Genomic DNA, 72,089 nt, shown 5'->3' on the forward strand with positions numbered 1-72,089 from the left:
GCTCTTCATCTCCCTTGGTTAGCAGAAAAGCAATTAAACGGTCTGTGGGGAGTGTGAGCGCCTGTTGAGTAAGTGTGCCAATTCATTTGCACTACTTGGCCTTAGAAAAATCACTGTCTGATTGAGGATGCATAATTTACATAAAGTTATAGCCACACTTTTTAACGTATAGCTCTAACAGCTTGTGCAAATGAGCGTGGCCATACAGCCACCACCCCATCATGATACAGAAACAACTCACCTAATTTCCCGTGCTTCTTGATGCTTAACCCTCTTCTGCCTAGCAACCACGGACCTGTTTGCAGCCCTTACAGTTCTGACTTTGTAAGAATGTCATTAAAAAAGTGAATCAAACCATAGGCTGGCTTTTGAGGGTGGCTTCTTTCTCTTAGCGTAATGAACTTGCAATTTATGGATTTGTGTAGTTCTTCAGCAGTCGGTTCCTGTTTATTGCTGAGAGGCAATCTGTGTATTCAGCACAGAGTGTTTATCCATTCTACAGTTGAAAGAAAATTGGGTTGTTTCCAGTTTTTAGCTATTACAAATAAAGTGTCGATAAACATTCACATACAGCCTTTTATGTGAGCATATGCTTATATTTCACTTGGATAGATTCTTAGGAATGAGATTTCTGGGTTATATGATATAGTCAACCTGTCTTCCAAGATGGTATACTGTTCTGCTTTCCTGCCAACAATGTATGAGAGTTCTGATTGCTTCGTATCTTTGGCAGTATTTGATATTTACAAGGTTTTCAGTTACTCTAGTAGGTTTGTAGTGTATCTCTCTCTCTTTTTTAGTTTGCATTTCTCTGATGATTTATTATGTTGAACATCTTTTCATGTGCTTACTTGCCATCCCTATTATCATTTTTTGTGAAGTCTCTGTTAAAATCTTTTGCCCATTTAACTGTGTTTGTTTTATTATGATAGCAATGTGAGAATACTTTATGTATTCCAAAAGGCTAGTCCTTTACTGATAAGGACTCATATGTGATTTGTAAACACTTTCCCCTGGTTTGTAACATGCCTTTTAGAGTTTTTAACAAATATTCCAACTATATCAGTTGAAAATACATGCACTTTCTATTTAAAATTGTCTTGCAAAAATTGTCAAATGTCAACTATTAATATTGCTATATTTCTCAAATCTCTGTAGAGCTCCAGTAACGTTTAATCGAATGCAACTATCCTTTGTCCAATACTGCACTACTCAACTATTGTAGTTTAAGGGTGAATCTGGAAAGGAGGAATGTGAGTGCTTCAACTTTGCTGCTCTTTGAAATTATCTTGGTTATTCTAATCTATTTGGTTTTCCATATAAATATTCCAATGTGCTTCCCCAATTTTACAAAAATTCTTTCTTGGATTTGGGAACACAGATATCTTAAAATTATTTACTCTTCCAATCCATGAATGTACTGAATTTCTCCATTTATCATATCTGATTTATTTTTGTTGTTGTTGTTTAATCACTAAGTCATGTCTAACTCTTTTGCAACCCTAGGGACTGTGGCCCACTGCTCTCCTCTGTCCATGGAATTTTCCAGGAAAGAATACTGGAGTGGGTTGCCATTTTCTTTTCCAGGGGATCCTCTTGACCCAGGGATCGAACCTGTGTCTCCTGCATGGGCAGGCAGGTTCTTTACCATTGAGCCACCAGGGAAACCTCAAAATTTTATATTTTTCAGTACATCTTACACATATCTTGTAAGCTTTATACTTAAGTACTTTGTGTCATTGGTACTATTGCAAACGGCACTGCTTTAAAATCACAATCTGTGCATCATATGTGAAACAGATCGCCAGTCCAGGTTCGATGCACGAGACAGGGTGCTCAGGGCCGGTGCACTGGGATAACCCTGAAGGATGGGATGGGGAGGGGGGTGGCAGGGGGGTTCAGGAAGTGGAACACAGGTACACCCATGGCTGATTCATGCCAGTGTATGGCCAAAACCACTACAATATTGTAAAGTAATTAGCTTCCAATTAAAATAAGTAAATTAAAAATAAACTAAAATACAAGGAAAGAACAAACAAGCAATAAATAAAATTACAATTTCCAATCATTTATTGACATTATATAGAATTATGACGGAGTTTTGAATATTGATAACTTCTTGATAACTTTCTAAAATCATTAGTTCTATAGTTTTGTTATTTTCTTTGTGATTTTATAAGCAGAAAGTCATATATTCTCTGAATTGTGGGAATTTAATTTATTCCTTTCCAACTTTTTTTCTTGCTTTGCTGTATTAATGTCTTTCATGATGGATAGAAGTGGTAAGAGACAAGGGTTCCCTCTCTAACCACTTCAGTATAGTAACAGAAGTCCAGCCAGACTTTGTACGTGGCCCATGCAGTTGTGGATGCTCTGGACCTTAGCATTTCCATTTGATCATTTCTTATAAGTTTTCATTCCTTTATCAAAATCATCAGCCTGATTGTTATGTTTTTCCAACGTTTCCACCAGAATCTTTAACATATAAATCATATTTATTGGTTGGCCAACATATTTGTTAGGGTTTCTTTATGATGCTACAGAAAAACTCAAATGAACTTTTTGGCCAACCCAATATTTTGTATGGCCTCTGACAGTTTCAGGATCTCTGTCATATCAGCATTTGATTCAGTGATTGCTTTGTCACTCAGGAAGGTATTGCCTCTTTGTGTTTCTTGCAATTTTGTTTTGGAAGCCAAACATTGTGTACGAAGCAATAAAGCTTGTGGTAGATTTTATGCCTGAGGATAGGTCCACTTTTTGTTCTTGTTGTTGTTTGGCTAGAATATTAGTGTAGACAGCTGAGTCAATCTAGTTACAGACAGGTCAAACTGAATTTGGATCTTGTTTCTATAGTTACTGTCAGTGAATCACATATGAAGAGACTTCATATAGCCTGGCCATGTTTTAGAATGGAGGCTGGTTTACAAGATATTTCTCAATATCTGTTACCTTCTCAGTTTTAAACCTTTCCTTTGCACTTGAACCTTAGACAGGATCTCCATGATCTTGCCCTGCTCCTAGCAGTAACTGTATTTCCTTAGTGCCCAAAGTTGCTTAGCCCACTTGTCAAAAGCAGAGTCCTTTCACTGTTGTGATATGGCTTTCATCTTATGCAGAAATCTTCTCCTTGGTCTCATAGGTGGGGCCCTTCTCAGTGATCCTGAATTACGCTGGGTAGAGTAGACCTCTAGCAGTTTTATCCCAGGACATAAATAAATAAATCAAATAAATAAACCAAATATATAAAGTATAAAATTCACTAAAGTGTATGAATAGCAGATTTAAGCTGGCAGAAGAAAAAAAAAACAGTGAAACTTAAGATATGTCAGTTGAGAATATACAGTCCTAGGAACAGAGATAAAAAAGAATAAAAAATAAAGTCTCAGAGAACAGTGGGATACTCCAAAAGATCCAACATATTCATAATGTAATTCCCAAAAGGAGAGAGAGAAAGGGACAGGAAATCTTTGAAGAAATAATAGCAAAAGCATGCCAAATCTGAGAAAAAGAATGGACACATATATAAATCAAAATTGTTAATATTTTAAGACTCAAAATATTAATGCCTTTGGACAGTAACAATTCATAGCATTTATATGCAAAGAAGTTATTAATACTATTGTAATTCTTGGTGCTCAAAAATTTTAAATTAAATATTATACTTGTATTTAAGTAAATTAAACTTGTCTTTATGATCCTTTTCTTTCTCTTATATTTCTGTACATTTTCTCTATTTAAAATGTCATATAAACATTATTTTTAGGTATGACTCATATGAAAATTTATTTAGGAAAATAAATGCCAGTGTAAAGACATGCAGTTTTATTAAAAATAGGGATAAACAAAGACTCAATAATTTATGCTCAAAACGCTTTGGAAGCACTTTCATAAAGGTTTTTTTTTTTTTTAAATAGGAACCTATTGCTTTTTCAATGTAAAAAGATTCAACTGAAATACAATTTTTAAAAAGCCAAACATACATATCTTATTTACATTAAGTATTTATACTAAGAATGTGTTCCCAGACACCAAAATAATTGTTTTAAATTCTATTATAATAATAGAACCATCTCAGTTTAGTTCAGTTCAATCGCTCAGTCGTGTCCAACTCTTTGCGACCCCATGAATTGCAGCACGCCAGGCCTCCCTGTCCATCACCAACTCCCGGAGTTCACTCATGAGTTCAAACTCATGTCCATTGAGTCGGTGATGCCATCCAGCCATCTCATGCTCTGTCGTCCCCTTCTCCTCCTGCCCCCAATCCCTCCCAGCATCAGAGTCTTTTCCAATGAGTCAACTTTTCACACGAGGTGGCCAAAGTACTGGAGTTTCAGCTTTAGCATCATTCCTTCCAAAGAAATCCCAGGGCTGATCTCCTTCAGAATGGACTGGTTGGATCTCCTTGCAGCCCAAGGGACTCTCAGGAGTCTTCTTCAACACCACAGTTCAAAAGCATCAATTCTTTGGTGCTCAGCTTTCTTCACAGTTCAACTCTCACATCCATACATGACCACTGGAAAAACCATAGCCTTGACCAGATGTTGGCAAAGCAATGTCTGCTTTTGAATATACTATCTAGGTTGGTCATAAGTTTTCTTCCAAGGAGTAAGCATCTTTTAATTTCATGGCTGCAATCACCATCTGCAGTGATTTTGGAGCCCAAAAAAATAAAGTCTGACACTGTTTCCCCATCTATTTCCCATGAAATGATGGAACCAGATGCCATGATCTTCGTTTTCTGAATGTTGAGCTTTAGGCCAACTTTTTCACTCTCCTCCTTCACTTTCATCAAGAGGCTTTTTAGCTCCTCTTCACTTTCTGCCCTAATGGTGATGTCATCTGCATATTTGAGGTGATTGATATTTCTCCCGGCAATCTTGATTCCAGCCTGTGTTTCTTCCACTCCAGCGTTTCTCATGATGTACTCTGCATATAAGTTACATAAGCAGGGTGACAATATACAGCCTTGACGTACTCCTTTTCCTATTTGGAACCAGTCTGTTGTTCCATGTCCAGTTCTAACTGTTGCTTCCTGACCTGCATACAGATTTCTCAAGAGGCAGGTCAGGAGGTCTGGTATTCCCATCTCCTTCAGAATTTTCCAGTTTATTGTGATCCATGCAGTCAAAGGCTTTGGCATAGTCAATAAAGCAGAAATAGATGTTTTTCTGGAACTCTCTTGCTTTTTTGATGATCCAGTGGATGTTGGCAATTTGATCTCTGGTTTCTCTGCCTTTTCTAAAACCAGCTTGAACATCTGGAAGTTCACAGTTTATGTACTGCTGAAGCCTGGCTTGGAGAATTTTGAGCATTAATTCATGTCTTAACTAATTTCTCTTCTGTAGATGTGTGGGTTTCATGAGTTTCTCACGAATGATGTATAGGCATGTATATGCTAATACATACATGTAAATGTATATGTTCATGTGAGAGTGTGAGTGAGTAGACTTACTAGGAAGAATTTTTAAAATAAAAACCCCATGTTCCTGGTAACCTATTCTTCCTTGTTATCATATTTTTGGAGATTTTAATTTGCAGACTTAATCAACAGCTGGAGAAATTGCCATACAACTTTAGAAATGTGTGGGGTAGACAGGAAAATATTTTCCCCAGATAGTTGGAGGTGGATAAAGTTGAGTTATTGTAGGTGTAATGCAATTAAAATACAGATCCCATAGAAGACTTTGCCTTCCCCACAGCCGTCTTGAAGGCACTCTTGACCTTGATCCTCAGGCCGTAGACCAGTGGGTTCAGCACGGGGATGACCGTGGCGTGGAACACGGACGCCACTTGGTCTGAGCCCAGGGAGTGGCTGGAGCTGGGCTGTAAGCACACGAAGATGCCGGTCCCGCGGAAGGTGGCGACGGCGGTGAGGTGGGCCGCGCAGGCGGAGAGGCCTCCCGGCGCCCTTGAGAAGAGCGCATCCTCAGAATGGTGACAAATATAAACAGGCAGGAGACGAAGATGACCGGAACAGAAAAGAGGCCGCTGAAACCCACCGCAAAGAAAGGAACCATCTCACTGGCGTAGCTGTCTGAGCACGAGCGAGCCGGCAGGGGAGGAGCGTCTCAGAAGAAGCGCCTGGCCGCGCTGGCCTCGGGAAGGAGAGCCTGAGACGCCCCGGTGCGCACGGAGGCGGCCGGGGAGCCGCCGCGCAGGCAGCCGGCGAGCACGCGCGCACGCCCCGGTCGGTCGGCGCGGCGGGGGCGCAGGGCAGGGCTTTGCACGCGGCTGCGAGGCGGGCACGAGCCGTGGCGGCCGAGAGGAGACTTCCTGCGGTGATGAAGGCCACGAAGAAGAAGAACCGGGAGGCACACGCCTCGTAGGAACCGGTTTTGTCTCCTGTGAGGAGTCCAGCCGTCGCTTTGGGAGTGACCGCTGAGGAGGAACCAACGCCCACCAGCGAGAGCTGGCTGAGAGAGAAGTCCATGGGCGTGTGGAGACGAGAGGCCAGCAGGATCGGCTCGGCCACCCCCAGGTTCCCAACCAGGGTGAGGAGGTAGACGAGAGAGAAAGTGGTGAAGAGCAGGGTCTGCACTTCCGGGTCATCGGGTAACCCCGCCAGGACGAACTCAGTCACCTCCGTAGTGTTTTCCATGGAGATCAGCTGGGAACTGTGTGGCTGCGCTGTAGCAATGGGAAAATAGAATCAGGATGGTAAGTAGAGGAAAGACTACCGAAATCGGTCAACGTGTTTGCTCCGTGCCTTATTTCAGTATTTCAGTAACTTGTTCCCAGGAGTGGTTAGACTTAAAGCATGGCCATGACGACCAATTGCAATTTTGAATTATTAATAAGCCATAGAATAGTCCAGGTAAAAGGACTGGGAGAAAACACGTCCAGTCTCCTAAGTTCATAGAAAAGTGAATTCAGATAAAAATAAAAGAAAGGATTTAAGCAATATTATCAGATTAGTTGCTAACCAGAGCAGCTCAGACAGCCAAGTCAAAGGTTACAAAATAATCACCAATTATTTTTGTATTAAACTACAATAGTTTAATAAAACTAATGTGAAATTGAATTAACTTTACTTCAACTGACATCGTCTTTTTCGTTGCATCAGAGCATCTGAATATGGTCGTGAAAGACAGTGAATAAGACATGTCCTAAAACCACAATGAGTTATCACGTCACACCTGTCAAAACTGCTATCATCAAAAATTCTACAAAAAGCAAATATTGGCTAGGATTTGGGAAAAAGTGAATCTTCATACTCTATTGGTGGGAATATATGGTGGCAGCCATTATGGACAACAGTAGAGAGGTTCCTCAAAAAACTAAAAACGCAAATGCCATATGATCCAACAGTCCCACTTCTGAGAATATATCTGAAGAAACAAAATAATTAGAAAAGAAACATGCAGCCAATATTCAGAAGCACTGTTTACAATAGTCAAGACATGGAAGCAGTCCAAGTGCCAGTCAAGAGATGAATAGTTAAAAAGATAGGGTGCATAGACCTCAGTACCATGGAGTATTACTCAGCAGTAAAGAAGAGTGAAATTCTGCCATCCAGCAACACACATGGACCTGGATAATGTGCTTAGTGAAATAATACAGAGAAAGACGAATACTATGTGATATCGCTTATATGTGGACTCTAAAAAAATTACACAAATGAATGTATACAACTAAAAACAGCAACAACAGACTCATAGACTGAAAAACTAGTGCTTACCAAAGGGGAAGCAGAGGAGAGAGGAGTATGGGTTAAGAGATGTAAACTACAAGTATGGGATTAGTCGAAATGACTAATATTATTACATGACTTGAAAGACAGAACAGATTAAAAAAGCTTAATTTTTTCAAAGTTGAGCAAGTTTATACTTAACAGACACTCAAGATATTTTTGTGTTTTTCCTCTTACTCACACAATAAGCATCCATGTTCTAAAAGGATCTATATATTGTCTAGATGTACAATTCCCAATTACATGAAACAGAAGAAATCTTCAAAACATCAAGCCCATCAAACTGAATAAATGAGACCTGTTCCTTTCTCTAAAGAGATTTTTCTGATTACCTCTATCCATGCAAATTTATGCAGACACTAGATTTCATCTAGTAGATTTATAGGTTTATCTTATTCCTGGAACAATTCAACATGCAAGTCCAGCACCTTCATATGTGAGTGGATCTTAAATCAGAGATTCAATCAATGAAAAAAAAAGTAAACACCCTACTGTGATGTTGTTCTTCAGTGTTTGGCCAGAATGCATAAAATTCCCTAGAAATAGGAAGAAACTGAAGGGAAAAAATGCTATTGGAATCAGCTTACTGAAATTCTACTCTTTGATCTGCTGATCACTCTTCTTAGGTAAGAACTCTTTGAACTTTGATATCTTCATCTATAAGATGGAAATAATAGAAAGTTACACCCTCACTTAAGACTCTTGCTATGATAAGAAAATAAAGTCCAAAAGTACCTCATACTTGGTAAAGGGTGGCCATCACAATCACGGTCGTCATTACAGTTATTTCGGGCTGTTTTCCCCGGACATTGTTGAATGTTCTTAGCAATATCACACTTTGGGGGAAGGTCATTGTTGCTACTAGATGGTTAAGAGATGAAAAGAAAAATAAATGGTCAAAGTAACGCTGACTCTTCGACTGCACTCTCTGCTATGATAACAATTGAGGTCATGTGGAAACCAGAAGGGAGTTATGTAGTCACGGAACTCTCAGGGGGCAAACCCCCATGACGGCTACAAACCTTATTATCTCACCTAACCAGGGGACATGTGATTGAAGTGTCTGCGGGGATCCAGCTCTGCTTGCTGAGGGAGACCATGAATGTATTTATATGATTTGCAGGAAATCTTGATGATGCACAAAATCACCCACCGCATGATCTCTGGGGCTGCAATTTGACATAAATATTGAGGGATGGGGTAAGAACTCTGTAATTAAAAAAGCAAAGTGAAATTAGTTCTTCACTTTGTTGTTGTTCAGTTGCTCAGCCGTGTCCAACTCTTTGCGATCCCATGGACTGCAGCAGCCCAGGCTTCCCTGTCTCCCCGAGTTTACTCAAACTCATATCCACTGAGTCAGTGATGCCATCCAACCATCTCTTCCTCTGTTGCCCCCTTCTTCTCTTGCCCTCACTCTTTCCCAGCATCAGGGTCTTTTCCAATGTGTCAGTTCTTCACATCATGTGACCAGAGTATTAATTCAGATGACCATTATATCTGCTACTGTAGGTGAGAATGCCTTAAGAAATGGAGCAGCCCTCATAGTAACAAAACAAAACAAAACCAGTCTGAAATGCAGTACTTGGGGGAAACCTCAAAAATGACCGAATTATCGCACTTTGTTTCCAAGGCAAACCATTGACTATCACAACAATCCAAGTCTCTGCCCCAACCACTATGCTAAAAAGCTGAAGGTGAACAGTTCTATGAATACTTACAAGACCTTCTAGAACTATTAAAAACAGCTATATATGTGTTCTTTTCATCATGAGGGATTGAAAAGCAAAAGTAGGAAGTCAAGAGACACCTGAAGTAACAGGTAAGTTTGGTCTTGGAGTACAAAATGAAGCAGGGTAAAGGCTAATGAGTTTTGTCAAAAGAATGCATTGGTCATAGCAAACACCTCTTCCAACAACACAAGAGACTACTCTACACATGGACATAACCAGATGGTCAATACCAAACTCAGACTGATTATATCCTGTGCAGCAGAAGATGGAGAAACTCCACGCAGTCAGCAAAAGCAAGACCTGGCATCGACTGTGGCAGATCATGAGCTCCTCCAACATTCTGACTCAAACTGAAGAAAGTACTAAAAACCACAAGGCCATCCAGGTCAGATAGATCAGGTCCCTTATGATTATACAGTGGAGGTGACAAATGGATTCAAGTGTTTATATCTGGTAGATCAGTTCAGTTCAGTTCAGTTCAGTCACTCAGTTGTTTCCGACTCCTTGCGACCCCATGAATCGCAGCACGCCAAGCCTCCCTGTCCATCACCATCTCCCGGAGTTCACTCAGACCCACGTCCATTGAGTCTGTGATGCCATCCATACCATCCTCTGTCATCCCCTTCTCCTCCTGCCCCCAATCCCTCCCAGCATCAGAGTCTTTTCCAATGAGTCAGCTCTTTGCATGAGGTGGCCAAAGTACTGGAGTTTCAGTTTTAGCATCATTCCTTCCAAAGAAATCCCAGGGTTGATCTCCTTCAGAATGGACTGGTTGGATCTCCTTGCAGTCCAAGGGACTCTCAAGAGTCTTCTCCAACACCACAGTCCAAAAGCATCAATTCTTTGGCGCTCAGCCTTCTTCACAGTCCAACTCTCACATTCATACATGACCACAGAAAAAACCATAGCCTTGACTAGATGGACCTTAGTCAGCAAAGTAATGTCTCTGCTTTTGAATATACTATCTAGGTTGGTCATAACTTTTCTTCCAAGGAGTAAGTGTCTTTTAATTTCATGGCTGCAGTCACCATCTGCAGTGATTCTGGAGCCCAAAATAAAGTCTGACACTATTTCTGCTGTTTCCCCATCTATTTCCCATGAAATGATGGGACCGGATGCTATGATCTTCATTTTCTGAATGTTGAGTTTTAAGCCAGCTTTTTCACTCTCCTCTTTGACTTTCATCAAGAGGCTTTTGAGTTCCCCTTCACTTTCTGCCATAAGGGTAGTGTCATCTGCATATCTGAGGTTATTGATATTTCTCCTGGCAATCTTGATTCCACCTTGTGTTTCTTCCAGTCCAGTGTTTCTCACTATGTACTCTGCATATAAGTTAAATAAGCCAGGTGACAATATACAGCCTTGACGTACTCTTTTTCTTATTTGGAACCAGTCTGTTGTTCCATGTCCAGTTCTAACTGTTGCTTCCTGACCTGCATACAGATTTCTCAAGAGGCAGGTCAGGTGCTCTGGTATTCCCATCTCTTTCAGAATTTTCCACAGTTTATTGTGATCTACACAGTCAAAGCCTTTGGCATCGTCAATAAAGCAGAAATAGATGTTTTTCTGGAACTCTCTTGCTTTTTCCATGATCCAGCAGATGTTGGCAATTTGATCTCTGGTTCCTCTGCCTTTTCTAAAACCAGCTTGAACATCAGGGAGTTCACGGTTCACGTATTGCTGAAGCCTGGCTTGGAGAATTTTGAGCATTACATTACTAGCATGTGAGATGAGTGCAACTGTGCGGTAGTTTGAGCATTCTTTGGCATTGCCTTTCTTTGGAACTGGAATGAAAACTGACCTTTAGAAGGCCTGAAAAACTATGGACAGAGGTGATGATCAAAACCATCCCAAAGAAAAATGCAAGAAGGCAAAGTGGTTGTCTGAGAAGGCTTTACAAATAGCTGAGAAGAAAGTGAAAGGCAAGAGAGAAAGGGGAAGACATAGTCATCTGAATGCAGAGTTCCAGGGAACTGCAAGGAGAGATAGGAAAGTTTTCCTAAGTGAACAATGCAAAAAAATGGAGGAAAACAATAGAATAGGAAAGGCTAGAGATCTCTTCAAGAAAAATGGAGATATCAAGGGAATATTTCAGGCAAGGATGGGCAAGATAGAAGATAAAAACAGTAAGGACCTAACAGAAGCAGAAGAGATTAAGAAGTGGCAAGAATACACAGGTGAACTATTTTAAAAAAAGGTATTAAAGACCTGTGTAACCATAATGGTGTGATCTCTCACCTAGAGAAAGACATCCTAGAGTGGGAAGTCAAATGGGCCTTAGGAAGCATTACTATGAACAAAGTTAGTGGAGGTGATAGATTCTAGCTGAGCTATTTCAAGTCCTAAAAGATGATGCTGTGAAAGTGCTGCACTCAATATGCCAGCAAATTTGGGAAACTCAACAATGGCCACAGGACTGGAAAAGGTCAGTTTTCATGCTAATACAAAAGACGGGCCATGCCAAAAAATGTTCAGACTACCCTGCTATCGCACTCATTTCATATGCTAACAAGGTAATGCTCAAAATCGTTCAAGTTAAGCTTCAACAGTACATGAACCAAGAACTTCCAGATTTACAAACTAGATTTAGAAAAGGCAGAGGGACCAGAGATCAAGTTGCCAACATTTGCTGAGTTATAGAAAAAGCAAGAGAATTTCAGAAAAACATCTACTTCTTCCCATTGACTATGCTAAAGCCTTTCACTGTGTGAAAGTAATAATCACTCAGTCATGTCTGACTCGGTGTGACCCCATGGACTGTAGTCTGCCAAGCTCACTTTAACCTGCCAGGCTCCTCTGTCCATGGAATTCTCTAGGCAACAATACTGCAGTGGGTAGCCATTCCCTCCTCTAGGGAATCTTCCCCGCTCAGGGATCAAACCCAGTTCTCCTGAATTGCCAGGAGAATTCTTGACCATCTGAGCCACCAGGGAAGTGGATCACAACAAACTGGAAAATTTTTTAAAGAGATGAGAATACCAGACAGCCTTACTTGCCTCCTGAGAAACCTGTTATGCAGGTCAAGAAGCAAAAGTTAGAACCAGACATGGAACAATGGACTGGTTCAAAATTGGGAAAGGAGTACATCAAGTCTGAAGCTCCAATACTTTGGTCACCTGATGCAAAGAGCTGACTCACTGGAAAAGACGTTAATGCTGGGAAAGATTGATGGCAGGAGAAGAGGGTGACCGAGGATGTGAGGGTGTGATGCCATCATTGACTCAATGGAAATGAGTTTGAGCAAACTTTGGGAAATGGTGAAGGGCAGGGAAGCCTGGTGCATTGCAGTCCATGGGTCACAAAGTGTTGGACACGACTTAGTGACTGAAAAGAACAAGGCTGTATATTGCTTCCCTGTGTATTTAACTTATATTCAGAGGACATCATGCAAAATACTGGGCTGGATGAATCATAAACTACAGTCAGGAGAAATTTCAGCAACCTTGGGTATGCAGACGATATTCTAACGGCATAGAGTGAAGAGGACCTAAAGAGCCCCTTGAGGGTGAAAGAGGAGAGTGAAAATGCTGGCTTAAAGCTCAGTGCTCACCGTGCTGTGCTTAGTGGCTCAGTCATGTCTGACTCTTTGCAACCCCATGGACTGTAGCCCGCCAGGTTCCTCTGTCCTTGGGATTTTCCAGGCCAGAATACTAGAGTGGGTTGCCATGCCCTCCTCCAGGGGATCGTCCCGACCCAGGGATCAAACCCATGTCTCCTGCATTGCAGGTGGATTATTTACTGGGTGAGCCACCAGGGAAGCCCAGAGTGGAAGCTATTTATACAGTGATATTCTATGCAAAGTTGCTCAGTCATGTCAGAATCTTTGCGACCCCTTGGATTCACTAACATTTACTAACATATGTAAAACAGATAGCCAATGGAAACTTGCTGTATGACTCAGAGAACTCAAACCAGGGCTCTGTAATAACCTAGAGGGGTGGAAATGGTGGGAGGTGGGAGGGAGGTTTAACAGGGAAAGGCCATTATGTACACATATGGCTAATTCATGTTGATGGATGGCAGAAATCAAACCAATATTGTATAACAATCATTAATTAAAAATAAATATAATTTCAAAAATATGGACTAATGCTCACCAGCTAACAAAAAAATGCTGAGTAAGCCGCTTGCTAAACAAGAGTTCAGTTTTAGCTGTGTTGCTAAAGGGTATATGTATTTCTTTTAACAAATTACACACTATAATTTTATAAATTAGGAAGAAAAAAGTCTGAAAAATAAAAGTTTTATTTTTTAAATATAAATATTTATTGCTATTTAATATTAATATTAAAATGATATTAATATTAAATACTATTAATACTATTTTTTTAAAATGAAAAAACATTCAAAAAGCTCCCAGATGTACTTTGGCCACCTTATATGAAGAGCCGATTCATTGGCAAAGACTGAGATACTGGGAAAGATTGAGGGCAGGAGGAGAAGAGGGCAACAGAGATGAGATGGTTGGATGGCATTGCCGACTCAATGGACATGAGTCTGAGTGAACTCCAAGAGACAGTGATGGACAGGGAAGCCTGGCGCGCTGCAGTCCCTGGGGTCACAAAGAGTCAGACACGCCTGAATGAGCAACAGCAACGGTTAGCAATGCTGAGCGTCTCCCTACGCGCCTGCTAGCCATCTGTCTGTCTTTGGGAAAATGTCTGCTCAGGTCTTCTGCCCCTTTGATTCAGTTGTTTGCTGTTCTGATAGTAGGTAGTATGGGCTCCTGGCATATTTTGGATGTTAATTCCTTGTTGGCTGCCTCACTGGCTCGCATTTTCTCCAGCTCCATGCACTGTCTGCATTTTTTTGATGGTTTCCTTTGTTGTGGAAAATATTTTTTAACTTGAAAGCTATTTATTTTGAATTGCTAGACTCTCAATATTTTGAATAAATATTAATTAAAAACACCAATATACTCTTATTTAAACATAATAAAAGTGTGCTTTTTGATACAATCTGTTTTATATTTACAATTTTTAAGTGATATTTGGGAATCAAAGCAATGTTTTAACAAAAATTTTAATTTGTATGTACAAAGAAGTTGTGGCCTAGAGCTTTATTGATAAATTAAAAGATACACAATTTCTTTTTTATGGATCAAAAGAAAAATGTTCTTTTTAATTAGTTTGTTCGATTGACAAAATTGTGTTAGTTTCAGGTATATATAATCAAATGATTTGGTGGTTGTATATATACATATATATATGCATACACTTTATATTCTTTTTTTGCAGTTCTTTTACATTATAGTTTATTACAAGATACTGAATACTGTTGCCTACTCTATGCAATACATCCTTGTTATTTATCTGTTTTATAAGTGGTAGTGTGTATCTATCAGTCTCATACTCTCGTTTCTCCCTCCCCCTCTTCTTCGGTAATCGTAGTCTTGTCTCTATGTCTGTGAGTCTGTCTCTACTTTGTAAATAGGTTCACTTTTACTCTCCTTCAGATCCCACGAATAAGTGGTCTCCTACAGTACCTGTCTTTCTCTGACTTACTTCACTGAGTGTGATAATCTCTAGAGCCATCTTTGTCACTGCAGATAGGATTATTTCATTCTTTTGTTGCTGATTAATATTCCATGTAGATATATATCTTCTTTATCCATTCGTATGTCAATGAGCACTTAGATGGCTTCCAGGTCTTGGTTATTGTAAACAGTGCTACCAGGAACATTGGAGAGGATGTATCTTTCTGATCTAGAGCTTTTGTCTTTACTGGATAAGTGCCCAGGAATGCAATTGCTGAATCATATGCTAGATCTATTTTCAGTTCCCTAAGTCACTTCCATTCTGTTTTGCATAATCACTGCAACAATTCACATTTTTAGCAATGGTGTAGGAGGGTTCCCTTTTCTCCACATCCTCTACCTTTTTTATTTGTAGACTTTTTGATGATAGCCATTTGGGTGGGTGTGAGATGATATCTCATTGTAGCTTTGATTTGCATTTTTCTGTTAGTTAATGATGTTGACCATCTTTTCATGTGCCTGCTGACCACCTGTAAGTCTTCTTTGGAGAAATGTCTGTTTAGGTCTTCTGACCATTTTTCAAATTGGTTTGTTTATGAGTTTTTTGTTGTTGTTGTTGAGTTACATAAGCTTTTTCTATATTTTGAGAATTAATCCCTTGTTGGTCACACTGCTTGCAAAATTTTTCTCCCAGTCTGTGGGTGTTTTTTTAAAAAATTTATTTATTTGAATTGGAGGCTAGTTACTTTACAATATTGTATTGGTTTTGCCATACATCAACATAAATCCACCACGGGTATACACATGTTCCTCATCCTGAACTTCCCTCCCACCTCCAAAAGCTTGTAAGTTTAATTATACTTCATTTGTTTAGTTTTGCTTTTATTTATTTTCCCTTGGAAGACTGAACCTAGAAAATATTGCTACAACTTATATTAAAGACTTTTTCACTTATTTCTCTTCTAGAAATTTATAATTTCAGGTCTTATGTTTAACTTTCTTTGAGTTTATTTTTGTATGTGGTATGAGAGACTGTTTTAATCTTATTGTTTTATAAATGTCCAATTTTTCTACCACCACTTTCTGAAAAGATTGTCCTTTTTTCACTGTATATTCTTACTCTCTTTGTAACTGATTAATTGACCATAACTGTGTGGGTTTGTTTTGAGTTCTCTGTTCTAGGCCATTGATTTGTGTGTCCATTTTTGTGCCAATATCTGCTACTTTGATTACTGTACCCTTACAGTACAATCTGAAGTCTTGGAGCGTGATACCTCCAGCTTTGTTCTTTTTCTCAAAAATTGCTTTGCCAATTATGGGTCTTTTGTGGATCCATATAAACTTTAGGGTTATCTGTCCTAGTTCTGTAAAAATGTCATGGGCTCTTTGATAGAGATTGCATTAACTATGTATATTTCTTTGGATACCATGGCAATTTTAATAGCATTAATTCTTCCAACTCAAGAGCATGGGCTACACTCTTTCCATTTCTCTACATCATTTTCAGTTTCCTTCACTGGTGTTTAATAGTTTTCAGAGTACAAGTCTTTCACGTCCTTGATAGAATTTATTTCTAGATATTTTAGGTTTTTTGATGTGACTTTAAATTAGACTATTTATTTTCTCTTTCTGATATTTCATTACTAGTGTACATATATCTAGCAGATTTCTGTATATTAATCTTGTATCCACTTAATAGTTGTAATAGTTTTTTGGTTTTTTTTGGAAGAAGGACTTTTACACAATATAAAATATCATATATTATCTTCAAAAGTGACAGTTTTACTCTTCCCTCCAATTTGAATAACTTGTAATTTTGTTTCTTGTCTGATTTCTGTTGCTAGGACTCCCAAAACTATATTAAATGGAAGTGGTGAGGGGGCATTCTTGTCAAATCAAACTGGAAAGCTTTCAGATTTTCACCATTGTGTATTGTGTTGGCTGTGGTTTTGCTATCAAATGGCTTTATCATGTTGAGATTTGTTCCCTCTCTATCCACTTGGATGAGATTTTTTTTTTTAATCATGAATGGACAATAGATTTTGTCAAATTCTTGGCTTGCATCTACTGAGATTATCATGTGATGCAATTTAAAAATTTTTTTTCATTAAAAAAATTTTTATTGGAGTGTAGTTGATTTACAATGTTGTGTGAGTTTCAGGTATACAGCAAAGTGAATCAATTATACAAATACCCACTCTTTTTTTAGATTCTTTCCCCATATAGGCTACTATGTGATTTTTACACTTTTCTTTTATTAATGTGCTGTCCCACATGGATTTCTGTATGATGAGCCATCCATGTGACCATGGAATAAATTAAACTTGTCATGCATGATGTTAAGTCTTCAAATTGCCTTAAAAGCTATCTTTATAATTGTTATCATAACTCCGAATGATTCATAGCATCTTAATATGCCAAAATTTAAAAGCCAAGATAGGTTATTCTTGGAGATTGGCAAGGACCAACAAGGTCAACCTCTAATTTGAGCCCAAATGCCTGTCTATAATTTGGTGGCCTGGATGCCTACATGAAGGAGGGAGCATTAACGGAGTACAAGGTTGATCATCTGAAGATAGACTGAAGCCTTACTTTAAAATTAAGTGCTATTTTTTTCAGTGAATTAAAATATGCCATTATTCTCATTTCTCTTACTCTGGTCTGATATTTTAAAATTTTCATATGAAGATGCAACTTCTGCATAATGAGTTGATAAAGACAAAAATTGAGCTAATTAAAGATGACCATATAATGATGCTCATTATCACTGAAACAAGAACAGAAACAAACAAAAATTAAGCAAGAAACCTATACCCAGACTATTTGAAACCAAGTTTACATTTAAGAATGAATTATCAGATATCATAATCACTGCTTTGAATTATACTATGGAAATAAACTAATCCCATTCATCTTTGAACTCATTTTGCTGTCACTCAAGGATGTGTGAGTTACACTGGGTTGCACAAATGATGTTTCTTTGGGCATGTATTTAAATATGCATTGAATAAGGTGAGACTGGGGATGATCGTGAGAAATAACAAAATGCAGCTAAGAAGAAACCAGGCACTAAGACTTCTAGGTTCAAGGTTGATGTTCCTAAGCTATTATTCCTGAGATATCATATTTTTAAGCCATTTGTGTCATAGACTTAGTAAAAAACTCAAGAAAGTACATCAAAAATTTGCATAATATTGGCCTATACTTCCCATAACTTGATCTGACCTGTATGAAACCACCTTATTGTTGCATCTATATAATTAAGATATGAATGCTATAGAAGACGTTGCTTTCCCCGCAGCCTGTTTTAAGGCCCTCTTGACCTCTTTGTTCCTTAGACTCTCTGTTCTATTGTCTAAAGAGATTCAGCATGGGGATGACTATGGCGTAGAACACAGACACCATTTTCTCTGTGTTCATGGAGTGGCGGGAGCTGGGCTGTAGGTACGTGAAGGAACCTGTCCCATAAAAGATGGAGACAGCAGTGAGGTGGGAAGCACAGGTGGAAAAGGCCTTCTGATGTCCTTCAGATGAGCGCACCCTCAGAATGGTGACAAAGATAAACAGGTAAGAGATCAAGATGATTAGGACAGAAGTGATGATATTGAATCCTGCCAAGATGAAAAACACCATCTCACTTCTGCTGCTGTCTGAGCATGAGAGAGCCAGGACAGGAGTAGCATCACAGAAAAAGTGACCAATCACCCGGATCTGCAGAAAGGGAGACTGAATATGTTCCAAGTGTGCACAGAGGCCTCCAGAACACTAAGAACATAGGCGCCTACAACCATCCAGGAACACACTCTTGGTGTCATGATGTTGGTGTAATGGAGTGGCTTGCACACCGCTGCATGACGGTCATAGGCCATTGAGGCCAAGAGAAAACTTTCTGTAATGAGAAAGACTGCAAAGAAGAAAAACTGAGCAGCACAAGCTTTGTAGGAAATGGCCTCGTCTCCCGTGAGGAAGCCAGCCATCACTTTGGGAGTGACGGCCGTGGAGTAAGCAAAGTCCACCAGGGAGAGGTGGCTGAGGAAGACGTACATGGGAGTGTGGAGACGAGAGTCCAGCAGGATCAGCGTGATCACCCCCAGGTTCCCAACCAGAGTGAGGAGGTAGATGAGCGCGAACACCAGAAAGAGCGGGATCTGCAGCTGTGGGTCATCAGTTATCCCGGCAAGAATGAACTCAGTCACGACTGTGCTGTTCTCTGTGGGGGTTATTTGTACGTTATATGAGTGTCCTATAGCAATTTAAAAAAAAAGTGTTAAGTAACTGAGTTAGAACTATCAGTGTCCAGTGTATGGATATGGACTTGGACCATAAAGAAAGCCAAGTGCCAAAGAATTGATGCTTTTGAACTGTAGTGTTGGAGAGGACTCTTGAGAGTCCCTTGGTCTGTAAGGAGATCCAACCAGTCCATCCTACAGGAAATAAGTCCTGAATATTCATTGGAGGGACTGATGCTGAAACTGAAGGTCCAATACTTTGGCCACCTGATGTGAAGAACTGACTCACTAGAAAAGATCCTGATGCTGGGAAGGACTAAGGCAGGAGGAGAAGGGGACAACAGAAGATGAGATTGTTGGATGGCATCACTGACTCGATGGACATGAGGTTGAGCAAACTCTGGGAACTGATGATAGGGAAGCCTGGCATGCTGCAGTCCATGCAGTCGCAAAGAGTCAGACATGACTGAGGAACTGAACTGAACTGAGCTGAATATTTTACATCAGAAGTCTGTGACTCTCACTGGGCCTCATAACAAAACTGCATTTTTAAAGTGATAGGCTTCCCAAGTGGCTCAGTGGTAAAGAATCCACCTGCCACACAGGAGATGCGGGCTCAATCCCCAGGCTGAGAAGATTCCCTGAAGAAGGAAATTGCAACCCACTCCAGTATTCTTGCTGGGAAATCTCATGGACAGAGAAACCTGGAGGACTACAGTCCATGGAGTTGCCAAGAATCAGTTACGACTCAGAGACTAACGAGCAACAACAACAGGAAACTAGACTATTCTAGCTTAAAAGATTTTGTAGATAATGCAACCTGATCTTCTATCCTAGTAAATGATAAAATTTAAATTCAGAAATAGAGGTAACATGAAAAATTACAGGATCTTTACTAAATGAGATATGTTGGCATCACAAGTCAGACTTTACAAACTGATACAGAATGTTCATGTAATAAAATAGGTTACTGCAATTTACTTCATTTCACTACTGTTGTATCAAGGGGAATATAATTGATCTTCTGACAATAGAAGTTTTAATATATCATATTCTACGCTCCTTATTGCAAAATTCAGACTTATATTGAAGAAAGTATGAAAACCACTAGACCATTCAGGAGGCAGTGATCAAGATCAAATGCAAAAAGGCAAAATGGTTGTGGGCCTTAGGAAGCATCACTATGAACAAAGCTAGTGGAGGTGTAGAAATTCCTGCTGAGCTATTTGAAATCCTAAAAGATGGTACTGTGAGAGTGCTGCACTCAATATGCCAGCAAATTTGGAAAACTCGGCAGTGGCCATAGGACTGGAAAAAGTCAGTTTTCATTCCAATCTCAAAGAAAGGCAATGCCAAAGAATGATCAAACTACCACACAATTGCACTCATCTCACATGCTGGCAAAGTAATGCTCAAAATCCTCCAAGCCAGGCTTCAACAATATGTGAACCATGAATTTCCAAATGTTCAAGCTGTATTTTAAAAGGCAGAGAAATTGCCTTTTTTAAACCAGAGATCAAATTGCCAACATCCATTGGATCATCGAAAAAGCAAGAGAGTTCCAGAGAAACATCTGCCTCTGCCTTACTGACTATGCCAAAGCCTTTGACTGTGTGGATCACAGCAAACTGTGGAACATTCTTAAAGAGATGGGACCACCAGACCACCTTTCCTGCCTCCTGAGAAATCTGTATACAGGTCAAGAAGCAACAGTAAGAACCAAACAAGGAACAACAGACTGGTTCCAAATTGGGAAAGGAGTATATCAGGCTGTATATTGTCACCCTGTTTTCTTAAGTGCAGAGTACATCATGAGAAATGCTGGGCTGGATGAAGCATGAACTAGAATCAAGATTGCTGGGAGAAATTATTAATAACCTCAGATATGCAGATGACACCACCCTTATGGCACAAAGTGAAGAGGAACTAAAGAGCCTCCTGATGAAAGTGAAAGAGGAGAGTGAAAAAGCTGGCTTAAAATTCAACATTCAGAAAACTAAGATCATGACATCCAGTCCCATCACTTCATGGCAAATAGATGGGGAAATAGTGGAAACTGACAGATTTTATTTTGAGGGGCTCCAAAATCACTGCAGATGGTGACTGAAGTTATGAAATTAAAAGATGCTTGCTCCTTGGAAGAAAAGCTATGACCAACCTAGATAGCATATTGAAAAGTAGAGACATTACTTTGCCAACAAATTTCCATCTAGTCAAAGCTATGGTTTTTCCATTAGTCATGTATAGATGCGATATTTGGACTATAAAGAAAGGTGAGCACTGAAGAATTGATGCTTTTGAACTGTGGCATTGGAGATGACTCTTGAGCGTCCGTTGGACTGCAAGGAGATCAAACCAGTCAATCCAAAAGGAAATAAACCCTAAATACTGTTTGGAAGGACTGATGCTGAAGCTGAAACTCCAATACTTTGGCCACCTGATGTGCAGAACTGACTCATTGGAAAAGACCCTGATGCTGGGAAAGATTGAAGGTGGGAGGAGAAGGGGACAACAGAGGATAAGAGGTTGGATGGCATCACCAACTCGATGGACTTGAGTTTGAGAAAGTCCAGGAATTGGTGATGGACAGGGAGGCCTGGTGTGCTGTGGTCCATTGGGTCGCAAAGAGTCAGACATGACTGAGTGACTGAACTGAACTGAGTCTTCAATAGCCTCAGAGGGCAATAGGAAACATGCTCAGTTGCTCAGTCATTTCTGACTCTTTTGACCCCATGGCCTTAGCCTGCCTGGCTCCTCTGTCTGTGGTATCCCAGCCAAGAATACTGAAGTGGGTAGCCATTTCCTTCTCCAGGAGATCTTCCAAACCCAGGAATCAAACCTGGGTCTCCTGTGTTTTGGGCAAATTGTTTACCATCTGAGCCAGATCCCTGGGTCAGTAGGATACATAGAATGTATAATTGCGACGCAATGGGCTACTGCAGAAAATCCTGTAGAAAGAATAAAGACATGCAGAGAATAAACATTGAAAGTGGGATTCCAAGCTAGAGACGTCTGGATGCACAGTCCCGCCCCATCCTGTACTAGATGGCTGACCTTGGGTATTGCTCAATATCATTTGCCCATCAGTTTTTTCTTGAGCTCATCATCAGACTGGAGCGACAATGCAGACTGGCATGGCAGGCTGTTACACACTATGACCAGGACAGAGTTATTTGTTTCCGTATTGACTAGAGGAGTGGATGTTGTAATCGAGGAATTCCAGATGACTGTAAATCAAACACCCTGTATCCTCACTCACTCCATTTGCTTCTGCTCCAGTTGCTCCCCCTGTCATATTCCATTTATGCCTTCCTCTGATTCTCACACAATATTTCTCCTCTGCTCAGATAGTGGTCAGCACAGCTATACCCAGTATGAATTAATTTATTTCCTGAGTCATCCTGTGTATTAGCTAAGGTTTCTGAGCCTCAGTTTCTCCATATCTAAAGTGGATACAACAATATTTCATGGCACTTAGTAGGATTCAATCAATGCAGATAATCTTACAGTTAGAAGATAGTGATGGAAGCTATCAAGGGACTTAATATGTAAGGTCCTGAGGTTAAGGAAAGCTCCCATGTCAAGAGTGAAGTCTGGGATGCTATAATTTCACCCAGTTCATTTTCTCTGCGTTAATCTCATTAATCTATGCAACAGATAATGATGATGTGAAGCAGGGTGGTAGCGAGAAAGGCAAGGAGACATTACCAAACTCTAGATATATTTCTATAAAGTAGAGCTTGCTGGATTTCCTGATGTAGTAAACGTAAGATATTAGAGAAAGAGGGAAAAATGATGATTCCATTTGTTCGTATAAATCGTGAAGGGAATTGAATAGAAGAAGCAGATGTTTGAGGAAGAACAAGAATGACGATTTCAGATTAGTCATGGTGAGTTGGAAATTCTTCTTGGCCATCTAACTTAGAAGTGCTGCATAAACCATTGGACTGGTTGCATCAGGATTTATTAATTCTAATTATATTGGCAATTTGATACTGATTTAACCTTCATATATCATATTAAATCCACACAACTAACTCAGACCATTAAAGGAAAGAGTTTAGAGAAAAAAATCAGAGTATGATAATGTTACAACTTTAAGAACATGGGGCAATAAAGCATTAAGAGGAAAGCGGGAATGAAAATTGTCACCACGGAGATGGCTGCGAGGGAAGCCCTGTCCCAGGACAGATTTCAGGTGGACTAGTTGGTAAAGGGAGCATCCAGATATCCTGGTTATGCTGAGAAATGTAAATCCTCCTGTAAATTCCAGGAGGAACAGTAGAGTGATTCCAGGATTCGGGCAGGAGTGGCTGCTGGGTTTAGAAAGAGGGATATGAAGAGATGTGGACATTATCTAACAGGAGTTTAGGGCTGACTTGAATTCCTCAGCTTGGTGAATGACACACCAATAGAGAATCAGGAGATTAGCCCTCAGGTCTAATCTCTAGATTAGTCCTCAGGTCTAATCTCTAGATTAGATGGTCTAGACGGTGGCAACCAGGCTAGGAGGTTGCGGGGTGGAAGGGGAGGGGGCAGGTCTCGGCAGGAGCCTGTAGCTGTCCATTCCCTCTCTACTCCTGCCAGTGGTGGTAGGGGGGCCACTGGGAGGCATTATCATTCAGAGAAGACACCCTCTTGGTTCCTACTTACTTTGATCAATACTCATATTAGATGTCCCCCAAATGTGGGGTGGGGGTAGAATGCACTGAAAACGTTTCATTTTGTTTTTGTTTTTTTTTTTTTTTTACCATCTTTCTTCTCAACAAAATGAAGGAGTGAGTCTTAATCCTGCACTTTGCTGCAGGGGAGAAAAAATAGTTTCAAGCACATTCCTGTGTTAACATTAATCTAGTAAAAAGGTAGAATTATAAAATGTCTTTAAGTCATGTATTGACTTTTTAGCAATCTTTTTTACATTTTTTTTGTTTGGGCCACCACATATTGGATATTCAGAACATAATTTAAAAGGGTACAAGGTGTTCTTTGCCCTTAGTACAATTCAAATTTGTTCTTCAAAGAATAACATGAGTTTCAATATTTCCATGAAGTCTTCAAAAACTCCTCCTCTCTAACCACTGCCATTCTGTTATAACCTATGGAGCACCACTGGTCACTTTGTTACTTGTAATAATTTGTTTTGTCTTAATTTAAGCTGTATCTCCCATATAGGACTTCAATACTATATAAGCAGATGTACAAACTTAAATAATGAACTAATCTATGGTAGCTAGAAACTACTGAGCCCTTTCTATTTTCAGGGGACCTCATGCATGCTATACCTCCATTGATTTATCACCCAACCATGTGAGATATTATTCCCATTTAACATATGGGGAAACTGAAGCTTGCTGACAAGGAGTTACACAATGAAGTCCATTAAACTATCTAATAGCAGAGCTGTTATTTGAATTAATGTCATTTTGAATCAAAGCTTGAGATTTTGAACACTAAGAAATATTTTCCTCATATTTTATATGTAATCTCTTACCCCAGCCCTGGACACAGAAATGTTGTTTATTACATTGGCCCATTTGTGAATGAATAAAGAAAGCTGAGCTCCGAAGAACTGATGCTTTTGAACTGTGGTGCTGAAGAAGACTCTTGAGAGTCCCTTGGACTGCAAGGAGATCCAACCAGTCCATCCTAAAGGAAATCAGTCCTGGATGTACATTGGAAGGACTGATGCTAAAGCTGAAACTCCAATACTTTGGCAAACTGATAGGAAGAGCTGACATAGAAAAGACCCTCATGTTGGGAAAGATTGAGGGCAGGAGGAGAAGGGGATGACAAAGGATGAGATGGTTGGATGGCATCACCAACTCGATGGACATGAGTTTGTGTAGGCTCCAGGAGTTGATGATGGACAGGGAAGCCTGGTGTGCTGCAGTCCATGGGGTTGTAAAGAGTCAGACATGACTGAGCGACTGAACTGAACTGAGCTGATTCATGAATGACTAACTTATTGAGTGTGTTATTCACAAGTAATGTGGAGAAATGTGAGCATGGACTTTTGGAATCAAATATATAATTAGCTGTTGGGAATTTAGCTAATATACTATTTTTCTGAATCCCAGTTGAGTGACAAGGACTATATCCACATGTTTACAATCAAATTCCTTTTCCTTCTGTCAAGAAAGAAAAGGAAAGGAAAGAATACTTCTACACATATTTGAAAGTTACATAAGTTTTGAGTAATACTAATTAATAAGCCACATAAAATGCTAGAATTTGTTCAGTAATTCATCCAACATTCATTCTTTCTCCAGCTACCAAGTCCATGCAATCCATGAGGTCCAGCATTCAGAAAACGAAGATCGTGGCAGCTGGTCCCATCACTTCATGGGAAATAGATGGGGAAACAGTGGAAACAGTGTCAGACTTTATTTTGGGGGGCTCCAAAATCACTGCAGATGGTGACTGCAGCCATGAAATTAAAAGACACTTGCTCCTTGGAAGGAAGGTTATGACCAACCTAAATAGCATATTCAAAAGCAGAGACATTATTTTGCCAACAAAAGTCCATCTAGTCAAGGCTATGGTTTTTCCAGTGGTCATGTATGGATGTAAGAGTTGGACTGTGAAGAAAGCTGAGCACCAAAGAATTGATGCTTTTGAACTGTGGTGTTGGAGAAGACTCTTGAGAGTCCCTTGGACTGCAAGGACATCCAACCAGTTCATTCTGAAGGAGATTAGCCCTGGGTGTTATTTGGAAGGACTGATGCTGAAGCTGAAACTCCAGTACTTTGGCCACCTCATGCAAAGAGTTGACTCATTGGAAAAGACTCTGATGCGGGGAGGGATTGGGGGCAGGAGGAGAAGGGGATGACAGAGGATGAGATGGCTGGATGGCATCACCGACTCGATGGACGTAAGTTTGAGTGAGCTCCGGGAGTTGGTGATGGACAGGGAGGCCTGGCGTGCTGTGATTCATGGGGTCGCAAAGAGTCGGACATGACTGAGCGACTGAACTGAACTGAACTGAATTGAGAATGATATAAAAAACATATTCCCTGGTCAGAAAGTATAGAAGACCAAGAGAAACATAAAATGTTGATTATTTCAGATATTCCGATCCTTTATTCCCAAGCAGAGAGCATTGCTTTTGTCCTTCAAGCCAGTGGGATGGTACCATGGTCTCATTTATTTATGCTATAGTTCACTAGTCAATGGATCTAATAGTTCATCAATCTAGGTGCCTAATACCAGCAAATATTCAAAATAAAAACTGAAGTCACGGCTCCCTCATTCCCATAAATTCTCCATTCTGATGTGATTTTTACACCTCTCATTTCAGTGCATTGTTACAGTTGGTCACTTGGCCTGGGTACCCCTTATCTTATTCTCTCTATTCCTTCTCTTTTTCATTAATGTATTCTCCAAATTATAATAAAATTTCAAATTGAGATCCAATTTGATATTCTCAAAGAATTTGGGATTAGCCAGCATAGCTAACATTACCATATTCCAAAAGAAGAAGCTAAAATTGAGAAAGGGTTAACAACTTGCCCAAGGTCTACAAGCTCATGTATGGCAAAGCAGGGACTCAGGAACCTCTTGTTCCTTTTATTTATTTATTTTTTACAAGATAAATATATATCTTCCTTAAGAATTTCCATGGTATTTGTGACTCAGTCTGTCATTAAATATCACAAACATATAGTGACATTCAAAACATTCAGTATTCAGTTATGAATAAATCAAGAGGGAAATGGGTACCTTGATATATTTTCCTGGTTACCTCTGGCCCTGAGAATTTAAACAGATTGTAGATTTGATCAGAGGCTTACCTGGCTCCCTGAACAATGAATAAGCAAATTCATTGATTATATATATGAGACTCAAATCAGAAATTCAATTCATAAACGATGAGAAGCATTCAGTTGAGATGTTCTTCTTAGCCTTTGATCAAAGGGGAAAAGTTCTTCAGAGCCAAGAGAGAATGAGAAAAAAAAAGCAATGCCACAGAAGTAGGTAACATGACTGTACGGTAAGAGTTGCTGATCTGTCCCTTCAGATAAATCACTTAATTGCTTTAAGTCACCATATGTTCATCTATAAAAGGGAGATATTAGAAAGGCGGCCCCAAACAACACCCTCGCTGAAAGACTACTGCTGGCATGAGAACAGGAGAGGATCCGTGTGGTGTCCTGAGAACGGTGATCATCATGATCAGTCATGAGTACTTGCAGGTATTTGCTCTGGACATTACTGCAGGCCCCCAGTTTGGGGAGATCTCACTCCGGGGAGATACCGTAGAAGGTAATAGACACCACTGACAACGAGTTGAGTGAATGAATGGTCAAGGAACTCTGGCACTTGGTCTTTTGCACATACAGCCAAATGTGCTTGGGAACTGAAAGGGGGTCATACACCCATGGAACTCTCAGGGGACAAATCTCCCATGAGAGCAACATCGGTCCTTATCTCAGACTACTGGGCAAAATGTGACTAATGTGTGCATGGGAATCTAGTTCTGCTCGCCGAGGGAGACGGTGAGTGTATTAACATAGGTTTTATTAATTCTCTTTGGTGATGCTAAAATCAAGTCACACCATTACTTCTAGGGCCGAATATTGGCATAAACATGGAGTAAGAGGGACAGAAGTCTGTTATTAAGCCAAACGGATTTCAGACAGAATTGCATGCCTTAATTCTCAAACGTTTGCACCATTGACAAGAATTATTCATTCATCCATTCAATTGTGTATTGGTCCCAGATGAGTTTAGGCATAGTCCTGATCATGGATGTATATCCATGCAAAACAACCATGTTCACAGTCTCACATGCTCAGGTTAACAGGAGAAGACAAGCATTAAGCAAACTCACAAATCAGGATATACAACTATAATTAGAACAAGGTGCCCACATGAGAGTGAATAGTGAGAATCTGCTTTGAAAATCTTCATTTATTTGACTGTGTCAGATCTTAGTTGGCCGGTGGGATCTTCGTTGCATGAGGCAGGATCTTTCGTTGTGTCAAGACGGCTCAGTTGCTCCTCTGCATGTGGGATCTTACTTCCCTGACCAGGGATCGAATCTGTTGCTTAAATTGCAAGGCAATTGCAAGTTAGATTTTTAACCACTGACTACTATAGGGAAGCCCCATAAAAACACACTTTCAATGACAGGCAGAAAGTTTTCTCAGAGAATCAACACCTCAGCCAATACATGAAGGATGGATAGAGGTAACGTAATAAGCGTGAGTGATAGTTGCTCAGTCGTGTCTGACTCTTTGCAACCCCATGGACTGTAGCCCACCAGGCTCCTCTGTCCATGCAGTTCTCCAGGCAAGAATTCTGGAGCGGGTTGCCATTTCCTTCTCCACAGCATGGGAAGGATTGCCCAAACAAAGTGAAAAGCTACGGTGTCTTCAAGTTGTCAAAGAAGGTGGCAGAATCTAAAGAAGCCAGAGGGACTGCAGCACAGATAGCAAGACTTGCTCCTGGAAAGTTTGTTTTCAGTGTCCTTTCCAGAACACAATTCATAAACAAACACAAGCAAACAAAAATGCCCATCCCAAAGACGAAAATTATCAGGGGGAATGATTGGTGTGGACCACAGGACCAGCGTGGACAACTGGTTCAGTTCAGTTCAGTCGCTCAGTCATGTCTGACTCTTTGCAACCCCATGAATTGCAGCACGCCAGGCCTCCCTGTCCATCACCAACTCCCGGAGTTCACTCAGACTCACGTCCATTGAGTCAGTGATACCATCCAGCCATCTCATCCTCTGTTATCCCCTTCTCCTCCTGCCCCCAATCCCTCCCAGCATCAGAGTCTTTTCCAATGAGTCAACTCTTTGCATGAGGTGGCCAAAGTACTGGTTAGTATAACTCAAATCTTATCCTGCATAAAGCAAAAACCACTGGGACTGACGATTAGGTTCAGACTGATGTACATTTGATTCCCACTAATTTGGAAACATGCATCATTGTGCATAATCTATTTCTCAAGGAGAATCCATCATACCTAAAATCTATTTCTTACAGCCTATCAGCTTTAAAAGCCTCAGTGCAGTAATTCCTAGAATTTTCCTTGAGATATTGCATTGCATGGAAAAATCAGCTCTGATTCTGTTTCTTTGACTTGCTTTTAGTTGCTTTTGTCTTTAAAATCATATATAATGGCCCGCCTCAGAGAATCCTACCCCTCTGTTGATCTAAAGATCAACTGCCTAACTGTCGATCTAAAGAGCCTTTGTTCAGAACCTTGTCCATCTGGAGATGTCAGGAAGGAAAAAATGAACACATCCCCTGCCTGAGGCTTGCCACCCTTGGATATACTTGCAAGATGAATGGACTTTTTACTTTGTTTCCTGATCCACAAAAGAACCTGGCATCCAGACCCCATGAAATGGATATTTTGAGACATTAGTCTGTAACTTCTCAGTCACCCAACTGCCTCTGATTCATTGGCCTGTAATTCATTCTCTCCAATCCATGCATCTAGCAGAGCAAGCTTAGACTAGGTAACAATTTGAGTAATTCATGTCTACACTATGGAGGCATGACTAAATGGAATTCTCATACACCAGAGTATTGGGACCATCTTAGACTACTGCTGTTTATTGTTAGACTGTTAGACTGTCTGTTGTTTATTGTTCTCATCCTGGAAGAAACAGCTGCTACTCTTATTACTAGAAATGTATTAGAATCTTTCTTCTAAGTCCATGGTTGGGCAACATCTATATAGTGTGAGAGATGTGAGCATATGAAGTGCAGGCAGACATATCTAGATTTAAATAGCAGACTCCCCATTTTGTACTATGAAACCCTAAACATCTGTGTGACATGGGCATGGCACCACTGCAGGCATCACTGTATCGTGATATCCTTGGAAGGCAACTTTATATATAATCTTATTACAGTGCCTAAAGTGATAATCACTCAAAAATATTATTATTGCTTATTGTTATCCTTTTATTAACCTGCCCTTAAGAACACAGAGGAGGCAACGGCAACCCACTCCAGTACTCTTGCCTGGAAAATCCCATGGACGGAGGAGCCTGGTAAACTACAGCCCATGGGGTTGCAAAGAGTCGGATACTACTGAGCGACTTCACTTTCACTTTTCTCTTTCATACATTGGAGAAGGAAATGGCAACCCACTCCAGTGTTCTTGCCTGGAGAATCCCAGGGACGGGGGAACCTGGTGGGCTGCCATCTCTGGAGTCACACAGAGTCAGACACGACTGAAGCAAGTTAGCAGCAGCAGCAGCAGCAGCTTAAGAACACACAACATATTAAATCCCCTTTTCCCCAGAAAACCTAGGAGCTTATGCTTTAAATTGGAATATAAAACATGCATACAAATTATTATGCTACAAATAAAAAGTGATGATTATGGTCAGAAAATTACATGTCAGTTGTTATTAGCATTTAGAATGATTGCAGCGTTGTCCTCATTAATAGTATAACGTATATATGTTGAAGGAGGAAACAGAACAGGCTGCATCCTGAAAGCAGGACTCCATCTTGGGCTGGGCTATGGACTTAGAGTATATGCTCTATGGAAACAACAAACCAACTGGAAAACCAGGCTCCCAGAAGGAAGAGCCCCAGGGCTATCCATTGCCTAAAAGAATACACTCATTATCTGTGTAACCGAATAGAATCATACATTCTATTACGCTTATTTGGGTATGACCACAGGCCTACTGATAACTGTTTGGTGTTAACTATCTAGGCTTAAGACATATATATCACGGGTTAACGTTGATTGTATCTTTCTTTTTCCTTTGCTCAGACTAGTTTCGGGGAAGTTTATACACTTCGGGTATATAAGATTTTCACAAAAAGTGTTTGGGGTCCTTGGCTAAAAGGAGACTCTGCCTTGGGCCTGCTGGTGTAGTAAACTGCAGTCCACTATCTGCATTGTCCTCCTGAGTGAGTTTGTTACCCAGAACGTGTGGCTACAACAATATGTGTGTGCATATATATATTATGTGGGCTCCCTTGTGGCTCAGCTGGTAAAGAATCCGCCTGCAATGCAGGAGACCTGGATTCGATCCCTGGGTTGGGAAGATCCCCTGAAGACGGGAAAGGCTACCCACTCCAGTATTTTGGCCTGGAGAATTAATGGACTGTATAGTCCATGGGGTCACAGAGTCAGACACAACTGAGTGACTGCCACTTTAACTTTAACTTCCATGTATGTATATATATATATGTATGTGTGTGTATATATATATATGTGTGTGTGTGTATGTGTGTATATATATATATATGTGTGTGTGCATGTGTGTATATATATAAATATATACTGTAGATTATATGTTATTTGCCTGACATATATATAGCTGCTGAGCATATATTATATGTCAGGCTAAATCTAATACAGTACTCACAAAAATCCCCATATAGACATTATTACTATCATCTTTTAAAAATAAGAAAAAAAAAGACACATTTGAGAAGTTAAGTAACTTCCAAAGAACGCACAGCAGGTACATGTGAGAAAGCAGGCTATAGAAATCCTATGTATGACATTCAAACTTTCTGATCTTTTCCGAGGAAGGGTATTCATAGACACCACAGAACAACTGATATACGGTAGAAGGGGGTCACAATAAGACTGCTCGCCTCAAAAAGTGACCCATGGGAAATCTGTTTCTTCAATATGGCAATATTTTTTCAAATATTTGTAATATACTGTGTAACACTTTCATAGGAATTTACTTACAGATGATTTTGAAATTAAGTTTAGATTGAACAAATCCAATGTTTTCCCAACTTAATTTAATTCTGGACCTACTTGTAAAGGAACTCCTGTTTTAGCACAAGCTTGAGAATATATGTAGCAATGCCATTCAAACTTCTCCCGCGTTCCTCAGATTCATCATGATATTTCATCGAATGAAAGTCAAAAAGTAAATATGAAAAGCAGCCAGAGAAGAAAGCTAACCATTATTTTGGTAAGAGCTTCAGTGAGACTGAATGCAGATTTCTCAACATAAGCAACCAATTCAGGGTTGAGTGGAATGATCCAATTGCCTGTAGATCTATCCTGACAGAAAAACTAAAGGAGGTTCTTCTAGGAAAAAGTTACAAAATGAAAAATAAAGAAAATTAGAAATATTACTGGAAAAACTATGTCAATAACACAAATAAGTATATTGTGTTTTAAATATTGTTTAAAACTCTCCTAAAGTTTGAATTGTATGTAAAGTTAAAATATTTGACAATAAGAGCAAAAAGGGGTGGGAATCAATCAGAATTAAACTGCTATATAGTTCTTTCATAATGACAAAAAATAAATATTAAGGTTCAACTTAATAAGTGAAGGATGAAAGTTGCAATAATAGGTGACCAAAAAAGAAAAATTAAGTACTTAGTCTGAGATAAATCTAATCCAAAGGAAAGGAAAAAAATGAAATAAAAAACTGGTGTGTCGAATAGAAAACAAGAGGAAGGTTTCAACCCTCTTGTCAAAGTCCAACAATTTCCCTTTTAAACTGAAATATATTGAAATGAATATCTTATATTTAGGCATCAAACATGTGATAATATAAAACACTTGTTTTATAACTGTTAAAAAAACTACATGATGGCTTAAATATGGAAAACAACGGTCAATATTTTCTAGAGCTACTCCAAGATGCAATCCCAATTCCTTTTCTACTAATGTTTTTCTACTCACGTCACAGCAACATAACAACCAACAACCCTACAAGATGAGGTCGGATGAAAGCTTAATAGGAGAGGCAGGTTATGGCTTCCCCTCTGCATGGTCTTAAACTACCTCTTTTAAACAGAGGGAATAATCACATGCTATATCAGTTCAGATGTGTAGTGTAATGATTTGATATTTGTATGTATTGCAAAATGATCATCATAATAATAAGTCTAGGTAACATCCATTCTGATACATAGTTACAATCTTTTCCCCTTGTGATGAGGATTTTTAAGATCTGCTCACTTAAAAACTTTCAAATATGCAATAAAGGAATATGAACTATAGTCTGTATGCTGTACATTATATGACCCATGATTTGTTTACTTTATAATCATGTTTATACCTTCTGAATTATCTAATTAATTTGAATACACCACTTGGACATAAGTGGATTCCTTGGCCCTACACATTAAACCTCAAAAGTCCTCACTTTAAGATTTCTCACTTCAGAGGGGAACAAAAGTGAAATCCTTCACTACCCTTAGCCTCAACTTCTGTATCTTTTAATGAAATTAGTGATTCCCACTCCTGATGTATCATACAGTGCTTTGCAGATGAAATAGAATGGAGGGTATGAAACGCTTAGTAAATCACTCAGTCCACATAAAAAATTCCTCTTGTTATCAGAGAGTGCTATTCAAAGTCATTCTGACTAACGGATTGCAGCAATGTCGTGAAGGAAAAGGCCTCCTGCACTGAGACCCGCTTGTGATAAAATAAAATCAAGTGAACAAGGTCCCCGGAGCACCAGGTTAATCTCACTCTCAGTTCAGTTCAGTTCAGTCGCTCAGTCGTGTCAGACTCTTTGTGACCCCATGAATCGCAGCACGCCAGTCCTCCTTGTCCATCACCATCTCCCGGGGTTCACTCAGACTCACATCCATCGAGCCCGTGATGCCATCCAGCCATCTCATCCTTGGTCGTCCCCTTCTCCTCCTGCCCCCAATCCCTCCCAGCATCAGACTCTTTCCCAATGAATCAACTCTTCGCATGAGGTGGCCAAAGTACTGAAACTTCTGCTTTAGCCTCATTCCTTCCAAAGAAATCTCAGGGCTGATCTCCTTCAGAATGGACTGGTTGGATCTCCTTGCAGTCCAAGGGACTCTCAAGAGTCTTCTCCAGCACCACAGTTCAAAAGCATCAATTCTTCAGCACTCAGCCTTCTTCACAGTCCAACTCTCACATTCATACATGACCACAGGAAAAACCATAGCCTTGACTAGATGGACCTTAGTCGGCAAAGTAATATCTCTGCTTTTGAATATGCTGTCTAGACTGCTCATAACTTTTCTTCTAAGGAGTAAGCGTCTTTTAATTTCATGGCTGCAGTCACCATCTGCAGTGATTCTGGAGCCCCCAAAAATAAAGTCTGACACTGTTTCCACTGTTTCTCCATCTATTTCCCATGAAGTGATGGGACCAGATGCCATGATCTTCGTTTTCTGAATGTTGAGCTTTAAGCCAACTTTTTCACTCTCCTCTTTCACTTTCATCAAGAGGCTTTTTAGTTCCTCTTCACTTTCTGCCATAAGGGTGGTGTCATCTGCATATCTGAGGTTATTGACATTTCTCCCGGCAATCTTGATTCCAGCTTGTGTTTCTCTCAGTCCAGCATTTCTCATGATGTACTCTGCATAGAAGTTAAATAAGCAGGTTGACAATACACAGCCTTAACATACTCCTTTTCCTATTTGGAACCAGTCTGTTGTTCCATGTCCAGTTCTAACTGTTGCTTCCTGACCTACATATAGGTTTCTCAAGAGGCAGGTCAGGTGGTCTGGTATTCCCATGTCTTTCAGAATTTTCCACAGTTTATTGTGATCCACACAGTCAAAGGCTTTGGCATAGTCAATAAAGCAGAAATAGATGTTTTTCTGGAACTCTCTTGCTTTTTCCATGATCCAGCAGATGTTGGCAATTTGATCTCTGGTTCCTCTGCCTTTTCTAAAACCAGCTTGAACATCAGGGAGTTCATGGTTCATGTATTGCTGAAGCCTGGCTTGGAGAATTTTGAGCATTAGTTTACTAGCATGTGAGATGAGTGCAACTGTGCGGTAGTTTGAGTATTCTTTGGCATTGCCTTTCTTTGGGATTGGAATGAAAACTGACCTTTTCCAGTCCTGTGGCCACTGCTGAGTTTTCCACATTTGCTGGCATATTGAGTGCAGCACTTTCACAGCATTATCTTTCAGGATTTGAAACAGCTCAACTGGAATTCCATCACCTCCACTAGCTTTGTTCGTAGTGATGCTTTCTAAGGCCCACTTGACTTCACATTCCAGGATGTCTAGCTCTAGATGAGTGATCACATCATCATGATTATCTGGGTCATGAAGATCTTTTTTGTACAGTTCTTCTGTGTATTCTTGCCACCTCTTCTTAATATCTTCGGCTTCTGTTAGGTCATACCATTTCTGTCCTTTATTGAGCCCATCTTGTCATGAAATGTTCCCTTGGTATCTCTAATTTTCTTGAAGAGATCTCTAGTCTCTCCCATTCTGTTGTTTTCCTCTATTTCTTTGCACTGATCGCTGAAGAAGGCTTCCTTATCTCTTCTTGCTATTCAGATGCTTATATCTTTCCTTTTCTCCTTTGTTTTTCACCTCTCTTCTTTTCTCAGTTATTTGTAAGGCCTCCCCAGACAGCCATTTTGTTTTTTTGCATTTCTTTTCCATGGGGATGGTCTTTATCCCTGTCTCCTGTACAATGTCATAAACCTCATTCCATAGTTCATCAGGCACTCTATCTATCAGATCTAGGCCCTTAAATCTATTTCTCACTTCCACTGTATAATCATAAGGGATTTGATTTAGGTCATATCTGAATGGTCTAGCGGTTTTCCCTACTTTCTTCAATTTCAGTCTGAATTTGGTAATAAGGAGTTCATGATCTGAGCCACAGCCAGCTCCTGACCTTGTTTTTGTTGACTGTATAGAGCTTCTCCGTCTTTGGCTGCAAAGAATATAATCAATCTGATTTCGGTGTTGACCATCAGGTGATGTCCATGTGTAGAGTCTTCTCTTGTGTTGTTGGAAGAGGGTGTTGCTATGACCAGTGCATTTTCTTGGCAAAACTCTATTAGTCTTTGCCCTGCTTCATTCTGCATTCCAACGCCAAATTTGCCTGTTACTCCAGGTGTTTCTTGACTTCCTACTTTTGCATTCCAGTCCCCTATAATGAAAACGACATCTCTTTTGGGTGTTAGTTCTAAAAGGTCTTGTAAGTCTTCATAGAACCATTCAGCTTCAGCTTCTTCAGTGTTACTGGTTGGGGCATAGACTTGGATTACTGTGATATTGAATGGCTTGCCTTGGAAATGAACAAAGATCATTCTGTCATTTTTGAGATTGCATCCAAGTACTGCATTTCGGACTCTTTTGTTGACCATGATGGCTACTCCATTTCTTCTGAGGGATCCCTGCCTGCAGTAGTAGATATAATGGTCGTCTCAGTTAAATTCACCCATTCCAGTCCATTTTAGTTCGCTGATTCCTAGAATGTCGACATTCACTCTTGCCATCTCTTGTTTGACCACTTCCAATTTGCTTTGATTCGTGGACCTGACATTCCAGGTTCCTATGCAATATTGCTCTTTACAGCGTCAGACCTTGCTTCTATCACCAGTCACATCCACAGCTGGGTATTGTTTTTGCTTTGGCTCCATCCCTTCACTCTTTCTAGAGTTATTTCTCCAGTAGCGTGTTGGACACCTACTGACCTGGGGAGTTCCTCTTTCAGTATCCTATCATTTTGCTTTTTCATACTGTTCATGGGGTTCTTAAGGCAAGAATACAGAAGTGGTTTGCCATTCCCTTCTCCAATGGACCACATTCTGTCAGACCTCTCCACCATGACCCGCCCATCTTGCGTTGCCCCACGGGCGTGGCTTGGTTTCATTGAGTTAGACAAGGCTGTGGTCCTAGTGTGATTAGATTGACTAGTTTTCTGTGAGTGTGGTTTCAGTGTGTCTGCCCTCTGACGCCCTCTTGCATCACTACCATCTTACTTGGGTTTCTCTTAACTTGGGCGTGGGGTATCTCTTCACGGCTGCTTCAGCAAAGCGCCGCCGCTGCCCCTTACCTTGGATGAAGGGTAATCTCACTCTAGTGAGACTGAATAAATTCCAATTGGGACTGAAGGGGTTTCCATAGTAGCTCAGAAGGTAAAGCGTCCACCTGCAATGCAGGAGACCTGGGTTCGACCTCTGGGTCAGGAAGTTCCCCTGGAGAAGGAAATGGGAGTCCACTCCAATATTCTTGCCTGGAGAATTCCATGGACAGAGGATCTTGGCGGGCTATAGTCCCTGGGGTGCCCAAGAGTTGGATATGACTGAGCAACTTACACTCAGTCATAACACACACACACAGTGGGAACTTAAGGGTCTGACGACAATTATCTTGAAGGGGATTACTCTGACATGAAGCTCTCAGGAACAAGTTCCCCTGTGATCCATCCACAGGTCCAGGCCTCATGTGCTGAATATTTAAATCACAACCTTTCCTGTGGAGACCGAGTCCTTAGGGAGCTAACTAAGGAAAGTCATGGGTGTGTGAGGTGCTATTTCTCCTCCAGCATACCCATCTGTTCTCAAAAATAAAGAAAAAGAGGCTGTTAACAATCTTGGAGGGGGTCCCTGGTGGGTGGGTCAACTGGAAAAGAATCCACCTGTAGTGCAGGAGACCTGGGTTCGATCCTTGGTTTGGGAAGACCCGCTGGAGAAGGGAAAGTCTACCCATTCCAGTATTCTGGCCTGGAGAATCAATGGACTGTAAAGTCCAGGGGGTTGCAGAGTTGGACACAACTGAACAACACTCTTGGGAGCTGCTGATGTGGACGTCAGAGCAGGAAGGAAAACACAGCTGGGGCATCGAACCACAAAGCCTCAGACATTACTTCCATAAATCCTGTGGGATTCTTTTTCTTTCCCATTGGAAAGTAAATATCTTTCTGTGTCTATTGTGCCCCTTGAATTTGGAAATCTAAGCCTAATTGGAGCAAAATCTAGCAAATGGCAAGTATTCCAGCTTTATTCCAACCCCATAAGAATCTGCTTCCCTTTTATGCATATTTCATACCTTTAGATGAAACTGTATTTCTCAGTTTCCTTACAGTCATATAAAGGTCAAGTGGTTTTCCAAGTAATTCATTTCTAAGTAGTAAAGAGAGACCACACCTTCTCATTCTTACACTTAGTAATACTGACATCTTCTACAAGTGACTCTAAAGGTTTCTGGAAGTGAAACGAGACAGTGTCATAAAAATGCATGGTGGATAATAACCATACACTCCTATCACATTTCCAAGGAAATTTCTTTATGTGTAGGAAGAAAGCTTTTATAGCAAGCATGTATATGATCTCTGCCACAGTCCAAAAAGTTAGTACAATTAGAATTTTATCAATCTGGTTTTAATGGAGACTAACATATATAACTAAAATAAACAGATGGGCAGGGAGGACTGGCTTACTGCAAGCCACGAAGTCACAGAGCTGGACATGACTGACTGACTGACCTAAACTGAAAATATATAGCAACCAAACAAGCAGTGAGAAATAATTCCATATATTCCCATTCAAATGCAAAGTATAGTGGGAAAATTATATCCTATTCTGATCTCTGATGAGCTTGTCAAGTTTCTTCTAAATAATGATGCTTGCTTTTATTATTTTCACCTTCACTGAAATATTGTTATATAACATTGTATAAATTTGTTATACACCAAACTGATATATATATATAGCCTTTCCCAGGTGGCATTAGTGGTAGAAAATCTGCCTGCCAATGCAGGAGATGAAAGAAACATTAGTTCGATCCCTGTTGGGAAGATCCCCTGGATAAGGGTATGGCAACCCTCTCCAATACTCTTGCCTGGGAAATCCCATGGACAGAGGAGCCTGGTAGGCTACAGTCCACAAGGTCACAGATTCGGACACAACTGCAGCAACTTAGCACACACACAAGCATAGCTCAAACACTGTTCTGCCAGAAGGAATCACAATTAGTTTCAGACTGGTGTTGGGAGCCTTGTTAGGCGTTACTGATGAAATGGAGGCACGGCCTCATCTCCTCATCTTGCAGGCACAGCCCCAGGCTGAAGGAGTTAGGCCTTGTGATTCTGACTTATTCTCTCCTTTCTTCGGTTGAGTTGGCTGGAAAGAATGTTCAGGTGCTTGAGAGAAGCATGAGAAAGCACAAAGCCTTCTGCAGTTGTGCCCAGAAAATAATCTATAAAATAAGCATTGACATTTGTTCAAGGATCTTTACAAAGAATGTCCCAAGATGAACACATAGGCTGCAGCTTGAGGCCATGGAAAGGATTATTATCTGAGACCTGTTTGTGAGGGGAATGTTTATGGCAAAAGAAGTTTGCTGAGTTTAGGGTTTAGGATTAATTAAGAATAGCTAGAAGCCAACCAGTGCATTCTGAAGGAGATTTCTCTGGAAGGAATGATGCTAAAGCTGAAACTCCAGTACTTTGGCCACCTCATGTGAAGAATTGACTCATTGGAAAAGACTCTGATGCTGGGAGGGATTGGGGGCAGGAGGAGAAGGGGACACAGAGGATGAGATGGCTGGATGGCATCACTGACTTGATAGACATGAGTCTGAGTGAACTCCGGGAGTTGGTGATGGACAGGGAGGCCTGGCGTGCTGCGATTCACGGGGTCACAAAGAGTCGGACACAACTGAGCCACTGAACTGAACTGAACTGAGAAGCCTTTTTAGGAGATAATGATGCTAAGATGCTAGGGGCAAACAGGATTTAGAAAGATAAGAGATAAACTGCGGAATATAGCATGAGTTACAATGTAGTCACAAGTTAAATACTGTAAACCTGGGTGGGGGAAACTAAAAACGTCAAACCTCTGACCTAATGCTTTTGTCAAAGTATAAAAGAGAACTTGAAGCTTGAAATAAATATGTAGTCACGTACTATGAGTCAGAGGATACATCATCATCGCCGGCACCGTCCATCTCTTCAGGTTGGCTCCCTGGCTGCTGGAGCTGGACTCTGGCAGACTGGAAACATTTTTTCCCACTAATTTGAGAGAAGAAATCAAGATGTCAGGGTAAGAGAGTGTGGAATTCACCTGCCATCACAAACAAAAATACATCTGCAAATGGGAACGAAATCCAAGAAGGAGAGGATGTAAGTGTATGTGTAGCTGATTCACCTCACTGTACAGCAGAAGCTCAGACCACAGTGCAAAGCAAGTGTGGCAGGGGGCAAGCTCAGTCATGTGCGGCTCTCCGTGACCCCGTGGGTTGTAGCCCTCCTGGCTCCTCTGTCACGGGATTCTCCAGGCAAGAGGACTGGAGCTGGTTGCCATTTCCTTCTGCAGGGGATCCTCAGATCCAGGGGTTGAACCTGAGTCTCTGTGTTTCCTGCATTGGCAAGTGTGTTCTTTACCAGCTGAGCCACTGGAGAAGCCCAAAGCAAGTATTCTCCAATTTAAAGAGAAATCTTCACGTGGAGCAACACTCACCAAAAACCAAATGGAGACTGGCAGAAAGACTTTGAAGAACCAAAGTCTTTTTGTAAGAAAGTTCTATATGGAATCAGGTTGGAAGGGAAGAGACACAAACAGGTTGGGACCTGTGCCCCTGGAAAGGGCCACAGAAGTGGGGATTTCAGGGCAAAGATCCTCCCTGGAGAGTAAGTGGTTGGAGCTGAGTGTTAGGTACCCCAGCCTTGGGGGTCTGACACCAGGAAGATGAGTCCTGTCCGCTCTTTAGAAAAACTGGACTAATAGGAGGCCTGTAAGGCCACATATTAAAATTTTAAATTAGCCTGGAAGGCTTTCAGATTTTCGCTGTTGAGTATTATGTTGGTGTGAGTTTGCCATAAAATGGCCTTTGCACATTGAGATATGTTCCCTCTGTACCCACTTTAATGATAATTTTATATCATGAATGGACAACGAATTTTGTCAAATGTTTTTTTGACATTGCTATACTACCCAAAGAATTCCACATATTTAATGCAATTACTTTCAAAATACCCATGACATTTGCATCCATGAGATTATCATGTGATTTTTATCTTTTCTTTTGCTAATGTGGCTTACCACATAGATTTCTGGATGGTGAACAATTCATGTGAAATAAATAAATCTTATCTGATCATGATGTTAAATCTTTAGATTTCTTTAAAAGATATCTTCATAATTGTTGTCATAGCACAGAATGATTTGTAGTGTTCTGACATCTAAAAACTGAGACATAGGCTAGGTTATTCATAGAGATTGACAAGGACCAATCAGGCCAACTTCTACTTTGAGCTTAAATGCCAGTCTCTAAGTAGGCTGCAAACAGGAAGGAAGGGAAATAAAATGTGTCCTAGGCTGAATACCTGATGACAGAGCTGTCTTATTTTAAAATCAAATGTTATTTTGATTTCCATAAATAAAATAAGCCTATAGTATTATTTCTCTTGTCTTATACTCTGGTCTAATTTTTTAATTAAAATTTTCATGAAAGTGAAAGTGTTAGCCCCTCAGTCATGTCTGACCCTTTGCAACTCCATAGACTGTACCTCACCAGCCTCCTCTGTGCATGGGATTCTCCAGCAAGAAACTGGAGTGGGTAGCCATTTCCTTCTCCAGGGGATTTTCCTAACCCAGGGGTCAAACCCAGGTCTCCTGCATTGCAGGCAGATTCTTTTCCATCTGAGCCACCAAGGAAGCCCTCAAATTGTTTTATGAAAATGTACATTCTGGATAACGAGCTGATATATACGATAATTGAGAAAATTAAAGATGACCATATAATTATGCTTATTAGCATTGAAACAAGAAAAAAAAGAAAACAAAACATTAAGCAATAAAACTATAGCCAGGATATTTGGCACCAAGTTTATATTTAATAATGCATTATGAGACACCAAAATCATTGTCTGAGCCACCAGGGAAGCCCTTTATTAAATTATATAATATATATTACAAATATATTCTAATAGCCTAATCTCATTTATACTGAACTCATTTTTTGTCCATTCATGAACATGTGATTCACATGAGGTTTCCATAAGTGACGTTTCTTTGGGCATTTACTTGATATACACTGAATGAAATGACAGTGGAGCTGATCGTGTGAAATAATGAAATTATCTAATAAAAATAAAGAGAAATTTTATATAAGATGTCTGAGTTCAAGGTTGATACTACCTAAACTATTTTTCCTGAGATATCATATTTGTAAGCCATTTGCATCATACACTTAATAAAGGAATTGAGAAAGTACATCAATAATTTTATAAAACTGATGGTCTAGCAAGTCAATATTTTCCCTAGCTTGGTACATACGAAATACATTTCTATTTCATTAAAATTTGAATTTTAGAGAGGACTTTGCTTTCCCCACAGCCTTTTTTAACGCCCTCTTGACCTCTTTGTTCCTCAGACTATAGATCAGTGGATTCACCATGGGAATGACTATGGCATAGAACACAGACGCCAGTTTGTCTGTGCTCATGGAATGGTGGGAACCAGGCTGAAAGTACCTAAAAGAAGCTGTCCCATAAAAGATGGAGACAGCAGTGAGGTGGGAAGCACAGGTGGAAAAGGCCTTCTGATGTCCTTCAGGTTAACGCATCCTCAGAATGGTGAAAAAGATAAACAGGTAAGAGATCAAGATGATTAGGACAGAAGAGATGATATTGAATCCTGCCAAAATGAAAAACACCATCTCGCTTCTGTTGCTGTCTGAGCATGAGAGAGCCAGGACAGGAGTAGCATCACAGAAAAAGTGACCAATCACCCGGATCTGCAGAAAGGGAGACTGAATATGTTCCAAGTGTGCACAGAGGCCTCCAGAACACTAAGAACATAGGCGCCTACAACCATCCAGGAACACACTCTTGGTGTCATGATGTTGGTGTAATGGAGTGGCTTGCACACCGCTGCATGACGGTCATAGGCCATTGAGGCCAAGAGAAAACTTTCTGTAATGAGAAAGACTGCAAAGAAGAAAAACTGAGCAGCACAAGCTTTGTAGGAAATGGCCTCGTCTCCTGTGAGGAAGCCAGCCATCACTTTGGGAGTGACGGCCGTGGAGTAAGCAAAGTCCACCAGGGAGAGGTGGCTGAGGAAGACGTACATGGGAGTGTGGAGACGAGAGTCCAGCAGGATCAGCGTGATCACCCCCAGGTTCCCAACCAGAGTGAGGAGGTAGATGAGCGCGAACACCAGAAAGAGCGGGATCTGCAGCTGTGGGTCATCAGTTATCCCGGCAAGAGCGAACTCAGTCACGCCTGTGCTGTTCTCCGCGGGGATCATTTGTGCAGTATGTGAATGGCCCATAGCAGTGAGAAAAGAGGAGCTTGTTAGCAGCATAGTTAGAGCTATCATTATGTCCAGTAAATACCTTGTATCAGAATTATTTGAATTTCACATGGGTGTAACAACAAACTGCAATTTTTAAATATTGGTGGAAAATAGAGTGTTCTGGCTTAAAGGATTTTGGAGATAATACAACCCTATCTTCTATCTTAATTATCTATTCTTCTATTTAAATTACCAAAATTAAAGTTCATAGACAAAAGGCAACTTATGGAAAATCACAGGATTTGTTATTAAATTAGATGTGTTAGCATCACAATTCAGATTTTTAAACACTGACAGGCTATTCATGAAATAATATAGGTCCCTATAAATTAGTTCATGTCATTTCAATTACTGCTATTGTATCGAGCAGTATTATACTCTCCTAAATCATAGTTTAGAATATTGTATTCTAGGCTTTCATTTTCTCAAAAGATAATGGGATACATAGATTATGTCATTTCATGCAGTGGGATACTGTAGTAAATCCTGTACAAGGAATAAAGACATGTAGAGAGTAAAGTTAAAAGTGTGAGTTCAGAATAGAGATATCTGGACGCACAGTCCTGCTCCACCTGGTACTAGAGGACTGGCTTTGGGTATTACTTGATATCATTTGTCCATCCACTGTCCCTTGAACTCATTGTCAAATTGGAGAGATAATACAAACTGGCACTGTAGAATTTTATACATTAAAGTTAGGACAGAGTTATTGGTCTCTGCATTGATTTTAGAAGTGGATTAGAGGAATTCCAGATAGCTAGAAAATCCAATGTCCTGCATCCTCATACATTCCATTTGCTTCTGCCCCAAATTTCTTCCACTGTCATATTCCATTTATGTCTTCTTCCAATTTTTCATACAATACTCCTTGTCTACTTAGATATAGGACATTACAGCTATACCAAGTAAGAATTCATTTTTTTCTGAATGACATTATGTATTAACTAGGGTGTCTTAGCCTCATTTTATCCATTTGTAAAATGGTATAACAGTATTGCCTGGCACTTAATAGAATACAATCAATGAAGACATTCTTACTGTTAGAAGGTAGTGACAGAATCTTTCTAAGGACTCAAAATGTAGGCAAGGTTAAGGAAAACGTACATGTGAGCATGAGGACTAGTACACTATGATTTCACCAATTTCATGTTTCTTTGCATTAATCTCATAATCTATGTAACAGAAGCTGATGGCTTGGAGCAGGCAGGTAGTGAAAGAGAAAATGAAAAAGTACCCAGTTCTAGGTATATTTCAAAATAGAGTTGGCTGGATTTCATGATGTATTGAATGTAAGACATTAGAGAAAGGGGAAGCAACGATGACTCCATTTTTTGTATAGCAACAGAGGGAATAGTGAGGAAGAAACCAATGTTCTAGAAAGAATAAGAAAGATGATTTCAGATCTGTCGTGGTGAATTTGAGATTCCTTTTGGTTTAGAAGGGTTGCGTAAACAATTGGACCCGCTGAATCAGATTTTACTAATTTGAAATATTGTAGCAATTGGCTAGGGTTTAAACTTCACATGTTATATCAAGTGCCTCCCTAATAGCTGGTAAGGAATCTGCCTGCAGTGCAGGAGACCCTGGTTTGATTCCTGCACTGGGAAGATTCACTGGAGAAGGGATAGGCTACCCACTCCGATCTTCCCTTGTGGCTCAGCGGGTAAAGAATCCACCTGCAGTTTGGGAGACCTGGGGTCGATCCCTGGATTGGGAAGATCCCCTGGAGAAGGGAAAGGCTACCCACTCCAGTATTCCGGCCTGGAGAAATCCATGGACTCTGTAGGCCATGGGGTCACAAGGAGTCGGACACAACCAAGCGACTAACTGTTGAACTGTTCCTAAAACTATCATATTAAACCCACAAAACTAGAAAAGGCCACTAAAAACTAAATGAAGAAGTTTGGGGGAAACAATCAGAGTATGACAATGTTGTAAAGCCAGACCATGGCGCATACAGCACTGAGAAGAAAGGGGAGAGAGAATGGCACCGCTGAGCGGTCTCTAGGGAAGCCCTGTCCCAGGACGCAGATGTCAGCTGGACAGTAGGTTAAGGGAACTTCCGGAGGAGAGTTTCTGGCTATGCTGATGACCGGCTGTCAATCCCAGAAGGAAGAGCAGAATGGTTTCAGGAGTTGGGCAGGAGTGGCTGTGGGGCTTAGAAACAGGGCTATGAAGAGATGGGGACTTTATTCAACAGCCCTTGAGGGCTGACCTGAGATTCCTCGCCTTCATGGTGAGTGACACGCCAAAAGAGAGAAAATGAGATCAGTCCTCAGGTCTCGAGGTAGAGGGTGACAGCCGGGCCATGAGGTTAGAGGGTGGAGGGGAGGGTGGAGGTCTTGAAGGAAAACGCAGGTCCCCACTCCCTGTTTACTCCTGCTGGGGTGGTAGGAAGGCCGTGGGAGGCAGCGTTATCCAGGGGAGGCACCTTCCTGGTTCTCACTTACACTAATCAATACTCGTATCATTTGCCCCTAAATCTAGCGAGGGGGGCTGAAACGTGCTGAGAGCATCTCATTTTATTTTTTTACCATCTTTCTTCTCAACAAACTGAAGGAGTGTCTTAAGTCAGCACTTTGCTACAGGGGAGAAAAAAGTAGCTGCAAACACAGTCTCGTGTTCACAAGAAGCGGCCCTGCAGCTCCGGAACCCGGCGAGATCCGGGCTCTAAAGCAGCGTCTGCTGCGCAGCAACAACCGCCGGGAACAGCGGGGCTCGGCGGCCTCCTGCCTCAAGGAGAGGAGGAGCAAGGCGCCTGACGTTCTGGCCATTGATGAGTTCCCGGGACCCCATCACCCCGGTCCTGGCGGAGGATGGCGCCCGAGCGGATGGGGGTGATTACTTCCTGTGTCTTCCCGCCAATGCCAAGTTTGTGGCATCAGCTTGGAACCAGTGGGGGACACACAATTCAGATGGAGGGACAGCTTGGATCACCCAGGAGTCCTTGGACAGAGATGAAACAGACCGTGGGGGCAGGGTCGGAGTTGGAGAACGTGGCCAGGCCGCTGATGGAAAGCCTGTATCCAGCTTCACCCTGCTGCCCGAGGAAGAGCTGCAGATGCTCCTTGATGTCCCTTCCGAGCTGGTTCAGGACCTCGGCCAGAGCCGTGTGACCGTCCAGCAGCTCCAAAACGCGACCCGCGACCGGAGAGAGGAAGCCCGGCAGTCCAGGCGGCTCCTGGAACGTTCCCACCGGGCTTTGGAAAAGGACAGTGGCTTCCTGTCGAAGCAGCAAGAGTCCAGAGCTGACCTCGGGACTAGAGGGACGCTGTTGACACGGGCGTTAGAGACAGCTCCTCCGAAGTTACCCCTGCAGGCCAGATCCTCTTGGCGCTGAAGGAGAACCCTGCCTGAGAGCTGAGCAGCATGTGGAGGTGGGCAAGCACCAGGGACCCTGACTTTTGCAGGGAGACACTTGTATCGGGGTTTTTTCACCTCTGCAGACCCTGAAACGTAGCTGCCAATTTGCCTATTATTATATGCAAAGCTTCCCTTGTAGCTCAGTTGGTAAACAATCTGCCTACAATGCAGGAGCCACAAGTTCGATCCCTGGGTTGGGAAGATCCCCTGGAGAAGGAAATGGCAACCCACTCCAGTGTTCTTGCCTGGAGAATCCCATGGCTGTAGCCTGTCAGGCTCTTCTGTCTGCGAGGTCGCAAGAGTTTGACGTGACTAAGCAACTAAACCACCGCTGATAAGGTAGAATTACAAAAGGTCTTTAAATCACGTATTGGCTTTTTAGCAATCTCTTTGAAAGATTTTTTTGGGGATTGATCACCACATATTGGGTGTTCAGGACACAATTAAAAATTGAACAAGATACTCTGTGCCCTTGTGAAAGTGAAAGTGAAGCGTGTCCGACTCTTTGCGACCCCATGGACTGTAGCCTACCAGGCTCCTCTATCCATGGGGTTCTCCAGGCAAGAATACTGGAGTGGGTTGCCATTTCCTTCTCCAGGGGATCTTCCCGACCCAGGGATCTAATCCAGGTCTCCCGCATTCCAGGCAGACACTTTAACCTCTGAGCCACCAGGGTAGCCCAGGTGCCCTTAGTACAATTCAAATTTACTCTTCAAAGAATAACATGAGTGTCAAAGTTTCCATGAAGTCTTCAAAAACTTCTCTGTAGACACTGCCTTTCTGTTATAAGTTATAGAGCACCACTGATCACTGTGTTACTTGTAATAATTTGCTTCATCTTAATTTAAGATGCATCTCTCATATGTATCATCAATACTATATAAGCAGATGCACAAATTTAAATAATGAATTAAACGATGATAGTCAGAAACTACTGAGCACTTTCAATTTTCAAGGCACCGGAAATGTATACACGCACTATACCTGCAGTGATTTATCACCCGACCCTGTGACGTATGATCTATCCCCATTTCACATATGGGGAAGCTGAAGCCTGCTCACAAGGAGTTACACAGAGAAGTCCATAAATCTAGCAAGTAGCAGAGCTGGTATTTGAAGTCCTGTCATTTTGAATTTAAAGTCATGTCATTTGGATCACTGAGAAATATTCTCCTATTATTTGATATATAGTCGCTCTACCCCAGCTGGGGCACAAAATATGTTATTCGTTATATTGGCCTATTCATGAATGACCAATTTATTTAGAGAGTTATTCACAAGTAATGTGGAGAAATAAAAAGCATGGGTATTGAAATTAAATATACAATTAGCTACTGGGAACTTAACTAATATACTATCTTTCTGAATCCAAGTCGAATGACAAAAACTATATGAACACATATTTACAATAAGTTTCCTCTCCCCTCTCTATCAGGAAAGAAAAGGAAAGACTACTTCTACATTTAAAAGTTATATAAATTTTCAATAAGACCAATGAACAAGCCACATAAAGCGCTGGAATTGGATCAGTAATTCATCACCATTCATTCTCTCTCCAACCTAAGTCCTTACAGTGTATCAGGCTGTGTGCCTTTCTAAGGTCTAGAAGGATGTAAGAAGCATATCCCTGATCAGAAAGTACAGAAGTACAAGAGTAATATACAAAATGCTGATTATTTGGGAAATTCCTATTCTTTAATCCCAAGCAGAGAGCATAATTTTTGTCTTGGGCCAGTGGGATGGTACCATGGTCTCATTTACACTGTAGTTCACCAGTCAATATATCTGACAGTTAATCAATCTATTAACTAGTAACTGAGTGCCTAATGCCAGCAGAGCCTCAGAATAGAAACTAGAGTCCAGATTACTTCATTCCCACAAATTCTTCATTCTGCTATGATTTTTTATGCCTCTTATTTCAGTGCAAATATATAGTTGGTCACTTAGCCTGGGCCCCCCTCTTTTTTAATTTTTTCATTAATGATATGTGCTCTCCGAGTTATAATAAATTTTCACATTGAGATCCAAATTGATACTCCCAAAAATCTTGGGATTAGCCAGTTGTTAACTAATATTACCATACTCCAAAAGAGGAAACTAAAAATGGGAAATGTTTAACAATTTGCCCGAGTTCTAAAAGCTCCTGTAAGGCAAAACAGGGACTGAAGACCCTCTTGTTCCTTTTATTTTTATACAACATAAATACATAGTCTTCTTAAGAATTTCCATGGTATTTGTAACACAGTCTATCACTAAAAATCACAGATACCTAATAACATCCAGTTTGTTGCATAAAATATTCAGTATTCAGTTATGAATAAATCAAGAGGGAAATGGGTACCTTGATATATTTTCCTGCCTACCTCTGTCCCTAAAAATATATACAGACTGTAGATTTGATTGGAGGCTTACCTGGTATGCTGAACAATGAACAGGCTAATTCACTGATTTCACATATGAGTCTTGAATCAGAAATTCAATCTATAAAAGATAAGAAACATTCTACTGAGATTTTCTTCTTAGTCTTTGATCAAAAGGGGAAAGAACTTTGGAGCAAAGAGAGATTGAGAAAAAAAAAGCAATGCCACAGAAATAGCTAACATGATTGTATGGTAAGAGCTGCTGACGTGTCTCCTCAGATAAGTCACCCAATTCCTTTAAGTCACCTTATATTCATCTATAAAGTGGAGATATTAGATTGGCAGCCCCAAACAACATCCTCCCTAAAAGGCTACTGCTGTCATGAGAAAAGAAGAGAATCCCTGCAGTATCCGGGAAATGGCAATTATCATAATCAAAAGTCATGACTATTTTTCCCGGTCATGACTATGGGCTCCCAGTTAGGAGAGCTGTCACTCTGGGGCAAGGCCATGGAAGGTAACAGACACTGTGGACAATCAGTTGAATGTATCAAGGGTCAAGTAACATTTTATGGTCCATTTACATGGTCTTTTACCTATAAAGCCAAATGGAGTTATTGGGAACTGAAAGAGAGAGTTATACATCCATGGAACACTCGGGGGACAAAGCCCCCATGACAGCCACAATAGGGCCTTATCTCAGACTACTGGACAAACAGTGATGAGTGTGTGCCCAGGAATCCAGTTTTGCTTGCTGAGGGAGACTGTGAGTGAATTAGCATAGCTTGTATTAGTTCTCTCTGATGATGCTAAAATCAAGTTACATCCTTACCTCTGGGGCTGCACATTGGCATAAGCATGGGAAACACAGGGGCAGAAGTCTGTTATTAAGCCAAATGGATTTTAGACAGAATTGCATGCCTTAATTCGATGGAAACATTTGCACCATTGATAAGAATTACTCATTCATTCAACACTGTACAGGTCCCAGATGAGTTTAGCCATAGTCCTGGCCATGGGTGTACATATATATAGAAAACAACCATGTTCACAGTCTCATATGCTCAGGTTTACAGGAGAAGACAAGCATTAAGCAAACTCACAAATCAGGATATACAACTATAATTAGAACAAGGTGCCCACATGAGAGTGAATAATGAGAATCTGCTTTGAAAATCTCCATTTATTTGATTGTGTCAGATCTTAGTTGGCCGGTGAGATCTTCGTTGCACGAGGAGGGATCTTTCGTTGTGTCAAGACGGCTCAGTTGCTCCTCTGCATGTGGGATCTTACTTCCCCGACCAGGGATCGAATCTGTTGCCTAAATTGCAAGGCAATTGCAAGTTACATTTTTAACCACTGACTACTATAGGGAAGCCCCATAAAAACACACTTTCAGTGACAGGCAGAGGTTTTCTCAGAGAATCAACACCTCAGCCAATACATGAAGGATGGATAGAGGTAACGTAATAAGCGTGAGTGATAGTTGCTCAGTAGTGTCTGACTCTTTGCAACCCCATGGACTGTAGCCCGCCAGGCTCCTCTGTCCATGCAGTTCTCCAGGCAAGAATTCTGGAGCGGGTTGCCACTTCCTTCTCCACAGCATGGGAAGGATTGCCCAAACAAAGTGAAAAGCTACAGTGTCTTCAAGTTGTCAAAGAAGGTGGCAGAATCTAAAGAAGCCAGAGGGACTGCAGCACAGATAGCAAGACTCGTTCCTGGAAAGTTTGTTTTCAGTGTCCTTTCCAGAACACAATTCATGAACAAACACAAGCAAACAAAGATGCCCATCCCAAAGACGAAAATTATCAGGGGGAATGATTGGTGTGGACCAGAGGACCAGCATGGACAACTGGCAAGAATAAGTGAAGTCCTGTCCTGCATAAAGCAAAAACCACTGGGACTGACGATTAGGTTCAGACTGGTGTACATTTTATTCCCACTGATTTGGAAACATGCATCACTGTGTGCCAAGCCATAACCTATTTCTCAAGGAGAATCCATCATACCTAAAATCTATTTCTTCTTGTCTATCAGTTTTAAAAGCCTCAGTGCAGTAATTCCTAGAATTTTCCTTGTGATATTTTGTTTCAGGAAAAAACCAACCTTGATTCCATATTACAACTGTTTCTTTGACTTGCTTTTAGTTACTTTTTAAAAATTATAATTGTACATAATGGCCTGCCTCAGAGAATCCTGCCCCTCCACCTGACTGTTACAGAGCCTTTGTTCAGAGCCTTGTCCATCTGGAGATGTCAGGAAGGAAGAATTAACACATCCTCTGCCTGAGGTTGCCATCCTAGGATATATCTGCAAGATTAATGGACTTTTTACTTTGTTTCCTGATCCATAAAAGAACCTGGCATCCAGGCCCCAGAAGATGGATATTTTGAGACTTTAGTCTGCTATCTGCTCGGTCACTCATCTCTCTCAGCTCCATTGGCCTGTCATGCGTGGAGGAGAGCAAGCTTAAACTCAGTAAAAATTTGAGCAATTAATGTCCACTCTATGAAGGGATGATTGAATGGAATTCTTATACACCAGGGTATTGAGACCACCTTATAATCTTAGACTACCAGTGTCTGCTGTTTATTGTTCTCATCCTGGTAGAAACAGCTGCTACTGTTATAACTAGAAATGTATTAGAATCTTTCCTCTAAGTCCATGGTTGGACACTGTCTATATAGTGTGAGAGAGATGAGCATGTAAAGTTCAGACAGACTTATCTAGATTTAAATGCCAGATTCTCCATTTTCTACTGTGACTCTAAACACGTGTGTAACATTGGCATGACACTTCTCTATGCATCAATGTGTCTTAATGTACTTGGAAGACAACTTTTATATACACTCTCATTGCAGTGTCAAAAGTGGTAATGTCTCAGAAATGTTTTTATGGTTACTGCTATTCTTTTATTAACTCACCCTTAAGAACATACATCATATTAAATCCTTTTTTTCCCAGAAAACAGAGAAGCTTACTCTGTAAATTGCAATACAAAACATGCTTACAAATTATTATCTACAAATAAAAAGTGATGATTATGGTCAGAAAATTACAATCAGTTGCTATTAGCATTTAGAATGACTGTAATGCTGTCTTCATTAATAGTATAATGTATATGTGTGTATACATATATAAAATGTAGATTATATGTTATTTGCATAACATATACATGACTGCTGAGCATATATTATATGCCAGGCCCAATCTAATACAGTATTCATAAAAATTCCCATGTAGACATTATTACTATCAACTTTTAAATTTAGAAGAAAAAAACACATTTGAGAAGTTAAGTAGCTTGCAAAAAACACACAGCAATTATATGTGAGGAATCAGTCTATAGAAAGCCTAAGTATGACATTTAAACTTTATGCTATTCTCCTAGGAAGAGTGTTCATACACAGTACAGAACAACTGGTATTTGGTAGAAGTGGATCACAGTGAGACTGCTTGTCTCAAAAAATGACCCAAGGGAATCTATTTTCTCAAATATTTGTAGTATGCTGTGTAGCACTTTCATGGGAATTTACTTATCAGCGATCCTAAAGTTTAGATTGGACAAATGCAGTGTTTTCCCAACTTTATTTAATTCTGGACCTACTTTTAAAGGAACTCCTGTAAACTTTATATAGCATAAGTTTGAGAATAAATGTAGTATCATTCAAAATACTCCCGAGTTCCTCAGACTGATCATGATAGTTTCATTTAATGAAAATCAAAATATAAATATGAAAAGCAGCCAGAGAAGAAAACTAAACATTATTTTTGTAAGAGCTTCAGTGAGACTGGCTGCAGCTTTTCAACATGAGCAACTGATTCAGGGTGGGGTGGAATAATCCAGCTGCCTACAGATCTATGCTGAGAGAATTATTAAAGAAGGTTCTTCTGGAAAAAGGTTCCAAAATGAAAAATAGAGAAAATTAGAAAAAATACTGGAAAAACTAACATGTTGATAACACAAATAAATATATGAAGTGTTTTAAATACTATTGAAAAAATCTTCTAAAGTTTTAGTTGTATGTAAAGCTAAATGACAGAGGATGAGATGGCTGAATGGCATCACTGACTCGATGGACGTGAATCTGAGTGAACTCCAGGAGTTGGTGATGGACAGGGAGGCCTGGCATGCTGCGATTCATGGGGTCGCAAAGAGTCGAACATGACTGAGCGACTGAACTGAACTGAACTGAAAGCTAAAATGCCATCTTCCCTGGTGGCTCGGACGGTAAAGCGTCTGCCTGCAATGCAGGAGACCGGGGTTCGATTCCTGGGTTGGGAAGATCCTAAAATATTTGACAATAAGAGCAAAAAGGGTGGGAATCAATCAGAATAAAAATGTTATACAGTTCTTTCATAATGAAGACAAATTAAAATATCAAGGTACAACAATAAGTGAAGGATGAAAGTTGCAATAATAGGAGAGAAAAAGAGGAAAATTAACTACTTAGGCTGAGATGACTCTAGTCCAAAGGAAAGGAAAAAATGAAATAAAAAACTAGCGTGCTGAATAGAAGACAAGAGGCAGATTTCAACCCACCGTATCAGTTATTAATTTCAGTGTCAAAGTCCAATAATTTCCTTTTTAAACTGAAATATATTGAAGTGGATATATATATTAAGGAATCAAACACATGATCATATAAAACACTTATTTTCTAACTCTTAAGAAAAATGACTGGAAGGCTTATATATGCAAAGCAATGGTCAATATTTCCTAAAGTTACTCCAAGATGCAATCCCAATTCCTTTTCTACTAACTTTTCTACTCAAGTCACAGAAACATAACTGCCAACAACCCTACAAGATGAGGTTGGATGAAAGCAGGTTATGGCTTCCCTCTCTTATGATCCTAACTTACCTCTTTTAAATAGAGGGAAAATTGACATATGTTTCAGATGTACAGCATGATGATTTGATACTTGAATGTATTATAAAATGATCATCACAGTAAGTCTAGGTAGCATCCATTCTGATATAATTACAATTTTTCTCCCCTGTGATGAGGATTTTTAAGATCCGCTCACTTAATAACTTTCAAGTATGCAATATAGGAATATGAGCTGTACTCACTATGCTGTGCATTGTAGCTCCCATGTACGTTATAACCACAAGTCTGTACCTTGTGAATTATCTTATCTCATTAATTTAAATACACCTTTTGGACCATAAGTGGATTCCTTGGCACTACACTTCAAACCTCAAAAGTCCTCACTTCTGGATTTCTCATTTCAGATGAGAACAAAAGTGAAATCCTTCACTACCCTTAGCCTCACTTTCTGTATTTTTTTAATGGAATTCCCGCCCCTGATGTTTCATAGAGTGGTTTGGAGATGAAATAGAATGGAGGATGTGAAATGCTTAGTAAATCACTCAGTCTACATAAAAGATTCCACTTGTTATCAGAGAGTGCTATCCAAGGTCATTCTGACTAACATATTGCAGCAATGTCACTGTGAAGGAAAAGGCCTCCAGCACTGAGGCCCGCTTGTAATAAGATAAAATCAAGTGAACAGGGTGCCCGGGGCACCAGGTTATTCTCATTCTAGTGAGTTTCAATAAAGTCAGGTTGGGACTGAAGGGTCTGATGACAAATGTCTTGAAGGGTATTACTCTGATGTGAACCTCTCAGGAACAGGCTCTCCTGTGATCCATCCACAGGTCCAGGCCTCATGACTCAATATTTTAATTAAAATCGTGCCTTTGGGGATCAAGTACTCAGGGAACTAACTAAGCAAAGTCATGGGTGTATGAGTTGGTATTTCTTCTACAGTATACCCATCTGTCCTCAAAAATAAAGAAAAAGAGGCTGTTAACACTCTTGGAAGCTGCTGATGTGGACATCAGAGCAGGAAGGAAAACACAGGCTGGGGCATTGAAGCACAAAGCCTCAGACATTACTTCCATAAATCCTGTGGGATTTTCTTTCTTTCCCATTGGAAATAAAATATCTTTCTGTGTCTATCGTGCCCTTTGAATTTGGAAATCTAAGCCTGATTGGGGTAAAATCTAGCAAATGGCAAGTATTCCAGCTTTATTCTAACCCAATACTAATCTTGCTTCCCTTTTATGCATATTTCATACCTTTAGATGAAACTATATTTCTCAGATTTCTTACAGTCATATAAGGTTTGAGTGGTTTTCTAGTAATTCATTTCTAAGTGGTAAAGAGAGACCACGCCTTCTCATTCTTACACTTAGTAATACTGACATCTTCTACAAGTGACTCTAAAGGTTTCTGTAGGTGAAACAAGAGAGTGTGATAAAAACACATGGTGAATAATAACCATACACTCCCATCACATCTGCAAGGAAATTTCTTTGTGTGTAGGAAGAAAACTTTTGTAGCGAGCGTGTATATGATCTCTGCCACCATCCAAAAAGTTAGTTCAATTAGAATTTTATCAATGTGATTTTCAGGGAACCTGAAATATATAGCAAACAAACAAGTAGTGAGAAATAGTTCTATACATTCCGATTCAAATGCGAAGTAAAATAGAAAATCATAGCTTATTCTGATCTCTGGTGAGTTTAAGTTTCTCTAAATAATGTTTACTTTTATTATTTCCACCTCTTTGAAATATCATTGTTATATGACATTATAGAAATTTGACATCCACCAAGCTGAGTATATACATATACATGACTTCCCAGGGGGCACCAGTGGTAAGAAAACCTGCCTGCCAGTGCAGGAGACGCAAGAGATGCGATTTCAATCCCTGAGTTGGGAAGAAACCCTGGCAGAGAGCATGGCAACCCACTCCGGTATTCTTGCCTGGATAATCCCATCGACAGAGGAGTTTGGCAGGCTACAATCCATCAGTTCAGTTCAGTTCAGTTCAGTTCAGTTGCTCTTTCGTGTCCAACTCTTTCTGACCCCATGGACCACAGCACGCCAGGCCTCCCTGTCCATCACCAACTCCTGGAGCTTACTCAAACTCATGTCCATCAAGTCAGCGATGCCATCCAACCGTCTCATCTTCTCTCGTCCCCTTCTCCTACCTTCAATCCTTCCCAGCATCAGGGTCTCTTCAAATGAGTCAGCTCTTCGCATCAGGTGGTCAAAGTATTAGAGTTTCAGTTTCAGCATCAGTCCATCCCATGAATATTCAGGACTGATTTCCTTTAGGATGGATTGGTTGGATCTCCTTGCAGTCCAAGGGACTCTCAGGGTCACAGAAAGTCAGACATGACTGAAGCACACACACACACACACACACACACACACACACACATGTGTGAGTATGTGTTGATTTTATGTATATAATATATATAATTAAATGATTACCTTGGTAAGTTTAATTAACATATTCATCACCTAACGTAATTACAATTTATTCTCTTTGGTTAAGAAATCTTGAGGTCTACCCTCTGAGCAACTTTTAAATATACAGTAGAGTATAATTAACTGTAGTGATTATGCTGTACACACATTCTCAAAACTTGTTTCTCTTATACCTAGGCGTCTGTACCTGAGCACTCCTTGGGTCCCTCAGGGGGTCAGCCTGGGACCCACTTCCACTCACCAGCAGGCCAGCACTTGCTCCTGGCACCCTGGGGGCTTATAGCCAGCCACCTTGACCCAGCCTGACTCATCATTGGGTCAGCACTACAGAGGACTCTCCTAGACACGCAGTCAGCCTGGCTAGGATCCATTCTTTCCAACCAGCAGCTGACAGCCTCTGCACAAGGCCAGGCCCAGTGACCAGCCAGACCAGAGGCCGGTCACACTTATCCGCACACCCAGAGAAGTCATCCTGCTGCAGCAAAGTGACTCCACCACCCACACAGGGGCCTCCCCCGGAGCACAGAGCAGAAGGGAGTGCCCGGCTAGGACATGGAGGGTGTCTCCTACGTAAAGCCACTTTCCAAGGCCGGGGAACATAACCAACCTATCAAATACAACACAAAGTAGTGAATTTGACTAATTAATGAATTAGTCAAAATAAGGCAACAAAGTAATATGATCCAAATGAAATAACAAGATAGAGTGCAGAAGAACTCAATGGATATACGCAATCTATCCAACAAGGAGTTCAAGGATTTGCTCCAAAAGATGCTCAAAGAACTCAGGAGAAGAAAAGATGGACCCAGTGAAACTTGTAAGGAAGTAGAGAACATAAAGAAAAGCCGAAGAAAGCTGAAGAATAATTGAAATTAAAAAACACACTAGAAAACAAATAAGCAGAAGATTAGATGATATGGAGGGAGTGGACTGGAAGACAGGCTAGTGGAAATCACACAAGCAGAACAGAAAAAAAGAAAAACAGACATCAAGAAATGAGAATACTTCAAGAGACCTCTAAGACAACATCAAGGAAACTAATTCTTGTGATAGGGGTTCCAGGAAGAAAAGAGAGAGAAAAGGGAAGAGAACATATTTTAAGACATAAAGCTGAAAACTTCTTCTCTTCTGGGAAAGGAAACAGATATCCATCTCCAGGAAACACAGAGAATCCCAAACAGGATCTACTCCAAAAAGTCCACACCAAGACACCTTGTAATTAAAAAGGCAAAAATTAAAGACAGAATATTAAAAGAAACAAGGGGAAGGCAACAAATCACGTACAAAGGAGCTGCCAGACGGATATCATCTAACTTTCAGCAGAAACTCTGCAGGCCAGAAGAAGGCAGCATGGTACGCTCAAGGAGATGGAAGGGGAACCCAAGAATACTCTACCTGGAAGGGCTATCATTAAGATTGGAAGGGAAAATAAAAACTTTTATAGCTTAGCAAGATCTAAAAGAGTCCAGGACCATCAAAGTAGCTTTATAAGAAATGTAAATGAGACTTTTCTAAGTGGAAAGGAATAGGCTACAACCACAAACAAAATATTCTGAAAGGAGAAATCTCACTGGCAAAGACAATTATACTAAAAAGGTAGCAAATCAACCACTTATAAAGTTAGTAGGAAGGTTAACAGACAAAAGTAATAAAATTATCTACATCCACAATAAGCATGTATGGGATACACAAAACAAAAATGTGTTTCTCCCTATTGTATATTCTGTGCAATATTGTGTTATTAATTCTCTAAAGGTTTAGGACAGTTCACCAGTGAAGCCACTTGAACATAAAATTTTTGCTCTGGGTAGTGTTTTAATTATATTAATCTAATTTTTTCCTTAGCGTAAGTTCACTTATCTCTTTATTTGTCCTCGAATCTATAGTGTTTGTTTGTGTCTTTTATAGAAATTGTGTCTGTCAACTAATTGTTCCCATATAATTGCTCTTAGAATTCTTTTAAACCGTCTTATTTCTGTTAAGCAATTTGCGTGTTCTCTCTTTTTTCTTGATCAATCTCAATTAAGTTTCGTAAATTTTATGATCATTTCTAAGATATGCCCCGTGTCGCCACACATTTGTAGCCTCCCAATTAGCAATATCACTCACTAGAATGCTATGTTTCTTCCCCAAGAATGAACATACATTGACACCTCTTAACCGTATAAAGGTAACAGCTTACATTAGGGTTCACTTTTAATGCTGGATATTCTATGGATTTGGACAAGTATATGATGGTATTATCTTTCATTATAGTAACATACTAAGTATTTTCGCTACACTAAAAATCCTCTGTGATCCATCTACTCATCCTTTTCAAAGCCTGAACTCTTAAAAAGCACTGACTATCTTTTACTATCACCATAGTTTTGCCTTTTCCGGAATGTTAATAGCAAAACCAGACAGTTGGTAGTTGATTCACATTGGTATCTTTACTTTGAAATATGAATATAAATATTTTTCATGTTTTTCATGGCTTGATAGCTCATTTTTTTAACACTGAATAAGGTTCTACTGTTTGAATTGCACAATATTAATCCATTCATTTATTGAAGGACATATTGATTACTTCCATGTTTTCTTAATAATGAATAAAGTTGCTATAAATACTCTTGAGCTACTTTTTGTGTGCTACTTTTTAAGTTTTCAACATATTTGGGTAAATACCAAGTAAAACAAGTGCTAAATTATATCATAAGAGTGTGTTTAGTTTTGTAAGAAACTGCTCAACTGTCTTCCAAAGAGATGGTACTATTTTGCATTCCTACTGGCAATGAGTGAGAGTCCCATTGCCCTACATCCTTAGCAGCACTTGGCGTTGTCAGTGCCGTGGACTTTGGCCATTCTGAAAGACGTGCAGTATTCTTCCACTGATGCTTTAATTTGCATTTTCATTACGACAAAATGTGGACAATACTTTAGCTATTAAGGTTTTGTATTTGGGTTGGCCAAAAAGTTCATTTCCATAGGATGTTATGGAAAAACTTGAACAAACTTTACGACCAATAATTTGTAAGATTATATATAAGAGGAAGCAAAGTGTCCAGGGATGGCTTCATGAGCATGAATCCCGTGTAGCCATGAAGACCTTGTGCTTAGAAGGTTCTGCACCGGGTTTAACACTCTGCTCTTGCTAACTTAAAATTACTATACATCTTTAACAAGGGGCTCAGCACTCTTGTTTTTATACTGGGATCTGCAAAATATGTAGCCAAAATGATTCTTCACACTTGAAATATTCGAGGGAGGCTTTAGCATTTTATAAGGATAATTCATAGAAAACGAAGAACCTGGTTCCTTTTCTCCAAAAGGAAAAATCTTTCCTATCAGGAGAGATAATCTGTTGCTGTGATCTTTCACTTGGTTCTGAAGGATAAACATTTTAACTATCTCCATTTCATTGTTGTGCACAATCGCTCAATTATGTCTGACTCTGCGATCCATGGATTTTAACCCACCAGGCACCTCTGTCCATTGGATTATCCCAGGATTAATACTTGAATGGGCTGCCATTTCCTCCTCCAGGGGATCTTCCCAACCCAGGGATCAGACCCATGGCTCCTGCAGCTCAGGCATTGGCAGGCAGGTTCTTTACCACTGAGCCACTCTCCATTATCCCATAAAAGGATATGCTGGCTCTTCAAGCCAAACCACAGGAGCCCTCAATGCTAGATTCAAAACATTCCATTCAAAACATTGCTTCCCACATATGGGTCTGTGGTTTTGAAATAAAAACTTACATTCTTATATATTTTCTATGTGTGTTCTAAATTATTTAACCTAGAATGAAATAATTGCAGAAAAACAAATACATAGAGAATTGATAATTCAAAGACATTCTCATTAGACTAAGTTGGTACTATTTTAGTTTTAAGAGATATGTTTATAAGCAATTATTATCGTATCTCTGGATGAGTCTTAGTGTTCTAATATACCCAAATTTAAAAGCTAAACTAGATTATTCTTAGAGACTGGTAAGGACCAGTCAGCTCAGCCTCTAATTTGAGCCTGAGTGGTGATCTATCAGTTGGTGACCTGGCTGTAATGGGAAAGGAAGGAGCATAAAATGTGTCCTAAGCTGATCATCTATAGACAAAGAGTTAAGCCTGGCTGTAAAACTAAATGTTGTTATTTTTATATCACGCTTTAAATTATACTTTCATTAATTCCCCTTTATATTCTGCTATGCTTTTTTCTGTTAAAATTGTCTCATGAAGCTGTTACTCTGGGTAATGAGTCCATAAAGATGAAAGTTGAGATAAATAAAGAAGCTCATTTAATGATGCTTATTGTCACTGAAAAGAATTAAAACAAAAGCACTCATAATAAACCTATAGTGATGATGTTTGGCCAGAGTATTAAGTATTTAAATGAAATAATTTCAAATATAGAGTTCTTTTTTAATAAAATCGCATACAAAATGACTATTTCTATTTTAAAATATGTAAAATTATATTTTAAAATGTATCATCAGACACCAAAATCATTGGTTCAAATGGCAGTATTAAAACAGACCAATCCCATTGGACTCTTGAACTCATTTTTCTCTCCATCCATGGGTGGGTGACTTACATGTAAGTTGCATGAAAATAAGGTGCAGGGGGCATGTACTTAAATATGCGGGTGAGCATAAATGTCCATATGAAAATATGGTTGATCACAGAACAAATATACAATAAAATGTAATTTTAAAAAATTTTAAAAATATGAATTATAGTTTCATGCTTGATTCCTGCAAAGTCATTATTCCTGAGATCGCATTTTGTCAGCACATTTGTTTCCTAGACTTAAAACCTGAGGAATGATGTAAAAAAAAATTACATAATTATTGACAGAGCAAGTCAATATTTTCCCTAGCTTGATTTGACGTGTATGTAACCCTACTGTTGTTGTTTCTATATAATTAAGATATGACTCTTATAGAAGACTTTGCCTTCCCCACAGCCTTTTTTAATGCCGTCTTGACCTCTCTGTTCCTCAGACTATAGATCAGTGGATTCACCATGGGAATGACTATGGCATAGAACACAGACACCAGTTTGTCTGTGCTCATAGAATGGCTGGAACTGGGCTGAAAGTACATGAAGGAACCTGTCCCATAAAAGATGGAGACAGCAGTGAGGTGGGAAGCACAGGTGGAAAAGGCCTTCTGATGTCCTTCAGATGAGCGCACCCTCAGAATGGTGACAAAGATAAACAGATAGGAGACCAGGATGACCAGGTTAGAAAAGAGGACATTGAAGCCAACCAGAAGAAATGAAACCATCTCACTTCTGTTGCTTTCTGAGCATGAGAGAGCCAGGAGAGGAGTAACATCACAGAAAAAGTGATCAATCACATTGGATCTGCAGAAAGGGAGACTAAACGCATTCCAAGTGTGCACAGAGGCCACTAGAAAACCAAAGACGTAGGACCCTATGACCGTCCAGGCACACACTCTTGGTGTCATGATGTTGGTGTAATGGAGTGGTTTGCACACTGCTGCATGATGGTCATAGGCCATTAAAGCCAAGAGAAAAGTTTCCACAGAGAGAAAGCCACCAAAAATATACAGCTGAGCAGCACAAGCTTTGTAGGAAATGGCCTTGTCTCCCATGAGGAATCCAGCCATCACTTTGAGAGTGACGGCCGTGGAGTAACCAAAGTCCACCAGAGCGAGGTTGCTAAGGAAGAAGTACATGGGAGTGTGGAGACGAGAGTCCAGCAGGATCAGCGTGATCACCCCCAGGTTCCTGAACCAGAGTGAGGAGGTGGATGAGCGTGAACACCAGAAAGAGTGGCATCTGCAGCTGTGGGTCACCAGTTATCCCGGCAAGAGCGAACTCAGTCACGACTGTGCTGATCTTCATGGGGGTTATTTATGCATTATGAAAGCACAATGTATGAATAAAAAAAAGGATCTGGGTGGTACCTGAGCTTAGAGGCATAATTATGTTCAAGCTATACCTTATATCTGAATTTTCTAAATTAAATATAGGCATAACAACAAAAGTAATTTTAAAATAATGTTAGAAATATAAAATGTTCTAGCTTAAAGGATTTGGATGATAATATAATCCAGTACATCTATCCTCATAAATGATTGAAACTGAAGTACAGAAATGGAAGGAGACTTATCCAAGATCATTGCAGAGATTTGTTAAAAATGAGATCCCTAGTGGTTCAGTGGTTAAGCCTCTGTGCTTCCAACATAGGGGCAATGGGTCCGATGCCTGGTTGCGAACTAAGATGTCACATGCTGCACAGCGTGGGCAAAAACTAATAAAAGAACAATAAATAAATTTGAAAATGAGATTTGTTAGCCTCCCAATTCAGATTTTTCTGACACAAAGAATATTCATGCAATAAAATAGGTTACTATAATTTAATTCATTTCATTGTGATTACCACTGGTGTATCATGAGCAGTGCTATATTCTAGTAATACAGATTTTAATATATCAAGCCCTAGCTTTAATAGTCTCACAAGATAATTGGATACATAGAATGAGTAATTTCCACAAAGTTCAATACTATAGAAATTCCCGTACAAGGAATAAAAAATTCAGAGAATAGAAGTTAACAAGTGTGAGTCCAGACTAAGGACACCTAAATGCAAATTCTAGCCCCGCCTTGTGCTAGATGACTGACTTTGGGTATTGCTCACTGTGACTTGGGCATCAGTCTTCCCTTGAACTCAATATCAAACTGGAGTGATGGTGCAAACTGGCATTGCAGGGTTTTACACGTTAGACTAGGACCGAGTTATTGGTCTATGCATTGATTAGAAGGGTGGATGTTGTAATAGAGAAATTCTGGATAACTCTACAGTGAAACATCCTATGTGCTCCCTCATGCATCTGCTTCTTTGCCAAAAGCTTTTGACTCTCATATTCTGTCCTTACCTTCTTCTAATTTTTCAAATGATAATCCTGTTTCACTCAAGTTTTGTACAGTCCAGCTATGCCAAGTATTTTCCGAGTCATCTTGTGTATTAACTAGAATGTCTGAGGTTCAGGTTCTCCATCTGTAAAATGGGTCTAACATTATCGCCTGACTCTTAACAGAATTCAATTAATGTAGATATTCTTCCTGTTAGAAGATAGTGACAGATTCTATCTAGGGACCCAAAATGTAGGTGAAGTTAAAGAAAGCTTTATGTAAGTCTGGATTGTTATGATGTCACCCACTTCCATTTCTTTGCATTAAGCCCATTAATCTATACAACAGTTAATGATGGCTTAGAACAGGATGGTACTGAGGGAGGTAGTGAGATGTTACGCAATTATGGATATACTTCAAAAGCAGAACTGACTGGATTTCATGATATGTTGAATGTAGGCATTAGGGAAAGAAGAAGCAATAATGACTTCATTTTTTGTATAATAACAAAAGAATGGTGTAGAAGAAGCAGATGTTCAAGAAATAGCAAGAGTGACAATTTCCAAATAGTCGTGGTGAGTCTGGGATTCCTTCTGGCCATCTAACTTAGAAGGGTTGTGTAAACAGCTGGACTTGTTGCATCGGATTTTATTAATTCGAACTATATTGGCAGCTTGCTAGTGATTTAATCTTCTCATATCATATTAAATCCACAAAATTAAATAAGACCATTAAAAGAAAGACGTTGGAGAGAAAAATCAGAGAGTATGATCATGTTATAAAGTCAAAAACCTGGAGCATACAGCATTAAGAGGAAAGTGGAAGAGAAAATTGCCATCACAGAGATGGCTGTCTCAAGACACAGATTTCAGTTGGACAAGTAGGGAACTTCCGGAGGAGAGACTAAGTGTGTGCTGGTTATGCTGATGACTGAATGTCAATCCCAGAAGGAAAAGCAGAATGATCAGGAGTTGGGCAGGAGTGGCTGCTTGGCTTAGAAAAGGATAGGAAGAGATGTGACCATTATTTAACAGGGGTTAAACAGGGGTTTAGGGCTGGCCTGAGATTCCTCAGCTTTGTGGTGAGTGACACGCTGATAAAGAGAATCATGAGATTAGTCCTTAGGTCTCAACACAGAGGGGGAAACCAGGCTATGAGGCTGTGGGGTGGAAAGTGGGGGTGACGGTCTAGACAGAAGCCTGCAGCTCCTCACCCCCTCTTTACTCCTGCTGGTGGTGGGGAGGCCACTGAGGGCATCATCATCCAGAGAAGACACCCTTTTGGTTTCTAGCTCACCTGAACCAATACACAGATATCCGTAAGTTGATGGGTAGGGGAAGTACGCTGGGAGCATTTCATTTTATTTTTCCCCATCCCTTTTCTCAACAAAGTGAAGGAGTAAGTCTTGATCCAGCATTTTCCTAAGGAGAAAAAATAATTCCAGGTATGTTCTTGAGATAACAATAATGTTAAGATAAGAATGATAAAATGCCTTTGAATCATGTATTGACTTTTTCAGCAGTCTTTTAAAAAGGTTTTTATGGATTGTGCTACCATTGGGTGTTTACTGAATTTTTTTCAGTAAATCCTCCAACATTCATTCTCCTCCAAGTACTAACTAAGTGCTTGCAGTCTATCAGGTTGCGTGCTAATTCTAAGGGCCACGATGACATAAAAAGAACACATATTCCCTGATCAGGAAGTGCAGAGGATCAAGGGAGATATATAAAATGATGAATGTTGATATACCCTTTGGTCAATATAACTAATAGTTAATCAGTCTGGGTGCCTAATGCCAGCAAACCACAAGGATGATCGCTGGAGTCTAGGTCCCCTCACTCATGAAAACTGTTCCTTCTGGTGTGATTACTACACCCGTTCTCTCGGTGCATTTATTTGATTGTTCTGTTAGACTTGGTCCCCTTAATTTATCTCTATTTCTTCTCTTTTTCAGTAATGGTGTTACATGCCCTCCAGATTTTAATAAATTTCAAATCAAGATTCAATTTGATACTCTCAAATACCTTGGGATTAGACAATGGAGCTAATATTTCCATTCTTCAAAAGAAGAAACAAAAAGTGAGAAAAGTTGAATAACTTTTCAATTTCTACAAACCCCTGCATGGCAAAGCAGGGACTCAAGGCCCTTACATTTCTTTTACTTTTTTACAAGATAAGTGCACATCCTCCTTAAGAATTTCCATAGTGTTTGTGACACAGTCTCTTTTTAAAAATCACAGACACATAATAACACTCAAAATGTTCAATATTCAGTTATGGATGAATCAAGATGAAAACAGGTGCACTGATATATTTTCCTGGTTACCTCTGTCCCTAAACGTTTATACAGATTGCAGACTTGATTGGAGGCTTACCTGGCTTCCTAGACAATGAACAGGCAAATTCAACACTTCCACATATGAGTTTCAAATCTGAAATTCAGTCTATAAAAGAAAAGATATATTCTGCTGAGATGGTCTTCTCAGCCTTTGGTCAAAAGGGAAAAGTTCTTCAGTGCATGGAAAGATTGAGGAAAAAATACTTAATGGCAGAGAAGTAGCTAACATGTCTTGTATGGTAGGAGCTGCTGATCTATCTTCTTAAATAAGTCACTTAATTGCTTTAAGCCGCTATATACTCCTCTGTAAAATGGAGATACTAGAAAGGCAGCCCCAAACAATGTCCTCGCTAAAAGACTACTGCTGTCATGAGAAAATAAGAGAATCCCTGCAGTGTCCTGAAAATGGTGGTCACGATAAGCAAAGTCATGATTATTTGCAGGTATTTGCCTTGGTCATTATTCCAAGCTTCCTGTAAATCTGTTTGCAGAAATACCATCATATCTGTTAGATAACTATTGACAATCATTTGAATGAATGAACGGTCAAGGGGCTCTAGCACTTGGTCTGTTACCTGTAATATAAGGCCAGATGGAGCTATTAGAAACTGGGAGAGAGAGAGAGTTATACACTCATGGACTTCTCAGGGGACAAAGCCCCCATGAGAACAACAGCAGGTCTTAATCTCACTGCTGGAGAACAACTGATGAAGGTGTCTACAGGGATCCAGCTCTTCTTGTTGAGGATAACCCTGAGTGTATTAATGTAATGCATATTAATTTTCTATGATAATGCTAAAATCAAGTTACATCTTTACCTCTAGATTCCAATATTGACATAAACACAGGGTATACGGACAGAGATCTGTCATTAAGCCAAATGGATCCCAGAAAGAAGTGAATGACTTAATTCATCAGAAACATTTGAACTCGTGGTAAGAAATATTAATTCATTCAACTGTGTATTGGTCCCAAATGAGTTTAGTCATAGTCCTGACCCTGGGTGTACATATCCATGCAAAACAAACATGTTCTCAGTCTCATGTGCTTAAGTCTATTGGGGAAACAAACATGAAAGGAACTCACAATGATATAAAATTATAATTAGAACAAGTTACCCTTATGAGAGTGAACAGTAAAAATCTACCTTAAATTGTCAGGCCAGAATGTTTTTCTCAGGAGAATGAACACCTCAGTCAATACCTAGAGGATGAATAGAGGTAGCATAGGAAAGATTGCCCAAACAAAGTGAAGAGTTATGGTAAGGACTCAAGTTGTCAAAGAAGTTGGCAGAATCTAAAGAAACCAGAAGGACTACAGCATTGTTAGCAAGATTTCTTCCTTAGAAGTTTGTTTTCAGTGTCCTTTCCAGAATAAAATTCACAAACAAAAGCAAACAAACAAAAATGCTCATCCCAAACATTAAAACTATGAGGAGGAATGGCTGGGCCAGCATGAACAAACGGTAAGAATAATTCAACTTTGCCCTACCTAAAGCAAAATCCCCTGGGACTGGCGATTCATTTCAGATTGGAGCACATTTTGTTCCCAGTTAATTGGGAACTTGTATCATTGTGTGCCAAGCCATATCCCATTTCTTAAGGAGAAATTTAAAATTTATAAATATGTCATATTTAAATATGTCATATTTTAAATTATTCTGAACAGCCTGTAGTTTTAAAAGCTCCAGTGGAGGAATTCCTCGAATTTGCCTTGTGATATTTGAGTAATTAATGTCTACTCTATCAAGGCATGACTGAATGGTATTCTCATACACAAGAATTTCCAACTCTGTACGTATCATTCATCACCATCTTAGGCTACCAGTGTTTGGTTTTTATGGTTCTTGCCCTAGTAGAAACAGCTGCTACTCTTATTACCAGAAATGTGTTAGAATCTTTTCTTCTGTGTTCATGTTGAGGACAGTATCTAAATAGCATGAGATACATGAGCATATAAAGTGCAGACAGACATATTTAGATTTAAATACAAGATTCTTCATTTTGCCTTATGAAACCCTTAACAAACATTTGCCATAAGATTGACTTTAATAGTGCTATATACATCATTGTATTATAATATACTTGTAAGGCAATTTTTTATAATCTCATCACCATGCCAAAAAAGAGATAATCACTCAAAAATTTTACTATGATTGTTGCTATTCATTTATTGACTCACAACAAAATAATCCTTGAGAACAAACAAGATCATTCTTATTTTTTCATTGACTCATAATAAAAGAATTCTTTGAGGATACAATGTGTTGAAAATTTCCCCCCCAAGGAATACAGAAGTTTATACTTAATACTGGAATATAAAGCATGTACACAAATTATTATGCTACAAATAAAATGTGATGGTTATGGTCCGAGAAGTACATGTCAGTTATTGGCACTTAGAATGACTCTGACGTTGTCTTCATTAATGGTATAATGTATATGTATACGGCTTCCCAGTGGCACAGTGGTAAAGAATCTGCCTGGCAATGTGGAAGACACAAGAAAGGTGGGTTCAGTCCCTGGGTTGGGAAGATCCCCTGGAGGAGGAAATGGCAACCCACTCAAGTCTTCTTGCCTGGAAAATTCAATGGACAGAGGAGCCTGGTGGGCTATAGTCCAAAGTGTTGCAGAGAGTCGGACACGACTGAGTGACTGAGAACACACATATATGCGTGTGTATGCATATATGTATGTATGTATATATGTATGTATGTATATATGTATGTATGCATGTATCAGTTCAGTTCAGTTCAGTCCCTCAGTCATCTCTGACTCTCTGTGACCCATGGACCTCAGTACACCAGGCCTCCCTGTCCATCACCAACTCCCGGAGTTTACTCAAACTCATGTCCATTGAATTGGTGATGCCATCCAACCACCTCATCCTCTATAGTCCCCTTCTCCTCCTGCCTTCAATCTTTCCCAGCACCAGGGTCTTTCAAATGAGTCAGTTCTTCACATCAGGTGGCCAAAATATTGGAGTTTTAGCTTCAGCATAAGTGCTTGCAATGAACACTCAGGACTGATCTCCTTTAGGATGGACTGGTTGGATCTCCTTGCAGTCCAAGGAACTCTCAAGAGTCTTCTCCAACACCACAGTTCAAAAGCATCAATTCTTCAGTGCTCAGCTTTCTTTATAGCCCAAGTCTCACATCCATACATGACCTCTGGAAAAACCATAGCTTTGACTAGACAGAACTTTCTTAGCAAAGTAATATCTATGCTGTCTAGGTTGGTCATAACCTTTCTTCCAAGGAGTAAGCGTCTTTTAATTTCATGGCTGCAGTCACCATCTGCAGTGATTTTGGAGCCCCCCTAAAAATAAAGTCAGCCACTGTTTCCACTGTTCCCCCATCTATTTCCCATGAAGTGATGGGACCAGATGCCATGATCTTCTTTTTCTGAATATTGAGCTTTAAGCCAACTTTTTCACTCTCCCCTTTCACTTTCATCAAGAGGCTCTTTAGTTCATCTTCACTTTCTGCCATAAGGGTGGTATCTTCTGCATATCTGAGGTTATTGATATTTCTCCCAGCAGTCTTGATTTCAGTTTGTGCTTCCTCCAGCCCAGCGTTTCTCATGATGTGCTCTGCAGATGTATTATAGTATTACATATATTATAACAATAATGTATAATATACACAGCTACTGAACATATGTTATATGCTCTGTGTGCTCAGTTATGTCCAACTCCTTGCAACCCAATAGACTATAGCCTGGCAGGCTCCTCTGTCCTTGGAATTTTCCAGGCAAGAATATTGGAGTGAAGGTTGCCATTCCTATTCCAAGGGATCTTTCCAACACAGGGATAGAACCCACATCTCTTGCATCTCCTGCATTGAATTCTTTACCACTGGGAAGTTAGGTACTACCTAATATAATACTCACAAAAGCTCCTATATAGATGTCATTACTATTCTTTTTTAAAATGAGGTGGGGGGGAGCACGTTTGGAGAAGTTATGTAACTCGCAAAGGATGCACAACAGGCGTGTGTGAGAAATCAGGCCGCAAAAATCGTAAACATTGTTTAAACTGTATGCTATGCTGCTGAAAAGCATGTTACACTTTCGGTATATCACAGCTTGTTTATGGTAGAAAGTGAATCACAATAAGTCTGGTTGTCTCAAAAAATGCTCCACAGAATTGTATTTCTTCAAGGTGGTATTACTTATTCAAATATATGTAATATGCTGTATAATCCTTTCATGGACACTAACTTACACATGACTTTAAAGTTAACTTTATATTTGACAAATCCAATGTTCCTTGACTTTAATCCTAAATCTACTTTTTAAGGAATTCCTATTAACTTTTTATCAAATGAGTTTGAGGATAAAATGGAGTAGCATCTTTTAAATACTCCCATGGTACATATATATTAATGTGTATAGATGGAGTCTAGGGAAATGGTACAGCTGAGCCTATTTGCAGAGTAGCAGTAGAGATGCAGACATAGAGAATGGGCCTGTGGATCCAGAGGGACAAAGGAGGAGGTGGATGAACTGGGGGAGTAGTATTGGCACGGCTTCCCTGAAGGCTCAGCTGGTAAAGAATCTGCCTGCAGTGCAGGAGAGCCTGCTTCAATTAGAGTTGGACTATAGAGAAAGCTGAGTGCCAAAGAATTGATGCTTTTGAACTGTGGTGTTGGAGAAGACTCTTGAGAGTCCCTTGGACTGCAAGGAGATCCATCCCAAAGGAAATCAGTCCTGAATATTCATTGGAAGGACTGATGCTGAAGCTGAAACTCCAATACTTTGGCTACCTCATGCAAAGAGTTGACTCATTAGAAAAGACTCTGTTACTGGGAGGGATTGGGGGCAGGAGGAGAAGGGGACGACAAAGGATGAGATGGCTGGATGGCATCACTGACTCGATGGACATGAGTTTGAGTGAACTCTGGGAGTTGGTGATGGACAGGGAGGCCTGGCGTGCTGCGATTCGTGGGGTCGCAAAGAGTCGGACACGACTGAGCGACTGAACTGAAACTGAATCTTTAGTTCCAGGTCAGCTTGTTCCCATTTATTTGAGGCCAGTTCTCAAAACTGTGGCAGCTTCTGCCATGGCTACAACCTGGCCAGCACGCAATTAACGTCCTCCACCTAGTGGGGTTTCAGTATCTACGAGCAGAATGTCACACACAGCGCTTAAGGAGGAACTAACGGTACCTGACTTCTTTTAATGACTAAACTAGTATTATTTGGTCTTGACTGTTTTCCTTTGTTTCTGCATTTTCTCACTTCTCTGATTAAACTTATTCTTTGGCTACAGTCTTTTTACAGACAAGAGGCAGACAGAAGACGTGGTGGGGAAGGACCACAGGGTTCTGTTACATTTCAAAGTCACAGCACTAAAGAAGCCAGCTTTACAAGATGAGACTGCATGGTAACTTCATAGGGGAAGCAAGTTGCGGCTTCCTCTTTGTGCGCAGTCTTAATTTACCTTTTTGAAGTTGATGTATAATTGACATATAGCCTCATATCAGGTGTACAACGTAATGATTGGACACTGGTATAGATTGCAAATTGATCATCATAAACTAGCTAACATCCATTCCCACATTTAATTGCATTTTTTCCCTGTGACGAGGATTTTTAAGATCTGCTCACTTAGCAACTTTCAAATATGCAGAAGTTTATTAGCTATAGTCACTATGCTATATGTTAATTTAGTTTATAACCGCAAGTTTTGCCTTCTGAATTATCTAGTTCTTTTGACTACTTTTGGTTCATAAATGGACACCTTGGCTCTACTTGACAAACCTCAAAAGTCTTCAGTTCTAGATTTCTTGTTTCAGATGGAAACTAAAGTGAATTCCTTCACTTAGCCTCACTTTCTAAATCTTTTTAATGGAATTAGTGATACCCATCCCTGATGTTTTACAGAGTTGTTTGATTATGAAATAAGATGGAGCATGTGAGACCTTTGGTAAATCACTCAGTCTAAGAAAAGATTTCTCTTGTTATCAGGTGGTGTTATGCAAGGTCATCCTGACTGACGCACCACAGCAACATCCCTGTGAAGGAAAAGGCCTCCAGCTCTGAGACCCTGAAGACCACCTTGTGTGAAAAATCAAGTGAACAAAGCTGCCCTGGGCACCAGGGTTTCTCACTCTAGTGAGTTTGAATGAAGCCAGATTGGGATTTAAGGGTCCGCTGACTGATGTCTTGAAGGGGGTTATACTGGCGAGAAACTCTTAGGGAGCAAGTCCTCTTGTAATACATCCATGGCTCCATGCCTCATGTATTGAATATTTCAATTAAAATCTTGCCCGTGGGGACCAAGTACTTACGGAAACTACTAAGGAAAGTCATGGGTGTAAAAGTTGCTATTTCTTCTCAAGTAAACCCATCTGTTTCCCCAAATAAAGAAACAATTATTTTAACATTCTTGGAAGCTGCTGACAAGGACATTAGAGCTGGCAAAGAAACAGGCTGTGGCATCGAACCAGTCACAAAGACCTTGGACAACATGACTTCCATAAGTTCTGTGGGATTTTTTTTTCTTCCCTCTTTGGATGAAAAAATAAAAGCCCACAGAACTCATGGCATTTTTCTTCCTTTCTTTTTGGAGGGGCTTCCCTCACAGCTCAATTGGTAAAGAATCCCCCTGCAACGCAGGAGACCACAGTTCAATTCCTGGGTCAGGAAGATCTGCTGGAGAAGGGATAGGCTACCCACTCCAGTATTCTGGCCTGGAGAATTCCATGGGTACAGTCCATGTGGTCGCAAAGAGTCAGACATGACTGAGT

The 72,089-nt window shown here is 40.1% G+C and overlaps 5 pseudogenes; 1 reads left to right on the plus strand and 4 right to left on the minus strand.

Moving 5' to 3' along the window:
- Positions 1-5,635: 5,635 nt before the first annotated feature.
- LOC138420460 (olfactory receptor 5B12-like) lies at positions 5,636-6,635 on the minus strand (annotated as a pseudogene).
- Positions 6,636-18,247: 11,612 nt separating this feature from the next.
- Positions 18,248-23,797, minus strand: LOC138420260 (olfactory receptor 5B12-like; annotated as a pseudogene).
- Positions 23,798-42,128: 18,331 nt separating this feature from the next.
- LOC138420510 (olfactory receptor 5B12-like) lies at positions 42,129-43,081 on the minus strand (annotated as a pseudogene).
- Positions 43,082-45,076: 1,995 nt separating this feature from the next.
- On the plus strand, positions 45,077-46,582 carry LOC138420261 (DNA fragmentation factor subunit alpha pseudogene; annotated as a pseudogene).
- A 14,461-nt stretch (positions 46,583-61,043) lies between these two features.
- Positions 61,044-61,992, minus strand: LOC138420569 (olfactory receptor 5B12-like; annotated as a pseudogene).
- Positions 61,993-72,089: the final 10,097 nt, after the last annotated feature.

This window comes from Ovis canadensis, chromosome 15 (genome assembly GCF_042477335.2).
Source record: "Ovis canadensis isolate MfBH-ARS-UI-01 breed Bighorn chromosome 15, ARS-UI_OviCan_v2, whole genome shotgun sequence".
Classification (NCBI taxonomy): domain Eukaryota; kingdom Metazoa; phylum Chordata; class Mammalia; order Artiodactyla; family Bovidae; genus Ovis; species Ovis canadensis.